The following is a 51,113-nucleotide window of genomic DNA, read 5'->3' on the forward strand; positions in this document are numbered from 1 at the left end:
AGACGGAGTGAAATGCAGGTGGATGCACCATTAATATTTACCAAAGACTTCAAGCCGGAAAGAATTGGATTGCCAGGCTGGCCTTTTACTGTAATATATGCATCCTATCTCCTGATTGTGACTGTGGTAGTCTGAAAGGCAGACCATGAATACATTTGAAGTAAATTTATGAAAAGCAACATGGAAAACGCTTGTGAAGGTCATTCTCACTGCGGTGCTGCCTGCAATTACATGCCCCTAAAATGCTGATTTGGATAGTTGTAATGAAATAAAATGAGCACTCTTCCTTTGTAGTGGGAAAGCATGTAATATGAATATAAATCTCACACATTGTGTAGCATTGCCTCTCATCACTGAAAATAAGCAGCCCACTGTGTTCTCCAGGCCAAATAATCACCATTATAGCGAATATAAACAGCCTATGCCGTTTGAGAGAGAAAGGACATGCTTTACAATTCAATTGAAATTCAGCGGTGTCTCCCAGGCATCTGTCCAATATTCTCCTGGGATTTATTTGCAAGCCCTTGAGGGGGTCTGTCATCAGCGGTGCATTGAGACATTCAGGCGCTAGTACAGTGCTCCTGCTGACAGAAAGAAGCAGAGACCATTCCCCGGTTAGGTCAGGCTGACCTGACTTTAACTTTATTTAAAACAATCTGATCCGTTCCCTCAGGACAAATGTACCAGACTAAACATGAGTTTATGCCATCCAATGCAACGGTTCAAGTGCTTGTCCCTAGAAATACAATACGCATTCTGCACATAGATATACTTCTGAAGGAATGCATCATCTTCATGTCAATCAACTAGCAGTATTACAACACACTAGTATTCAGCATACATCCCTAGGCTGTGAATGATTACAGATGTCCACCTTGCAGGGACTTTGGTATTCAGAGAATAAAGACAAATGACCAAATAATCTCTGACAGATTACTTCAATTCAAGGTACAATTAAATTCCAAATTCATTGCCATTGGCCATCTTAAACTCATCACTTGTCTTGTTTTCTCCTCCATCCCCAATTTATGTGACAGGGATGGTTTAGTCAAGAAATGTTACATTTGTTTTATAGATACCTCAGGCTTTTGCACTAGAACATGTTTCCAGTGAACTGGGGCTGTATGATATGTGGGGATGATCGTGACACCTGCCTGTGACTGATTGGTTCCCAGCTCTTCCAATGCAGCAGCAGGTCACTCAGAGCCACTGTGATTGGCTCCTTGCTCATTGACCCTGTTGCTTCACCTCAGAGGAAGAAGATATTACAACTGACCTTTGTCTGCTTGTGTCTCCAATTTACTCTTAACAGGGAGACCTTCTTACATATCACAAGACCATTGCATATTAGTGCAGAATATACTGTAGCAGGTTCATAGTTCATCAAACCAGACACTTTACACTTGATTGTGTTGCTACCATGCTGTGTTGTCTTATGTCTGTCTTTATGTAGTGTTGTGGTGTCTCGTCGTGTGTTTTGTCCTATACTCGTATTTTATTTTTAATCCCAGCCCCCATCGCTGCAGGAGGCCGTCATTGTAAATAAGAATTAGTTCTTAACTGACTTGCCTAGTTAAATAAAAAATAAATTAATAAAATATTAGCATGGGCATGATACTAGGAGGAGAATGTGTTATGGTTAATGCTCAACACAGGCAGCTTCTGAAGTCAGATAACCTGTGAAGGCATCTCTCTCCAGACTCAATTTGAAGGAACATGTTGACAGCACAATCTGTAAGGTAAGGATGCTGAACAGCGAGTAGAGTAGAGTTATCAGAGAACATGTAAAAGTATGTCAGATGAAATCCTCACTATGGCTTTGATATAGTCCCTGACTCCGGGTGATGCTTGTGTATTTGGCTGATGGAAGGCTGCTGGTGCATGTCGAGTTCGGATGGACAACAACTGATCAGCTTCAGGCTATCAATCAACTACAGTGGATTCTGATTGCAACGCAAACTGCAGTGTGTACTAGGATCTGGCCTTGGGATGAAGGAAAAGCCAGCATTATCCCAGTCTCAGTATGGGCTCCGTAGAGGTAATCACAGTGACACAAACTCCTTCCACCCCCTCAAAGCCATCCTCGCTGTCCCTCCCCAGACTGGCCTGTCAGACCTGGAGCCGGGCAAGCAGCCGGGAGACAGGCTGAGGAGCCACAGAGTATGGCCAGAGCCAGGTAATGAGGTTTTCTCCACTGCAGCCAGAGGGCACTCAGCCAAGACTCCAAATCAACAAAAAATGACTAAAATAAAAATAAAATGTCAATAATAGGCAATTAGCCTTGCTAGGGGAACCATGGATCCCTCTACTTCTCATCTGTCTTGTTCTCCTTTCCACCCTCCCTCCAGTCAGAGAACTGCTTGCCCTGCATACAAACTATCCAGAAATATGATTAAAGCTATCAATGTTTTATAATGGAAAATGTAGTTTCATCGTCTTTGGCACATCTACCCACATCAATGTGGGTAGAACTTTTAAGTGAGCAGTGCCTCTGTTTCCAAATGCACAATGTCTGTACATGGTTTGAGTGGTTTATAACCCTAACTGTTCATGCAGGGATGAGAAGAGCGACCAGTATAGAGGGATTTGAAGGAGGACAGGATGTCGTTTGACTGACTGAGAAAAATAAACGTGTTTGTACCACGACTACAGCAATGTTCCCCGTAATAACCCATAGGGATTCATTTGGCTTTTACATCAGACTTCATCTATGGAATTGCTCAAACTGCCAACTCACTCCACCACTGTGTGACTCCAAAGTATTGAGGGAATATGAGTCAAACAGACTTGACATGTGATATTCATGTCAAAATATCAAATCATGAAAACAGCTAGAGGGAAAATATTCCAAATGTAACATACGGATAAAATAGAGATATACAGTGCCAAAACATTTCTGCAGCATTGAAGGCCCCCAAGAACACAGTGTCCTCCATTCTTCTTAAAATGGAAGAAGTGTGTAACCACCAAGACTCTACCTAGTGAGGTGACCAAGAACCCGATAGTCACTCTGACAGAGCTCCAGAGCTCTTCTGGAGATGGGAGATCCTTCCAGAAGGACAACCATCACTGCAGCACTCCACCAATTAGGCCTTCTACTGAGTGGCTTCTTTCTGGTCACTATCATAAAAGGCACGATTGCCCACTTGGAGTTTGACAAAAGGCACCTAAAGACCTCTCAGACCATGATAAACAAGATTCTTTGGTCTGATAAAACTAAGATTGAACTCTTTGGCCTGAATGCCAAGTGCCATGTCTGGAAGAAACCTGGCACCATCCCTACGGTGAAGCGCGGTGGTGGCAGCATCATGCTGTGGGGATGTTCTTCAGCGGCAGGGACTGGGAGACTAGTTAGGATCGAGGGAAAGATGAATGGAGCAAAGTACAGGGAGATCCTTGGTGAAAACTTGCTCCATCCAGAGTACTCAAGACCTCGGAAGGGGAACCTTCTCCCCAGTCTAACAGCACAGCAACCCTAAGCACACAGCCACGACAACACAGGAGGGGCTTGGGACAAGTCTCTGAATGTCCTTGAGTGGCGCAGCCAGAGGCCGGACTTGAACCCGATCGAACATCTCTGGAGACCTGAAAATAGCTCCCCAGCCAACCTAGCAGGGCTTGAAAGGATTTGCAGAGAAGAAATGGGAGAAACTCCCCAAATACAGGTGTGCCAAGCTTGTAGCATCATACCCAAGAATTGATGCTGTAGTCGCTGCCGAAGGTGCTTCAACAAAGTACTGAGTAAAGGGTCAGAATACTTATGTAAATGGGGTTTTGCAAAAATTTCAGAAAACGGATTTTTGCTTTGAAATGGAGTATTGTGTGTAGATGGGGGAGGGTGGACTATTTAATCCATTTTAGAATAAGGCTGTAACGAAACAAGATGTGGAAAAAGGGGGTCTGAATAATTTCAGAATGCGCTGTATCAATGAATTTCTGTAACAATGTTCCAGCACCCTCTAGTGGTAATCTGCTGCACCCAGAGAGAATACAAATTTAACAGTGAAACTATTTGTATGGATTTTCTGCGCCAAATATCCCTGATATGTTTTTAAGTCATCAAACCACCATCTACTGAAGTGGTATTGCCATACGAGCCATCCAAACCCAACTCAGTGTTCCAGATTGTGTGATTTACATTTGCTAATGGAAGAGCAAAGCATTGCTTTTAGGACTTAGGTATCCATTCCCCTCTGTCTTTCTGGTTAGAGCTAGAGAACAGCCAAATGTATCACCATTCCTGGTTTCAGTTTTAAGCAGAGGGTCCTATATAAAAGTTTTATACCGCTCTGTATCACATCTCAAATAGTACACAGGAGTATTTAATAAAATCCTTTATTCATAAACTTGATGCAAGTTTACAAATTACTGTACATGGTCAAAATGACCCTTGCAATGAAAAACAAAATAAAACCAAAGCATGCTAACAGTGCATAACTTCATAACCCGCTCAATCGCCAATCACAAAATGAAGCCAGAAAAAAAAAGGAACCAATAATTAGTTTCAGGTCTCAAACCAAAATCTCCCAACGCACTGGGCTGTTAGTCAGACAACTGGTCTGGATCTGTATAAGAGAGCTGTAATTCACTGCACACCTGACATTAGAACAGACATGCGGCCTTCCACGGAGTTAAAAGCCCATTTGACGTCTGCTCTGATGGCACAGTGATTTAAACAGTAAGAGTTGGAGTACTGCTCTGGGGTGGACAGAATAGTATAGTAGTCCATTAGTTTTATATCTCATACTTCTAACACATGGGTGGGACGCCCATAACTGTTGGAGACAGCATTTTTGCAATTGGTATCCTTTAGAACTAATCTGGTGAGAGTCTGTCCTACATGAATGTATAAAAAATAATCTGTTCCCAGAGATGGGGTTTACAGAGACAGCTTCTACCGACCTCTGCAAGCTAATATAAAATGATCCAACCTGACAAATCAAAACTGTCCAGTCCCCACACACACCCTAGTCCCTAGAGTGAAAGTAATTTCTGAGATATCTACATGCAAAACACTACAAAACCAGGAGGTACAGGATCACGATGATGTCCTAGATTAGAAACAACGACCCAAGACAATGAGCTTAAATGGGTGAGGTAAAGCGTTGGTTCACCTTTCTGCATCACAAAACTGATCTGAGGGATTGAATGAGATATGTGGGGCCTATGTCCCTCCCACCTCATCACTCCACTACACCCTGTTACCACAGACTTACCAGTGACTACTTTAAAAAGATAGACAAGCCAAATGGAGAGCGCGCAAGCCAATGGTTACTGTAATTATAGGAGGGGAAATTAAATTTGGAAGTAAACAATAATTATAAAAAAAACTAAAAAACTTGCATCTTGTTAAGTCAAGTGTGCAGTAGCTATGTATTCCTGAGTTTGCTTCTCCAGAGAACACAGGGAGGGAGTTTCTAGCCGGGGCATGTTCACGATGAGGTCAGGGATGTGGGAAAGCTGTGGCACACTTGATACCAATACCTAACGGCTATGACAACGATCAACGGTTATCCATGTGTAGTAGACATATTTGGTAATAAAGTCAGTCACCATATTGGGTGAATAGTAATAAACCTCTAAATGAGTCTTCAGTGCCACCATTTTTGACATAACGTGATGCATGGTGTTGTACAGGTGGGGTGGCTGACTTTACAACAAATACAAGGTAGATGGAGCTTAATTACACATTATTAGTATATTTCACATGGGTGAAAAGCAGAATATTTACTAGGAACAAGCTGGTTCCTATGCTGGTTTTTGCGACAAAGTACTTCTAACAACGTGGATAATACCCACACAAAAAGAAACCATTAATGTGTGCAATAACATTAAATCAAATGCGTCACACAATATTCTGCATATTACTCAAATAGCTAAGACTTGGCATGCTCCAGGTTTGACAGTGCTGAGGATGGTCATGAGTTAGGGGTTCCCCTGAAAAAGTTCCTTCCATCACTGACAACCAAGATCATGAGGTCATAAGTGAATAATCAGATAGAAAACAAGGTACCAGAGAGGGGAGGCAAAGGATGGAAATGAGTGGGCCTGTCTTTTGTTGAAGGCATTACTACACACATCTTACAGTCAGACCTGAAAATATTTTTTTTAATCAACAAATATTTGATTATTGAGCATGTGGTATGAAGTGAAGTCCACTGCAGCCGAGGCATGGATGGGCGATCTGGGAATGTGAACAAGCTAGTTAGACCATGGATGGGCGATCTGGGAGTGTGAACAAGCTAGTTAGACCATGGACGGGCGATCTGGGAGTGTGAACAAGCTAGTTAGACCATGGATGGGCGATCTGGGAGTGTGAACAAGCTAGTTAGACCATGGACGGGCGATCTGGGAGTGTGAACAAGCTAGTTAGACCATGGATGGGCGATCTGGGAGTGTGAACAAGCTAGTTAGACCATGGACGGGCGATCTGGGAGTGTGAACAAGCTAGTTAGACCATGGATGGGCGATCTGGGAGTGTGAACAAGCTAGTTAGACCATGGATGGGCGATCTGGGAGTGTGAACAAGCTAGTTAGACCATGGACGGGCGATCTGGGAGTGTGAACAAGCTAGTTAGACCATGGATTCAAATTAGGCAGGGGACTGCACTGAGCCGTTTTCAAATTATTGTGGGTACATATTACCTCAATGATTGTGTGCAGAGCCTTACTGAAAGGTTCATCAAGTTTGGGTCACCGGGGAAATTAGCCAGCATATTTGGAAAGCCCAAAAACCACCACTGTGTCATTGAGTAAAAGGAATGGTGTGTCACTTTTGAACATATGAAACCACAAATAAAAGTATTTCAATTTATACAGGAAAACAAAAAACAATAGTAGTCATTATGCTAACATAAAAACATGGTTTAAAGGTGTTCCTTTTAACTTCTGCAAGAGTATCCATGAAGCAAATGCTTTGTTATCCTACATCTGAAATACACCTTGAGAAATTGATGCCCCCAGTCTCCGCCCGCTCGAACCACAAAACCCACACAAATGTACGTTAAAAACAATTCAATCAACTTTACAAGTTTTACATGGAGTTCAATTCAACTACATTACAGTGATTCAATCCAACCTGCCTTTGCTAAGCCTGGTCATATTTCCAAAAGCAGCCTGAGAGATTGGGCTGGGTGGAGGCGGCCTCCACCTCTTGTGCTCAACAGGATATCCTCCATTAAGCCGTCTCAGTCCCACATTGGTCAGGAGTTTTTTAGCTCTCCTCTCTCCATTCAGGGTCTTTGGCTTTTGTAGACCAGGCGTTGTTTAAGGAAGCTAGCTTTAGGAGGACATGTTATTCCAGAAGGAGGAATCTTGGCAATATACAGATAGATACACAAGCACAGATATGACAGAGGCCATCCATGGGGAGTGAGGTGGTGCTCATTCCCACTACCAGCGTGTCATTGTCCATCCCAGCCTCCACTGTCACAAGGGGAATGTCACCTGTCATTCTCTGTTCCAGTCTGTGGCCGGAGAATCTCAGCCCGTCATGCGACTGACGGAGGGCTTCAGTCACTAGCAAAAGCCATGCCTCAACCTTGACCCGAAATCACAGGCAGTAAGTAAGCTCTTCTTTGCTTGCCCGGAGTAGGATTTAAGGGAGTTGCACAAGATGTGGAGCTAATTCAATGCTCAGGGGATTAGGGGTGAGATTGTAACAGAGGAAGAACACAGAGGGAGCGATTGCACAAGTGAGAGAAAGATAAATAGCGAGAGGGTGGATCCCCTATTGCAAAGTGGATAAGGTGGTTGGTCAGCGAGGGGTTTTAACCATTGGTTGGTTGGTTCTCATGGTAACAGAATGGGGATCAAACTCCCAATGAAAACAAACTCCAGTTAGAGAGGGAAAATAAAAGTAAGGGCGGGGGGGTGCTCCTAAGACATGTGGTCCCAGTGGAGGCATGGCAACGGTCCTCTTAACCATCCTCCTTAGGGGGAGTGTACCAGCCTACAAGGATCAGACAAGAGACAGTACACTCAGTTATACTGGATAAAACACAATCAGTTCATCCTGGACAGTAGGATTGATCAAAGAGTTGAATGCATTTTATCTTGACCCAAGAACAAATCACTGTAGCTGCGATATGAAACCCTATTGGAACTTGCAATACACTACATGACCAAAAGTATGTGGACACCTGCTCGTCAAACATTGCATTCCAAAATCATGGGCATTAATATGGAGTTGGTTCCCCCTTTGATACTATAACAGCCTCCAACCTTCTGGGAAGGTGTTCCACTAGATGTTGGAACAGCTGCTGGGACTTGCTTCCATTCAGCCACAAGAGCATTAGTGATGTCAGGCAGAATCATCTAGCAAGTCATTGTATGCTGTAGCGTTAAGATTTCCCTTCACTGGAACTAACGGACCCGAACCATGAATAACACAGACAGACAATTATTCCTCCTTCCCTAAACTTTACAGTTGACACTATGCATTCGGGCGGGTAGCGTTCTCCTGGCATCCGCCAAAAACCAGATTTGTCCGTCGGACTGCCAGTTGGAAGTGTGATTCATCACTCCAGAGTCCAATAGCGGCAAGCTTTTCACCACTCCAGCCGACGCTTGGCGATGCACATGGGGATCTTAGGCTGGTGTGCAGCTGCTCGGTCATGGAAACCCCTTTCATGAAGCTCCCGACAAACAGTTATTGTGCTGACGTTGCTTCCAGAGGCAGTTTGGAACTCTGTAGTGAGTGTTGCAACCGAGGATAGACAATGTTAACACACTACGCACTTCAGCACTCGGCAGTCCCATTCTGTGAGCTTGTGTGGCGTGAAAACTGAGCCGATGTTGCGCCTAGACGTTTCCACTTCACAAAAACAGCACTAACAGTTGACTGGGGCATTTGACAAACTGACGTGTTGGAAAGGTGGCATCCTATAACAGTGCCACGTTGAAAGCCACAGAGCTCTTCAGTAAGGCCATTCTACTGACAAGGTTAGTCTATGGAGCTTGCATGGTTGCGTGCTTGATTTTATACACCTGTCAACAACGGGTGTGGTTGAAATAGCCAAATCTACTCATTTAAAAGGGGTGTCCACATACTTTGTATATATACACTGTATTTTCCCAACCACTGACTGCTGTATGGAGGGATGTAATCTCAAGGTCAAACAGGATAGAAGATGTGTAACTGGACATAGCAACACTCACCGTTCTTTTCATGGATCTGGACCAGGGATTTGTATGACTGCTGTGCTCTGGCAAGATTGTATTGGTTCTGAAACAAAAACAGTGCCTATATCAAACTTGTGGTTATGAATGCCCCAAGCAGTGTAAAGGCTCAGGACTAAGCACCATCACGTACAAGTGAATTAGTTTGATGAAGTCTGACTGCACGGTGGATGCCTTTCCATCAGCTTCCCCCAGAGAATTTTGCCGCTCGATCTGTTATCATGCTACGTTTGCACGCACCGCGGGTGACCATTAATCGCACCATAATAAATAGCGTGTTGAACCGTGTGGGGATCTGAGGAGCCGGGTCTATTTTCTCCAGTGTGGGTGTAATAAAATTCAGCTTCAGAGTGGAACTGGCTCTTATAAAAAAAGTCAGTCTTATCAACCCAGTAACAGAAAGATTGGTATTCTTATGTTTTTGATTAATAGGTACATTTCTGGCATTTTATTAACCATACCTACCCAACTTTAGTAACCTCAGGACAGATATGATAAACACTTTCATTAGACAAGATTTGAAATCAACATAGCCAAGTATCAGGTCTATGGTGTACAAGGTTAGATCCTAACTTTTAAAAGAACAGATTCTCATACAGCAGGGCCCAAGATTCCTTGAAACTGCAGCTTGTCTATAAATATCCCTGTCATTTGGTCTGCTCCGAATTCTACTGGGATCCCAGAGCCAGATTAGTGTGACTGTGCTGAGAGAAGAGGGAGAGAAATGACAGCATGAAGTGGACTGATGTGAAGCGTCAGCATTAAGAGATGAGCAGCACCGCACTGTCCCAGCGGCGCTAAGTAACAACGTCCTGTTTAAATGAAGTGCTGGGGGCTTACAGATACACAGCTCACCCCTTTATCCATGTCAGAAAACCATGTCAATACACCCTGTAGTATGCATCATGTTAACACATTTCAAAGCTCTCTGCCCCCTTAAACAAACAATGCTTACCTTATTGGCTCCAAACTGCACTCTGGCTTTTCCCTTGACTAAAGTGGCGTTGATCTGCATGATTACAGACTCTATGGAATAGGCACTGCTCCAGCCCTGAAATCAAGTGGCGATACATCATCAATGCACTAGCATTTACCTCCACTGTAAAATAACAGTGGACAAGTTTTGAACTGACATTGTGGCATAAAAACATACCTGTTTTGTGAGAAGCTCCATGCACAGGGCACCCCCTCCAAGAACATAACTTAAAGACAGCAGGTGAAAGAAAAATATTAGAATATGTAGATATAAAAAGGTGATCAAAACACCAAAATAAATCTCTTATCCACAAGCACAGATGATCTCCTTTTAGCTAAACTGCCACTTCTGACATTCAGATTTTCACTGGCTGCTGACAATGTCTAGACCAGAAGAGACCGCCCTTCCGTCATGATTAAGTGAGGGGAGCAACTCCGTCACAGTGGAAACACCGCAGTAAAAACAAAACCATCCCCCTCATACGCAGTGAACTGAACTCACCCTCCAGACAGCACAGGAGAAGCCACCCGTACAAATGGTGGATCAAAGGGGAAATTATCCTGCAGGTAGAAAACAAAATAGCATTAAAATGAGAACAGCCAACACTACCAAACTGTCTCTGCTTTCTAGTATCAGCATTGGTACTTACTTTATATGAGAAGTTTAGCAGAATGTAATCCATTCCCTCCTTTTCCTTTAAAACCTGCAGGTCACTGTGTAGGGGACTGTCTGGATCTACGCTGTTGAGCAAATAGAGCGCATCATTATACATCTGCCACATGCTAGAATTATACAGTACTCCTATGGTAAATAGGCCTAGTGCCGAAAGAGCAGTGAATGCGATAAGGCATTATCCACCCTCATCCTGAGATCCAGCCTTCCGGTTAACTCCTCCAGTCTTAACCACAGTATAACCGCCCTCTTTAGTTACTTACGTTCTCAGCTTGACGTGCCATTCATACAGGCTGTCATTGACCAGCTCCACTGAATAGATACCTGGAAGAGAATGCAGAGTCTGGTAAGTGACATTCGGAATCAAACTGTCAATTTTTTTATTGCAACATATCTGAAGAGCTTTCTAGCACTGCCGCAGTGAAGTACGTACCCATCTTGTAACTCTGGGACCGGTATATCTCCCGGAGCTCCTTCATGAGGCGGTCTGAGGCCTGCACTGAACCAGACACCGCACCCTGCAACACACAATACACACAGGGTAATACACCGATACCCAAACATACAGCACATTCAACGATTGGGGGTAATAATGCACATAGACACCGACGGCAACGATTAAATCAAATGTTTACAGGCCAAGCTCAAATATGCTAATAGCTCTCTGCATTTAGATAAAGTCTACAAACTCCTAGAAATGAACAGTTATTGATCAGCATGGAGACAAAATGCTTCAGAACTAACTGGCAGTATACAGTTTGCTACAGTATATGGGGAGAATGTCACAGGTTCCATAGCAAGGCTCTCATCTGCGATAATGATAGATTTGAAGAGCTGAGCCATTGAATGCAGTAGGGACGGTGGAGGATGAGAGAAGAGTATCTCATTTATAAGTCTCTCAGAGCTGCTCACAGACCTTAGGGGAAACAGCTGTATTCTAAATCAACAATTAAGAGAGCCATGGGTAAATGTTAGATAACATGATTACTATCAGAATGACTAATTACTGTCATTTAGTCTACGCAATCCATGTCGATCATGTCCTAGTTTACAAATACAGTCCTAAACAGCATAATATGGGTGTACTGCATTGGTAAGAAATTCTCTCAGAGTAAAACACTGACGGAAAACAAAATGGAAAATAGATTCCATTCAGAACCACCTGAAACTGGTTAGATGCATGCACATTGGCTATATCATAAAGGGTCACTCTAGACATCCCAGTGAAACAGTGCTGGGTACAGTAAACTGTTCTAGGTCTAACGACAGATATATTCCCCATGCATCCCCCAAAAGCGTATAAAATGTCACCTTACCGAATGCGCACTTACGTTCAAGTGGTCCTGCCTCTGGTTCTTGCGAATCTTCTCCAGGATGGCCAGGTTCTCCTTCTCGATGCCGTCATCCTCAGACTTCTTCCCATCTACTGGCTCCTCCTCTTTCATCTCATAGTGGTCCAGGTCTTCAATGTCCTGCTGGCACAACGACAAGATAAGAGCATTAGAAGACATGTTTTACTTCAAGTTAACACTTCAAATATGTGTGATTGGTATTGACTATCTAGTCGAGCTTGTCATCCAGCATGGCTCAGCTCAAATTAGCATGGTAATGTGCAGCGCGATATGTAATGACATTTATTTGAAAACGGATAAGGACCTCTCCCATTTCCTCTTCTTCCTCCTCTTCGGACGTGACCTCGTCTGTGACCCCATGCTAAAGAAACGCAACAGAGAGAAAGAGTTCAGACAGTTCAATCTCGTTCCTAACATGCCATACTCAGTGACGCCAATTGCTTTAGCAAGTTAGATGTAGGCCTATAGTCTAACAAAAAAAACGGTAGAGATATTTGTAGGAATGTTCCGAAATGTGCAAAACCAGTAAGCGAGTTTCTGCGTAGTCAGAAACAACATTCCTCTACTGTACAGGCAGCTACTATTTAACATTCAACCTCTGCTTCAGTTATTCTAATGACTAGGTAGACTATTTTTTACATTTATTTTACCTTTATTTAACTAGGCAAGTCAGTTAAGAACAAATTCTTATTTTCAATTACGGCTAAGAACAGTGGGTTAACTGCCTTGTTCAGGGGCAGAACAGATTTTTTTTTTTTACCATGTCAGCTCGGGGATTCAATCTTGCAACCTTCGGGTTACTAGTCCAACGCTCTAACCACTAAGCTACCTGCCACAACCGTAGCCTTTGGTTGTCTGTTCATTGGTTACGAGGCAAATTATGCTAGCACCACACACTGTCCCCTCCCACAGGAAGAGTATATTGATTCCATCCCTGGGACTCTGTACTAATCATTAATGTCTGTGCTGATGGACGGTTTCAGGACTGTATTAGGTTCTTCATGCAGGTTTTTAAACCCTTTCATTAGCTAAGTGTCTTCAATCTCCTTGGTAGCTTCCGACAATAAAATTAAACAAAGGGATTAGGCACATGACTCACTTCAGGTATGTGAAAGGAGATGGTTTTCATGAAAAAGCCTCTATGGTTATTTTTTACTTCAATGCCATCCAACGGAAAAATATACAGGCCTAGCAGTACTTGAAAAGCAGAAAACATTTTGAGTGGACATTAGGCGTCCTTACCTTTCGGTCTTGTCCTACAGGGCCGGCAGGGAGGGGCTGGTCCAGCATCTCTACATCTGGGTGCTGGGGCAGGTTGTACAGCCGACAGAGGTCACAGATGAGCCGCTTTAGCTGCTGCAGGAGCTGGGGGACCGAGGGACAGTACCAGCAGGCACAGTTTGAGTTGGGGAGCACAGGCAGCAGCACTAGATAACACAGCACAGACATGTCAGAGATACATTGCCGTGAAAAAGGATTTGTCCCCTTTCTGATTTTTTACAACGAATGCTAATCAGATCTTCAACCAAAACCGAATATTAGATAAAGGGAACCTGAGTGAACAAATAAAACAAATGAGATACTTATTGAATTTATATAACAAAAGTTATGCAACACCCAATGCCCGTGTTAAAAAGTAACTTCCCCCTTACACTCAATAACTGGTTGTGCCACCTTTAGCTGCAATGACTGCAACCAAACACTTCCTGTAGTCGTTGTTGATCAGTCTCTCACTTCGCTGTGGAGGAATTTTCACCCACTCCATCTAAAAATGATTTAACTCAGCGACATGTGGGTTTGAGCATGAACTGCTCGTTTCAGGTCCTGCCATAACATCTCAATCGGGTTCAGATCTGGACTTTGACTAGGCCATTTCAAAGCTATATCTATCTATCTATCTATCTATATCTCTATATCTATATCTATCTATATATATATAGAGAGAGATTTTTTTTTCATCCATTCTGATGTAGACTTGACTGCGTTTTGCTGTATAAACCAGCTGCACTTCAGCTTATGCTCAGACGATACAGACCAAAATTCATGGTTCCTTCAATGATTGCAAGTCATCCAGGTCCTGAGGGAGCAAAGTATCCCCAAACCAACACACTACCACCACACTTGATCATTGTTATGAGGTTCTTATTGTGGAATGCAGTGTTCGGTTTTCACCAGAAAACTGGAAATCTACATCAGAATGGCTGAAAAGCAACAAAATTGTACATTTTGGAATGGCCTAGTCAAAGTGCAGACTTAAACCCACAAAGGTCGCTGAGTTAAAGCAGTTCTACATAAAAGCGCGGGGCAAAGTTTGATGCGAGAGACTGATCAAATGCTTCCTGTGGTTGTTGGTTGCAGTCATTGCAGGAGGAACAACAAGGAAAAATAATTTCTCCACACAGGGCATTGGATGTGGAATAAATGTATTAAATAATTATAAAATGGTTATTTGAACACAACTTCCCTTGATCTTATATTAGGTTTTGATTGAAGATCTGATAACCTTCAGTGTAAGAAAATATGCAAAAACAGAAAATCAGAAAGGGGCCAAATACTTATTCACTGCATTGTACCTTCACCACGGCACACCTTCAGAGACCACGTGAAAGGTAAGATTGTGTCAGGGAATGTCAGACACCTTAGCAACAGTAACTTAGTGCAGAAATGTGTACCACTGCAAGCTTCTCAGTATTGCTATAGAAGAAATATATTCTACTGAATGTAGGCCTGGTCCATACATAGTGAAAATGTTGTATAATGCATGGTGCATTAACAGAGAAAATATGGTGCATTAACAGAGAAAATATAAAACACCACAGATATCTTTGATAAAAGTACAATAAAATGCAGATCTGGTGGGCTACAAACAGAGCATGCAGTGTGATTAAGTAGGCTAAGTTAAAGAATGTAGCTACATAAGCCGATCTAGCCTACAGAGAACTCAGTGTTTCCCCTAAGATTTCTTTCAGCAGTGGAAAAGGGGGGGGGGTTGCTCTTTGCTGGTGGAGTCTGGGGGCATGCCTCCCCGAGATATTTTTCGGGTAGAAAGACTGAGAAGGGCTTCGAAGGTCGCAGCGGTCTAAGGCACTGCATCTCAGTGCTAGAGACGTCACTACAGACCCAGGTTCGATCCCGGGCTGTATCACAACCGGCCGTGATCGGGAGTCTCATAGTGAGGTGCACAATGGCCCAGTGTCGTCCGGGTTAGGGGAGGGTTTACGCATCATTGTAAAATAAGAATTTGTTCTTAACTGACTTGCCTACTTAAAGGTTAAATAAAATCAATAAAAGTGGTCACTTGTGATGACTTTTCAAAAATACATTCTACTCCAAAAAGAATGAAAATGTTGACACCATTTGATATAGAAGGGATCGCACCACTGCATTGTAGGGAGAGGAGCAGGCAGTGGCTGTGTGCTCATGGCTCTCATTTGCGCCACTGCTCACTCTATTTGCAATAAATATACCTTGTAATGCTGATCTTAAAAAGAGACTCCCCAGGACTTTTGAATACACAAAGTAGAGCTCACGAGCAACAAATGGTTCCTGAAAGGTGCGTACCGTGTCACACATGTGCATATAAGTGCACTAGGTGTGTGACAAATGGACAATTTTCCTTAACGTTTAAAACCTGCAATTATTTATTTCTTACCAGAAAGTCATAAAATCCCACAATTTACAATGCATAATAACAGCCCTATTACATATGCATGACTCCTAGGGCCAGGCAATGAATGTATCTACCGCAACCCCTTACAGACTTAGAACACAGCTACGGTAACATAGCAGTAGTTGACAATTGGTAACTTCTGCTCCGGCATAACATTTTCTGATTTTTTTCCCTAACGACAAACATCGCTGATTGATGTGCTGCTGTGTTTACATGTTTTTTTTTTATTATAGTATGGTTGATAGATGTGTTTAATTTCTACTAAAGGTCTAGGTACGTCACGGTATTTAACAAACTTTAAAGTACTTTTTTAGGAGAGATTGGTCACCACGCAGGTAGCAGCTCCAGATTGTTTAATTGATAGTTCTGGTTGCCTAGTAATGGATGTTAATCAAACTTCAGAAGCCTTATTCCTTTACAGATAAGTAAAATGCCCATTCATATCTCCAGAAAAGGTTTTGTGTCGGCATTTAAAAATCCGTAAGTGTAGCCTACCCTAATAGACAGACAAACAAGCTGTAGCTCTTTCAAGGGACCACATTCCATTAGGTCTGAAAAGGGTCATCGATTAAGGATAGCCTATCGTAATTTAAAAAACTAAGATTAGGCTACCCCGTGCTCGCAAGAGGGCACGACAAAACCTATTCCCCCCCAGGAGACTGAAAATATTTGGCATGGGTCATCAGAACCTCAAAAGGTTCTACAGCTGCAACATCGAGAGCATCACTGCCTGGTATGACAACTGTTCTCTCTGCTACTGCACAGCAAGCGGTACCGGAGCGCCAAGTCTTGTTCCAAGAAGCTTCTACCCATAAGCCATGAGACTCCTGAACACATAATCAAATGGCTAACCAGACTATTTGCATTGCACCCCTCTTACTCTCTGTTATTATCTATGCATAGTCACTTTAAAAACTCTACCTACATGTACATATTACATCAACTAAACGGTGCCCTCGCACATTGACTCTGTACCGGTACCCCCCTGTACATAGTCGCGCTATTGTTATTTTACTGCTGCTCTTCAAATACTTGTTACTTTTATTTCTTATTCTTATCTGGGTTTTTTAAAACTCCATTGTTGGTTAGGGGCTCGTAAGTAAGCATCTCACTGTAAGGTGAGATACCTGTTGTATTCGGCGCATGTGGCTAATAAAATTTGATTCGATTTTGAAGACTGGCCCAAAGATACTACCTCCACCACCGCAACACAAACTGTAGGCTAATTGAGCGAAAGACAGTAATTCTTGTCATAAATGATGCATGTATGAACTGCACTTTGACACATACAGCCCGAAGTGAGACGTATAAAAAAATACTTAGGCTAGTCATCAGAGCAGATCTTTAAAGGGATAGGGCTTAATTGCCAAATCTTGCACTTATTCTACTTACCCAGGGTCAGATGAACTCATGTGCAGTTTGAAGGAAATTGAAGGTAGTGTCGCAAACCACTGCTAACTAGCATTTGCACTAACACAGGTCAGCAACTTCCTTCAAACTGCATGCAGAGATACAAAAAAAAAATGGTATCCATGAATTCATCAGACTCTGGGTAAGTAGAAAAAGGGTTTAAATGCCAAGTAAGTCTCCGCTGCAAAATAAATATAGGGGAAACTCTGGAGAACTGCTTGGCACAAAAATGGTGATCTCAAAAGTCATCTTATTTTGCTAGGAGAGACTGGAATACGTTCCGGGATTCATAAGAAGGCATTGAGGAGTATACCACCTCAAGTTCATCGACGATATCATCCCAACAGTGACCGTACGTACATATCCCAACCAGAAGCCATGGATAACAGGAAACATCCGCATTGAGCTAAAGGCGAGAGCTGCCGCTTTCAAGAAGCAGGACACTAATCCGGACACTTGTAAGAAATCCTGCTATGCCCTCAGACGAACCATCAAACAAGCAAAGCGTCAATACAGGATTAAGAATGAATCCTACTACACCGGCTCTGACACTCGTAGGATGTGACAGGGCTTGAAAACTATTACGGACTACAAATACAACCCAGCCGCGAGCTGCCCAGTGATGTGAGTCTACCAGACGAGCTAAATGCCTTTAATGCTAGCTTTGAGTCAAGCAATACTGAAGCATGCATGAGAGCACCAGCTGTTCTGGATGACTGTGAGATAACACTCTCAGTAGCCGATGTGAGCAAGACCTTCAAACAGGTCAACGTTCACAAAGCCGCGGGGCCAGACAGATTACGAGGATGTGTACTCAAAGCATGTGCAGACCAACTGGCAAATGTCTTCACTGACATTTTCAAACTCCCCCTGACGGAGTCTGTAATGCCTACATGTTTCAAGCAGACCACCATAGTCCCTGTGCTTAAGAAAGCGAAGGTAACCTGCCTAAATGATTACTGCCCCTTAGCACTCACGTCGATAGCCATGAAATGCTTTGACAGGCTGGTCATGGCTCACTTCAACAGCATTCTCCCAGATACCATAGGTTAAACTCCAATTCACATACTACCCCAACAGACCCATAGATGACACAATCTCAATAGCACTCCACACTGCCCTTTCACACCTGAACAAAAGGAAAATCTATGTGAGAATGCTGTTCATTGACTACAGCTCAGCATTCAACACAAAGCTCATCACTAAGCTAAGGACCCTGGGACTAAACACCTCCCTCTGCAACTGGATCCTGGACTTCCTGACGGGCCGCCCCCAGGTGGTAAGGGTAGGCAACAACACGTCTACTACACTGATCCTCAACACTGGGGCCCCTCAGGTGTGTGTGCTCAGTCCCCTCCTGTACTCCCTGTTCACCCATGCCTGCGTGGCCAAACACGACTCCAACACCATCATTAAGTTTGCTGACGACAACAATGGTAGGCCTGATCACCAACAACGATGAAACAGCCTATAGGGTGGAGGTCAGAGACCTGGCAGTGTGGTGCCAGGACAACAACCTTTCCCTCAATGTGAGCAAGACAAAGAAGCTGATTGTGGACTACAGGAAAAGGAAAGCCGAACAGGCCCCCATTAACAACGACGGGGCTGTAGTGACTCGGGTCGAGAGTCAAGTTCCTTGGGGTCCACATCACCAACAAACAATCATGGTCGAAACACACCACACTGTGGCAGTGTGTCTGTCAATAAAACTCATCCCTCCGGTTCCACAGAGAGGCACTCTCGACACTCATACCAAAACATGACAGAGGGCTGTCCTATGATGTTTGAGTGACATGAGGGTGACTTCAAAACCTCATCTGCCTAACAGCTGAAACTAAGACAAGAGGAAACAGGCAGAGAACCTGTCCTGCAGCAAAGTACCTCTCTGAATTGGTCTGACATTCATCTCCCTTTAACCTCCAAGACAGGTTGGAACAGCAGTATACAATTACCCAGCTGTCACTCAACTTTCCTATCAGAACTGCTTTACCCAACAACACCAATACAGGTATGGTTAATTAGTCATTAGAAGAGATGTGAAAACAACATGTTTCTCCTGCTCCGTATAACACTTAGTTGAAGTTTATTTGATTACTATATGTATTATAATATGGTTGTTTTAGTTTGGATACGAGCATATGCTAAACGACAAAATTGTAAACAAATACTTCATATATATTGTCATAATCAGGTTTCATTATCTGAACAATGGGAAGTCTCCTTCCAAAGCATTCACATACTATATCAAAGGCTGGGATTGAAATAGTGTCAAATAATGATTTAGTGCCACAATAATCTGCCTTCGTTTGATGGCTTGGCTCAGCAGGCCGGTGTTGTGACATCATGCACAGAGAATGCTCCTGCTGAGCTACAGCTGTTTTTGCATGAGGACGAAAAGGACAGTCGTTCAATCTTCTCTGTGAAACTTTTGGGATAATAGGAGAATTAAGAGTACAACGCATTTCTCATCCCTGGATTGAAATATGTTTTCCAAACCATATCCCGCGACGGCTCTGCAGTCTTAATCTACACAGGAATGCTGTCTGACCCTAGTACTTCTGTAAGCAACAGGGTCGGATCTGCTGGCTCTGCTATAAGTCTAGGCTCAACCAAGTGCTTGTGATGAAATAGCACAGAATAGATAGATGTTACTAAGCATAAAATAAGATGCAAAATGTTCAGAAGAATACACTCCACCATCAACTGTTAGTTATACTAGTTGCAGGGCTGAGATATTACCAGGGTGCTGCCCTTTCTGACATCCTCCAGGCGCTCCAACACTTGTGTCAGGCTCGGGTCATCAGAGTCCACAAACCAGATTGGAGGTGTGGAGGGGTACGATTCCTGTGACACATGGGTTTCAATGAGGAGAAACAAAACAAAAATAAATCTGCATTATAATGCTGAGAAATGTGATAATTGTTTGGAACAATAACATTGAAATTAAACAGGAGTGTGACATTGGTATGTGTCTGAATCATAAATCTAGGAAATCTCAAGTCATTTTATAGAAACAAAAGAAATATGATTACTACTTAACATTACCGGAAGCTAAATTAATGTGATGGTGGCCATTTCACATTCCTTATAGAATGTTAACTAGCCAAGTAACGTTAAGATCACTGAATTCAATCAGTATGCTGGTCAAACGAATGTAGCAAATTGGAAAATACAAACCAACAGCATACAGCTAGCTAAAAGCTGAGCTGGCAGACCACGGTCTTTTGACAAGGCCAGAAGCTGTTTGACAAGTGATGCTTTTGAATCATGCTAGCTAGCAATTATTTACTGACGTCATGAGTATAGCTAACTTAGTTATCAGTGACAACTGACGGGCTAAACGTTATTGCGTTGATCATGAAGCATGCTATTACAACAATCACTACATTTGCTAGCGAACTTGTTAGACAATCAACTAACGTTCGAAAATGCGGAAGTGTATATAGCTAACGTTAACAATGTTCATCAGTGACGCAGAAAGCGTGCCTAGCCTAGGCCCTAGCATAATGTCATGCCAGTTTCAGGATAACTCTTTGGCTAAAATCAACAGACTTGCCTGTCTCTCATTATTTTTAGCTAGCTAACGTTAAGTACGTAACCTATAATAGTAATATGCAAATATTTACTCATACTAAGTTACTATATTAGAAACAAGTCAGCTACCGTTAGCTAGCTTGCTAACATGCAAATATTGGGACTCCTACTAACGTTAGAAGTATAAACAAAAGTCACAAACAAAAACATTGCATAGCAAAATGATAGCTGGCTAACGTTCGACCGGCCAGAATTTGCTGAGTGTTTCTTTAACCACCTGTCCGTTCGCCTGTCCCGCGCCGCCAGGCTAAAACACTGCGTGTTCTGAGCTAACCTACTGTAACTAGTTACCGCGTTAGCTAGCTAACGTACTAAGCCAGCCATGTCGCCTCGTTTCCCTACTTACCGTAATGTTGCAATGTATAATCAACAGTTTTTCTCCAGTCACATTAAACTGACAGTTTAGCTCATCCGGCTTCCAGTCAATAATTCTGAATCGTTCGTGGTTTGGATCAAAAATGGACTCTAGAAACTTCAGTTCGGCCTTCAGCCCCGAAACCGACATCTTCCACGCATCTCCGGCTGGGCCGCTGGGGAGGAGTGAAGTCGGGACTAAAACTGCAGCCACACAGTCGAGTCCCAAATCAAGCCTTTTAAAACAACGTAATGTGAATGTCAAACCGCCTTCAAGACAGGTTAGCAAGCTAGCTAACAAGCCACCAATGGAAACAAGCAATAACAACGCCTTGATTACTCGTCCGTTGTCTTTCAGTCTAGCTAGTATTGTTGTTGATGTTAGCCTTCTGATAGTACAATTTTAAGACCATACAACGTGGCCTGGTTGAGTATTTACAGTTCTTTCAATTAGTTGCTTATTTGTTTCGCTGGTCAACAAACTGATCATGATGATGCCCGCAAAATTGTAACCCAACGCAAGCACAGTGTGTCGTTGTTCCCCGGCGCTCAACTGTGATTTCTTCTGGGGTTTAAAGATGGCGTTTTCCCGAGCCTGCAGAATCCCAACATCCAGTGCGTGCTCAGTTGAGGGGCGGAGGTTAGAACACCAAAATATAGAAATAAATAAATAAATCACTTAGACAACTTTAAAATATTTTGTCACAGCAGTCTTTCTGTGTGGTGACAATAAACAGTCACTAGGATATTGTCACTAGAATTTTAAACGTGTAGCTGGCCAAAGGTAGTCCTTATCCAGGTGGAAGTTTAGGCCAATAAAACATATTTATAATGTAATTGATGACAAACTAATTGGATTGCTGATGAGAGAGCTGTCTGACTTTTTAGGGGGTCTTTAGACCACATTTGTTTTTGAAGACTGACTTGTTGAGAAAACACTGTTTGTCCTACATACAGTAGGACAAACAGTGTCTGTCCTACGCTAATGCCCTTGCATCAGAATGATGGCCTAGGAACTGCCTTGTTCAGGGGCAGAACGACATCCCCCTTGTCAGCTCGGGGATGTGATCTTGCAACCTTTCGGTTACTAGTCCAACGCTCTAACCACTGCCGCCCTGATAACGGAGGTGAGTGCTACGGGGTGATAGTCGTTTAGCTCAGTTACCTTAGCTTTCTTGGGAACATGAACAATGGTGGCAGACTGGGATAGGAATTGATTGAATATGTCCGTAAACACACCAGCCAGCTGGTCTGCGCATGCTCTGAGGACGCGGCTGGGGATGCCGTCTGTGCCTGCAGCCTTGCGATGGTTAACACGTTTAAATGTTTTACTCACGTTGGCTGCGGTGAAGGAGAGCCTGCAGGTTTTGGTGTTGATGATTATTACACAGCACTCTGATCCTCTGCATTGTAATTCTCCATTTAGTCACACCAACTCCTCATGACACCAACTCCTCACTTAAATGGACAGTGAAAGAATGATGAACCAGGACTTAATTATTGGGTGATGGTAGTCTGATCGTCAGCTAGTTATGTGTTACAGTCAATATAATGCTAAATGAGCTCGTGACAGGCACAAGTGATATGATATGCAAATTGTCTACTGCAAATTTGGATGGGGCGGCAGGTAGCCTAGCGGTTAAGAGCATTTGGACAGTAACTGAAAGGTCGCTGGTTAGATTCCACAAGTCAACTAGGTTGAATCATTCAATGTGCCCTTGAGCAAGGCACTTAACCCGAATTGCTCTAGTAAGTTGCTCTGAATAAGAGTGTCTGCTAAATTACTACTTTTATTTTATGGATAATAGCTGGATTCAGGTGTTCTTAATGTTTTGTACACTCAGTGTCCATTGGCATTCATTTTTGCCACTACCAAACTAGAGTATATTGGCCACCAGATGGTAGTAGACACCAATATTATGTTCCATAAACTTCAAATTTACCAATTGTATTTTTCAAGATCCTGTAATAGGAAAGGCAAATGGCCATCACTAGAGAAGGAGCAGGCTCTCTGACAAATACCTGCCAAATCACTTGCACAGGAAGCCACAAAACTAAGGCATTCCACACTGCTTTAGTCATTAGCAGCTGAAGGGGACAATGACAAGTCCTCTTTTTCTCTCCAGAGGAGCAGGACTGGATGGAGGTGACCCTGAGGAGTGGCTGTCTGAATTGTTGTTCTCTACATGCCACTATCCCCAGTCTGTCTTCTATCTGGAGTCAGTGCTCATTGACACCATGATCCATCTTTATCCTCAGACGCAGATTGGGATTTAGGGAGATTGCATTTTTAGAAATAGCTACAACCTTGTGTCTGCCAGTGAGAGATGGCTGTGTGAATGGGGTTATGGCAACACTGCAGTTGCATCATTCACAGAAATAGTAGCTTGAATGCAGGCAAGCCTTAATAAAAACATCTGTCACTGTAGCACATCCCATGTCTGCTCTGAACTGGTGCTGCGTCACTTGTCACCCACTGTCATTGAGAATCATAGGCTTCGGTTGTGTGCGAGTGTGCTGTGTGTGTAATGTATTTACAAAGTTGCTTCCATCCATAGATAACCGTAAACCCTATTGTAAATATATTACAGATTAGCCATATTGTGTCCAAAATCACACTACCCAAATCACTGGGCAGATTGAATTGCTCTTGATTAATTTGGAGAGGAACTGAATGGGTTTGGAGTGGATGTGGCTGGCGGGGGATGAATAATTATCTTAAACACACTTGGTCCCATTCCTACATTTCATTACTTACTACTCCCGTGGTGCTGTCCTATTGATTGGAATAGCAATTTTTGAATTGACCATTCAACAGAAGGTATGTAAAGATCATGTCTTTTTGTTGCTTTGGGTAGGGAAAGGGGGTGGTAGTGGTCCTTGGTGTGTACATGTTTTCCTACATTATCAGGACCAGAATTTCCTGACAAGTCACCAGAATGTAGTGACAAGTCACCAGAATGTACTGAAAAAGTAGGAAAACAAGATCAAATCCATGTCCTGAATTTGTTAAAATTATATTTTAGACTTAAAGGTTCAGGGTTTGGTGTTAAGGTTAGGAGTTAGGGAAAAAGTCCAGAGAATTCGCATTAAAAAAAGCTGTGTATGTGTGTATGAGAGAGAGATGAATGGGCTGAAGAGGTGAGGATATTGGTCAGATAATATAATTATACATGGGTTTGTGGGTTAGTTGAAGTAGGGGGTTTGTATTTTCCTTTTAGTTTCATCTCTATTCACAAAAATAATATTGGTGCCTTTCAAGAGAATCTCAGCTTTAATATTGCAGATAGATCTGGGGTTTTATAAATTTAATAGTTTGTATAATTTCTAATCCCCCTTATTTTTTTTGTATTTTCCCAACCCTACCAACCCTACCGCCCAACAGCAATACTTCTACTGCTACTTACAGATATTTTCGCTCACATGTACGGTACATATAATTATACATATATTTCTAATTTTCTCTTCCTGCAAGTGCTGGATTTTCATCTACAGTGGCCAATCCACCATTCATTCTCATTGTAAATCCAACCCTCCGATGTCCACAGATTAACCCACCTTTCCCAGTATAAGGCCATTTTCTATTTTCTCAATACATCCCTCCATTTTACTGTAATGTCTTACGAGGGTCTTGAACCTCCCTATTTGTAACATTTTTACAGATATTGCCCTAAAAATAAATACATTACCCAAGAGTATAATGATATTTCACCTTGACTGATCGTGGTTTTTCAGATCCCCTAACGATACAGTTTGCAGGTCCATCTGAACCCTGATATTATGACACAATATACAATAAGTACTGCAAGGCTTCATTGATGTCGTTAAAGGTTACAAATATATGCATTATTTTGGTGGTATTTGAGGTCGTCAATACCTTCTATGTCATGGAAAGCTGAGGTGTCCTTAATGATTTGTACGCTCAGTGTATATGGAACAATTTTCCTCTTATGTCATAATCGATTTCTTTCCTGTCTTTCACATTTGGCTGATCTTTCCAGAGACATAATAATAATAAGAAGAATACATATTGTTCTTCTCATTACAAGAAGATTCTCAAAGTTGCTTTAAAAACAAAACAAACAAAAACAATTAAACAAAACAAATGTAGGAGGATCGGGTCGTTGTTGGGTGATGCTCTTCTACCGATTAAGAAAATAGGCAGTACATTATTGACATTTTAAGAAAAGGTGACATTATTTGTTGCAGACGGTGAAGCCAACTGTATTTTTTTGTCTAGTTTTGCGATGCATGAACCAATACAAGTTTAAATCTGTAGGTTATAAATATATCTTTATATTGTATCACAGGGGCATCATGTGCTTTTAGTCTCTCACTCTCATGGTCAGCGCTCTACCCCTCTCTATCCCTTTCTCACCCCACCTTTCTCTGACAAGTCCTAGAGCTGACCTGTGGTTACAGGGTGACTCAGTTGCAGGTCAAATCAATAATATTCACTCCTTATTACCATGTAATTACTCCCCATTGATCGCAGAGTAAAGGCCACTGTTCAGGAATCGGACTCCTCTGCTTGGCTTGTGACGGCTGTGGGGATACAATGTTCTTAACGCAAACAAGACCAATATAACACCATGCTTAAGCCATTTCACCTAACATGATCCCTTTTGCCTCTTCCCACATTTGTAGCAGCAAAGAAAATGCCCCCCACCCACCACCACCCAGCCTATACTAAAAGACAGCTTTAATGATAGCAATATTTCTCCCTCTCTTGAGCACACCGTAATTGCATGTGACCACCATGAAACCACTGAACCATTCATTGTTAGAATATATGCATGACTGTGTTGGTTTATATGCTGTTCATGTATTATTTGTCCTGTGGTGTGTAACATAAAGCTCTCACCTCTTTCCCAACAAGAGCAGATCTCCAGATCAGCACGTCGTTTTTAGGCAATTTGAGCCAGCAGAAAATATAAAAGTGTATTGCGAGACCGTCAAAGTGCAGACAGAAGAAAATTAATGTCTTTCTTTCTGATTGAGGAGCTGACGTGCAGTTTGTCAAAGGGTGTGCGTGGCGTTCTCTAATAAAGAGGCAGATTGGTGTTGTCTCTGGTGATTTATACTGGGCTTCTGTGTGTACCGGAGGAGAGAGAAGTTCATTAAAACACAGACACTCGTCTCCTCATTTCAGCCTGGACAGGCCGTGCAAATCACAACCCCAGCATTTACGGTCTTTATTTTATTTTTTTATGACAAAGCCCAGTACTGCTTGCTTTAAAAACAAAAATGTTATTGAGGGCCTGCGATTCCTGCTTAGGCCGTTTTCTCACCACCAGCCTATAAGAGACGGATGAAAACACACCTATTGCTGTCCAACTCTTTTTGGTACCACAAATTTCTTTTGCTTGCGTGTAGTAATTAAAATGCTTTTTTTTTAAATAGGTGCCAGCATCATTCTTGATAAACAGCTAATGACCTGGCTCAGTCTCAGTAAGTGGAATTAATAACATGGAAAAACTGCCCTGTTCATCCATTTGGCACATCGAGTCTACAGTGCAACCTTCAGGAGACTGTATTCATCAACAGGATCTGCCACAACTAAAGGATTAAAGATCATCATTCAGACAAAAAAATCTGTTCTATCACACAAGGTTAAACTCCTGTGGGGAAAGATATGATTTCTCATCACCGGAGGTGTTTCGAGGTCTGACTGTGGGTCACAAAGGCAATTCCTCAAACTTTAGTCTTAATTACTGTGGCCTGTCCTGCTGACTGCATATTCTAGAGCAGTTTGTCACAGGAGGCAGCCCCATTCCCAACAACAAGGAGGAGCAATATCCATTTTTCTTTGGGGGAACAGTGAGAATACATCTCCCAGGTAGAGTCCAAGAGAGAGCACGCAGCGGCATCCAGGACACACGGCACAAGTGTGTCCTGCTGTATCCCAGGCTTGGCGTGGTGCTGCTGCCTGCACTGTGCATCAGTCTGGTGATAGAGATGGCAGCTCATTTACAGAGAGGCTCTCAATTACTTACTCTCAGTACGGGAGCACCACCAGGCAGCGCTGTCTGGCTTCATTAGGGCTGTACATCACCAGGCAATAAGATTGATGGAAATGAACTAGCATGATTTAGAAAAGAAGGCATGCAGCCTCTCATGTTGGCAGAATGGACACAGCCTGTCTTGCTGTCATTTTACTCGTCAAGAAACCTGACCTTGAGCGAGTTAAGGTTTTTCTCAGTAAATGTGATTATATGTGAGTACAACAATGCGGGTTGTAAGGGAAGGAGAAAGCAGGATACCTAGTCAGTTGTACACCTGAATGCATTCAACTGAAATGTGTCTTCCACATTTATTCCAACCCCTCTGAATCAGAGAGGTGTGGGGGGGGCTGCCTTAAATCGACATCCACGTCTTCGGTGCCCGGGGAACAGTGGGTTAACTGCCTTAGCCTCTGTTGTATATCTTGTGCCAGGGACTTCAAATTATTTTGGAATATAGTTGAACACGACCCAGAACTGTCAGGCATTTCAGGATTTCAGGCACCTTTTTTTACCATGAGAATGTCTTTCACCTACTTATGTAAATAGAGAACCAGTTTTTGTTCCTGAGATCTGACATGCCCTGAAATAGTAGACTCCTGAGGGCGTTAGTTCTACTTCTAATACATTCTAACACTAACTGCCACTCTGTGTGGCAGTTAGTGTGGAACTCCAGATGACCTGCTGTCCATGCAACGACAACGTACCTTGTATGTTTTTATATTTATTTAGCCAGGATAGTCCACTTAGTAACATTTGCCACTGTTTTCCTGGGAGCATCAAAATGGCACTGTCTGACCTGAGTGCAGTGTGTCCCCTTATACTCAAAGCACAAAGTATCTCACTCAAAATCCACTTAGAGTGCCCTGTGTTTGTGATGAGCTCTCCAGAACTGGATGAGAGAGGCTTGTGAGAGAGCAAGGGTCATAGAGGAGCTCAACCACCTACCCATTATCATCAGGCATTCAGCATGTCTCAGGAAAACACCCAGATCACTTGGCCAACAGTGACAGATATAGAGCCAGCTGTAACGGTACTGTACCCAACCTTCTGAACCAAGATCCACTTCACCTGATACCTAATGGCTACCGTTTTACGGGTTCCTAACCAACTGTGCTATTTTGTTAGTTTTTTCATATTGTTTGTAACTAATTTTGTACATAATGTTGCTGCTACTGTCTATTATGACAGAAAAATACCTTCTGGACATTAGAACAGCAAATATTCACCTCGAACTGGACAAAGATTTTTCTTTAACGAGTCCGACTCGAAGGATATACTGGATAGACCAGGACCAAATCCCCGTCATTCACGTGAAGAAAAGATGGAGAAAAAGGGAGAATTCGTAGGCGAGTGAGTAAACCTCCACTACCATCCATACTATTGGCCAACGTGCAATCATTGGAAAACAAACTGGATGATCTCTGATTAAGACTATCCTACCAACGGGACATTAAAAACTGTAATATCTTATGTTTCACCGAGATGTGGCTGAACAACGACAAGGATAATATATAGCTGGCTGGGTTTTCCGTGCAGGACAGAACAGCTACATCTGGTAAGATGAGGGGCAGGTGTGTGAAAGCTTCCGCTTTCAAGGAGCGGGACACTAATCTGGACCCTTATAAGAAATCCCACTACGCCCTCAGACAAACCATCAAACAGGCAAAGTGTCAATACAGGACTAAGATTGAATCCTACTACACCGGTTCTGACGCTTGTCAGATGTGGCAGGGCTTGCAAACTATTATGGACTACAAAGGGAAACCAAGCCGCGAGCTGCCCAGTGACTCGAGATTACCAGACGAGCTAAATACCTTTTATGCTCGGTTCGAGGCAAGCAACACTGAAGCATGCATGAGAGCACCAGCTGTTCCGAACGACTGTGTGATAACGCTCTCCGTAGACAATGTGAGCAAGACCTTTAAACAGGTCAACATTCACAAAGCCACTGGGCCAGACAGATTACCAGGACGTGTACTCAAAGCATGCTAGGACCAACAGGCAAGTGTCTTCACTGACATTTTCAACCTTCAACTGAGTCTGTAATACCTACATTTCAAGCAGACCACCACAGTCCCTTTGCCCAAGAAAGCGAAGGTAACCTGCCTAAATGATTACTGCCCTGTAGCACTCACGTCGGTAGCCATGAAATGCTTTGGAAGGCTGGTCATGGCTCACATCAACACCATCATCCTGGGAAACCCTATACCCACTCCAATTCGCATACCACCCCAACAGATCTCAATCTCACTTCACCTGGATAAAAGGAACACCTATGTGAGAATGCTGTTCATTGACTACAGCTCAGCATTCAACACCAAAGTGCCCACAAAGCTCAACACTAAGCTAAGGACCCTGGGACTAAACACCTCCCTCTGCAACTGGATCCTGGACTTCCTGACGGGCCGCCCCCAGATGGTAAGAGTAGGCAGCAACACATCTGCGACTGACACTCAACACTGGGGCCCCTCAGGAGTGTGTGGTTAGTACCATTCTGTACTCCTTGTTCACCCATGACTGTGTGGCCAAGCACTACTCCAACACCATCATTAAGTTTGCTGACGACAACAGTGGTAGGCCTGATCACCAACAACGATGAGCAGCCTATAGGAAGGAGGTCAGAGACCTGGCAGTGTGGTGCCAGGACAACAACCTTTCCCTCAATATGAGCAAGACAAAGAAGCTGATTGTGGACTACAGGAAAAGACGGGCCGAACAGGCCCCCATTAACATTGACGGGGCTGAAGTGGAGCCGGTCAAGAGTTTCAAGTTCCTTGGTGTCCACATCACCAACAAACTATCATGCTCCAAACACACCAAGACAGTCGTGAAGGGGGCACGACAACACCTTTTCCCCATCAGGAGTCTGAAAAGATTTGGCACGGGTCCCCAGATCCTCAAAAAGTTCTACAGCTGCACCATCGAGAGCAACCTGACCGGTTACATCACTGCCTGGTATGGCAACTGCTCGGCATCTGGCCATAAGGCGCTACAGAGAGTAATGCGTATGGGCCAGTACATCACTGGGGCTAACTGGGGCTAAGCTTCCTGCCATCCAAGACCCACATAATAGACAGTGTCAGAGGAAGGGCCGTACTACCGCATGGCAAGCGGTACCGGAGTGCCAAGTTGTTATGAATTTTATGAATAATGACTAAATGATGTACACATTTAAGGTAGAACTATAACTAACAGAATTCTACCCTGTCTCTGTATAATGATAAATAATGTTTGTCCATAAGAAAGAGGGACTGTTAGCAGGCAAGGAACTGTGGCAGACAACTTGTGACCACTGTGAAACTGATAACAGGGAAGGTCTCCCCACCTAGGGAGGGGAGAAACCTTGGGCTTGCAGTAGATTGTGTAACATGTTGTAGGATGTGATAAGCAATGTATGAAGACTTGTAAACTATATTGTCATTGTCTTAGAGGAGGAGGGACAGTTATGATGAAATGAGAGGTATATAAACCAATGTACATGTAATGATTGGCAGAGCTCTCGTGAATAAACGTTGTTGACTATTGTAGACGGGCCTCTGTCTGTTTCATTTCAACAAGAATCTTACAAATTCTTGGTAGCAGACCGAGTAGTTTAATTGAAGTTCAGTTTATGAACATTGAGAACATAATTCTCTTAACACAAGTCTATGACCAAAATGCTCCTTAACAGCTTACAGCAGATAGTAAGTTATGCCTTCTGTCTACATAAGTCGTTTTTCATTAACCTGAATCCCCCTTTTCTTCTCATTGGGAAAGCATACATGGGTTAGACCTGGCTACCATATAATGAATGGCAACAAAGAGAAAAGCTACATCCCAACTATTCAAAGTCATCGCAGGCAACAAAATTCTGGATGGACATAATAATTAAAGTACTATGCTATCTATCTATGAGAAAGTTATGGCAGTGATTTGGCACTGAGAATATCATCCACAGAGCATTAAAATGGTAAATAACGTTTTAAAGAGATGACTCAAGGCACTGATATTACACAAGCATAGCAACAACAAAAATACAATTAGAGTAAAAACCCACTAATCATTCCAAGTATCACCCGGTCGGCTTAAGTGCTTCCCCAAATGGCCCCCCAGAGGACCGTTACTCTGTTAAAGTACATAACTAAAGACTGTCACCTTGAACTGCAGTGGCACTACAGCTGGTGCCAACTGCCAGACACCTCTTCAGAGCAGCAGTTTTCTCCAGTTTTCTGCTTGCTGTTTGGGGTTTTAGGCTGGGTTTCTGTACAGCACTTTGAGATGTCAGAGGATGTAAGAAGGGCTATATAAATACATTTGATTTGAACATTTCAGGGGTGAATGAGAGCTGTTGGTGAGCTAGCTAGCTTATAGCTTTGGTAAGCTAGCCTTTATTTGTACATGGCAAATAAAAACAGATCAGTAATCTGTATGGTGAGTCCATCCGTTGACTACATAAAGATGATCAACCAACTAGAGAGCAAAAACGTATGTACATATTATTGTTATCCAACCTAATACAATGTCAGAGTATAAACACTGGTTAAAACATGCATAATGCATTTTTCATGATGCCACCACCAGTGTAATGGATAAATGGACTGTGCTCTGCAGCTCTAATTGGATAAGGGTTATCTAAGGATCAGCATTGTTTAATGGGCTCTCCCTGCTGCTCCTGATCCTCTATCACTAACCAAGTAAACTGCTGCCTAATCAGATTCCAACCAAAGTCCATTTACTCTCTTGCCGGGCAGTGGCGACTGGGCCCGGCTATAGGGATGGGCTGCTGCTGGATAGGAGTGCAGAGAGAGCAGTGTGGACAGTGTTGCCAATCTATCAGTTATATGCTAATGCAGTTCTACAGGGCCAGACAGAGGACCTGATAGCCTGACAATAGTGGAAGGAGGCCCATCTTAAATCAATTAGCTTAGAGCACCAATATAATCTAAATCATAGCCTGCATGCCCCAGCTAGGCCCCAGGCAGTAGACCTGCAAATGAAAAGAGCAGGCAGGCACAGAGGAGAGTGCTTACTCAGGCCTGGCCAGAGAGTTATGACTGTAGAGCTGACATTTAAGCACATCGCCACTTTTCCACCAACTCACAGGAAACTCACAGCAGCAGAGAGGAGAGAGCAAGACAGCAGCCAACCCTGAGATCAAACTTCATGTAAACCTTTCCTTCTGTCAATCAAGGTGTTGTTAAAGTCTGCTGCAGTACAGCTTAATAGGGATAGTAAGATGCAATGAAAAGGCAGGAGATTGCAATAGAAGTCCCCCACTTACTGTATTTTGCAAAGCTAAGCCTTACTTTTCATTATACACCAGATCACCAGTGTTTCATCCCTTATGAAAAAAAGATTGAAGTCCAAAATACTGCAGTTACTGCACTTTTACTGCAGTTTCAAAACTGTAAGGGACGTGTTCTTCGGGGAAGTGCAATCCCCTGTGTTGCAGCCCAAATGAATGTATCATTAGGCCTGCACAAAGAGTCATGCTAAAATTTCATGCTAACTTTTGTTTTGGATTTACATTTCCAAGTGAACAGCCTTGCTGACAAATGTTCGATATAAAGCCACTGACTTGAACCGAAAAATGTTTAAAAAGAAAGCTGTGTGAGTATTTGTTAGTTAGTGTTATTGCATTGGTGTGAGAGTGAGAGAGTGTTTAAGTGTGTCGGGATGGTGTTGAGGGCCTTGCAACAGGGATTGGCAGGAACATATGGTGAATATGCTGGGAAACGATTTGTGGCAGATAGTATTTTCCACATATAATTCAGATCTCAGTGGAGGATGTGAGGAGGAGAGGCCAGTCATGTGGGTCTTGTGAGTCCTGGGGGCATCACTCCACCATCTGGAGCCCAGAGAGCTGTGTGACACATCCAATTTACCTCTGCTGCTTAGCAGTACGACACCGCTCCACCTCTCCACCCAGTACACAGACAGGGCAAAGGACTATGGAACACGGACGCTGTCAAAAATTATAAGACAGACTCGTCAGCTTGGCCCTGACAAATCCTGTCATAATTATCCTGTGACACTCTGAAGGATCAGGTTACAGTGGGTCCGATCTACAGCGTGTTCTCTCTCATAGAGGGGGAGAGCGGGAAGTCGACTGTTTTATGGTCGGTTGGTCATAAAATACGCTGCCCCTATGCTCTGTTGTGTTCGAGATTGGAATGTAAACTGTGGAACACAGAGATCATTTGTTGATCTCATGAAGGACAGCAAACACACATATCTGTATCTCTTAAAGTGTACATTTCACAGCTGTCATGTTTACATCTAAATATTGTGAAACGTATGGGATTAAACTACTCCCTTGTATAAGGGGATCCTATGTTATGCTTGAAACGAGATGCTAGAGCTAACAAAGTTGAGCAGCCATTTTGTTTTTTTCTGTGTCATATTGAAATTCCACAGTTTTGGGCGACGGAAGTCCGCCTCTCTTTACTTCGGTTTGCTTTCAGCTTTCTGCGATCAGTGACCCCTAGTGGTGAAGAATCGACAGTTATATAATTTTTTAAAATAATAATTTGTTTTATGTGACATCGACCATATGCTCACGTCTATTGAAACGGGGTACACTGTATGTTATCCAACCAATTTAAACTGATTGGAGATCGGTCTCATTCAATATAACTAAGAAGTTAAAATTGTCTAACAAATCTTTTCAGGTGGATCATTTAGATAATATCCAAAGTGATTTGTTTCTACAAATGAGACAATTTAAACTTTTCCATTTTAACCTAGAACAACAAGGCTGTCAGGTTAATCAAAGTTTAATTCCCAAATAGCTTATACAGGTTTGATTTATCATTGACATTGATTTATCAGTAAAATTAGCTTTTGCCAAGCTCATTCAGTACAAACCCATAGTACTGACGGAAGTCCCGCCTTCACGGGAATCCCATGTGGCTTCGGGCCTTTGGGATAAGTGAACCTAGTGGTGAATGTACCATAACATTTACTCTACTGGTTACACTTATGATAACCCAGACAATCTCAATTGATTGGATATCATCGTCTCATTCAATTTAATAAGTTCAATTGTTGAACATACCTTTTCAGGTTCTTCCAATAAAATGAGACATTTTAAACTTTCCCATATTAACCTAGATTAACCAACTTCTCAGGTTAATTAATTTTTCATTCCCAGTTGCCTATACAGGTATGATTAATTTGTATAATTGATTAATCAAGTCAATTTGCTTTTGCAAATTCATTCACATCCAAATCCCACATTACTGATACAGTACTGATGGTTCATTAACATCTATAAATAAATTAAAATAGTCTTTGCAGCTTCCAAAGAATCCAAAACCAAACTTTGGAAAAATAGAAACATTTTTCTCCTCTCATGTTGTAATAATGTGCAAGCTATCAGAGTGGTCCCCACTCCCTCGTTAATTAGTGAACCCTCAAATCAACCCACAAAACGATTGATCTCTGACCTCAGCTGCGATACCAATCCTAACTATGCCATTAGCAGAAAAACAGTAGAAATCACGAAAAATGCTCTCCATAATCAATCATCGGGCGCAGGTCTCAACCATCGGGCGTAAAGGTTCTGTCCAGTTTAGCCCTGATGTCTTGCCATCCACGATTGGCATCGGTCCAATACCGCAGTGCATAACTGAAGCATGAGCAGGAAATGGTAGACATAAAGAGACAGGTGGAGAGAACTGGAAAACTAATGACAAATGCAGAAAAAGGAAAAATCCTGCTAGCTATGGAACTGGGTTTGAAAAGTTTAATTTTTTTTAATTTTTTTTTAATTTCACCTTTATTTAACCAGGTAGGCTAGTTGAGAACAAGTTCTCATTTACAACTGCGACCTGGCCAAGATGAAGAAAAGCAGCTCGACACATACTGTACAACAACACAGAGTTACACATGGAATAAATAAAACATACAGTCAATAATACAGTATAAAAAGTCTATATACAGTGTGTGCAAATGAGGTAAGATAAGGGAGGTAAGGTAATAAATAGGCCATGGTGGCGAAGTAATAACAATATACCAATTAAACACTGGAGTGAATAGATGTGCAGAAGATGAATGTGCAAGTAGAGATACTGGGGTGCAAAGGAGCAAGATAAATAAATAAATAGAGTATTGGGGTGAGGTAGTTGGATGGGCTATTTACAGATGGGCTATGTACAGGTACAGTGATCTGTGAGCTGCTCTGACAGCTGGTGCTTAAAGCTAGTGAGGGAGATATGAGTCTCCAGCTTCAGTGATTTTTGCAGTTCGTTCCAGTTATTGGCAGCAGAGAACTGGAAGGAAAGGTGGCCAAAGGAGGAATTGGCTTTGGGGGTGGCCAGTGAGATATACCTGCTGGAGCGCGTGCTACGGGTGGGTGCTGCTATGGTCACCAGTGAGCTGAGATAAGGCAGATAAGGCGGGGCTTTACCTAGCAAAGACTTGTAGAAGACCTGGAGCCAGTGGGTTTGGCGACGAGGGCCAGCCAACCAGAGCATACAGGTCGCAGTGGTAGTATATGGGGCTTTGGTGACAAAACGGATGGCACTGTGATAGACTGCATCCAATTTGTTGAGTAGAGTGTTGGAGGCTATTTTGTAGATGACATCACCAAAGTCGAGGATCGGTAGGATGGTCAGTATTACAGGGGTATGTTTGGCAGCATGAGTGAAGGATGCTTTGTTGCGAAATAGGAAGCCGATTCTAGATTTAATATTGGATTGGAGACGATTAATGTGAGTCAGGAAGGAAATGTTTACAGTCTAACCAGACACCTAGTTATTTGTAGTTGTCCACATATCCTAAGTCTGAACCGTCCAGAGTAGTGATGCTGGACGGGCGGGCAGGTGCGGGCAGCAATCGGTTGAAGCGCATGCATTTAGTTTTACTTGTATTTAAGAGCCGTTAGAGGCCACGGAAGGAGAGTTGTATGGCATTGAAACTTGTCTGGAGGTTAGTTAACACAGTGTCCAAAGAAGGGCCAGAAGTATACAGAATGGTGTCGTCTGCGTGGAGGTGGATCAGAGATTCACCAGCAGCAAGAGCGACATCATTGATGTATACAGAGAAGAGAGTCGGCCCAAGAATTGAACCCTGTGGCACCCCCATAGAGACTGCCAGAGGTCCGGACAACAAGCCCTCCGATTTGACACACTGAACTCTATCAGAGAAGTAGTTGGTGAACGAGGCGAGGCAGTCATTTGAGAAACAAAGGCTGTTGAGTTTGCTGATAAGAATGCGGTGATTGATAGAGTCGAAAGCCTTGGCCAGGTCGATAAATACGGCTGCACAGTAATGTCTCTTATCGATGGCGGTTATGATATCGTTTAGGACCTTGAGCGTGGCTGAGGTGCACCCATGACCAGCTCTGAAACCAGAGAAGGTACGGTGGGATTCGAAATGGTCAGTAATCTGTTTGTTAACTTGGCTTTCAAAGAATTTAGAAAGGCTGGGTAGGATAGATATAGGTCAAATCAAATCAAGTTTATTTGTCATGTGCGCTGAATACAACAGGCTGTAACCAATAGTGCAAAAAAATTATTTGGTGAACAATAGGTAGATAAAGAAATAAAACAACAGTAAAAAGACTGGCCATATACAGTAGTGAGGCTACATAGAGACACTGGTTAGTCAGGCTGATTGAGGTAGTATGTACATGTAGATATGGTTAAAGTGACTATGCATATATGATGAACAGAGAGTAGCAATAGCGTAAAAGAGAGGTTGGCGGGTGGTGGGTGGCAGGTGGTGGGACACAATGCAGATAGCCAAGTTAACCACTGTGCGGGATCCCTGGTTGGTCAGCCCAATTGACGTAGTATGTACATGAATGTATAAAGTGACTATGCATATATGATAAACAGAGAGTAGCAGCAGCATAAAAAGAGGAGTTGGGGGAGGGGGGCACGCAATGCAAATAGTACAGGTAGCCATTTGATTACCTGTTCAGGAGTCTAATGGCTTGGGAGTAAAAACTGTTGAGAAGCCTTTTGTCCTAGACTTGGCACTCCGGTACCGCTTGCCATGCGGTAGTAGGAAGAACAGTCTATGGCTGGGTTTTAAAAATATTTTTAGGGCCTTCCCCTGACACTGCCTGGTGTAGAGGTCCTAGATGGCAGGCAGCTTAGCCCCAATGATGTACTGGGCCTTTTCCTGTAGTCCACAATAATCTCCTTAGTCTTGGTTACGTTGAGGGATAGGTTGTTATTCTGGCACCACCCGGCAAGGTCTCTGACTTCCTCCCTATATTCTGTCTCGTCATTGTTGGTGATCAAGCCTACCACTGTTGTGTTGTCTGCAAACTTAATGATGGTGTTGGAGTCGTGCCTGGCCATGCAGTCGTGGGTGAACAGGGAGTACAGTAGGGGACTGAGCACGCACCCGTGGGGAGCTCCAGTGTTCAGGATCAGCATGGCAGATGTGTTGCTACCTACCCTCACCACGTGGGGGCGGCCCGTCAGGAAGTCCAGGATCCAGTTGCAGAGGGAGGTGTTTAGTCCCAGGATCCTTAGCTTAATGATGAGCTTTGAGGATACTATGGTGTTGAACGCTGAACTGTAGTCAATGAATAGCATTCTCACGTATGTGTTCCTTTTGTCCAGGTGGGAAAGGGCAGTGTGGAGTGCAATAGAGATTGCATCATCTGTGGATCTGTTTGGGCGGTATGCAAATTGGACTGGGTCTAGGGTTTCTGGGATAATGGTGTTGATGTGAGCCATGACCAATCTTTCAAAGCACTTCATGGCTACAGACGTGAGTGCTACGGGTCTCTAGTCATTTAGGCAGATTGCCTTTGTGTTATTGGACACAGGGACTATGGTGGTCTGCTTGAAACATGTTGGTATTACAGACTTAATCAGGGACATGTTGAAAATGTCAGTGAAGACACCTGCCAGTTGGACAACACATGCCCGGAGCACACGTCCTGGTAATCTGTCTGGCCCCGAAGCCTTGTGTATGTTGACCTGATCCACAGTCGCCTGGAACAGCTGATGCTCTCATGCATGCCTTAGTGTTGCTTGCCTTGAAGCGAGCATAGAAGTGATTTAGCTCGTCTGGTAGGCTCGTGTCACTGGGCAGCTCGCGGCTGTGCTTCCCTTTGTAGTCTTTGTAATAGTTTGAAAGCCCTGCCGCATAAGACGAGTGTCTGAGCTGGCGTAGTATGATTCCATCTTAGCCCTGTGTTGACGCTTTTGTGTTTGATGGTTCGTCGCAGGGAATAGCAGGATTTCTTGTAAGCTTCCGGGTTAGAGTCCCATACCTTGAAATTCGGCAGGTCTACCCTTCAGCTCAGTGCGAATGTTGCCTGTAATCCATGGCTTCTGGTTGTGGTATGTACGTACAGTCACTGTGAGGACGATGTCCTCGATGCACTTATTGATAAAGCCAGTGACTGATGTGGTGTTCTCCTCAATGCCATTGGAAGAATCCCGGAACGTATTCCAGTCTGTGATGGCAAAACAGTCCTGTAGTTTAGCATCTGCTTCATCTGACCACTTTTTTATAGACTGAGTCACTGGTGCTTCCTGCTTTAATTTTTGCTTGTAAGCAGGAATCAGGAGGATAGAGTTGTGGTCGGATTTACCAAATGGAGGACGAGGGAGAGCTTTGTACGCGTCTCTCTGTTTGGAATACAGGTGATCTAGAATTTTTTTCCCTCTGGTTGGACATTTAACAGGTTGATGGAAATTTGGTAGAAATTATTTAAGTTTCGCTGCATTAAATTCCCCGGCCACTAGGAGTGCCGCCTCTGGGTGAATGGTTTCCTGTTTGCTTATTTCCTTATACAGCTGATTGAGTGGTGCGGTGTTCGTGCCAGCATCTGTCTGTGGTGGTAAACAAACAGCCACGAAAAGTATAGCTGAAAACTCTCTAGTTAAGTAGTGTGGCTTGCAATTTATCACAATATATACTCTACTTCAGGCGAGCAAAATCTAGAGCAAAATTTTAGATCCCCTCATCTTACCGGAGTGTGCTGTTCTATCTTGCCGGTGCAGCGTGTATCCCGCTAGCTGAATATCCATGTCGTCATTCAGCCACGATTCCGTGAAACATATGATATTACAGTTTTTGATGTCCCATTGGTAGAATATTCGTGATTGTACTTAATCTAGTTTATTATCCAATGAATGCACGTTGGTGAGTAGTTTTGACTGTAACGGCAGCTTTCCAAGTCACCTTCGCCGGGTCCTGACCAGGCATCCGGCTCTTTGTCCTCTGTACCTGCGTCGCTTCCTCTTGCAAATAACGTAGATGTAGGCCCTGCCAGGTGTTTGGAGGATGTCTTGTGCCTCTTGTTTGTTGAAGAAAAAATCTTTGTCTAATCCGAGGTGAGTGATCGCTGTCCTGAAATCCAGAAGCTCTTTTTTGCCGTAAGATACGGTTGCAGAAACATTATATACAAAATAAGTTACAAATAACGCGAAAAAAATACCAACACATAATAGCACAATTGGTTGGGCGCTCGTAAAACTGCTGCCATTTCTTCCGGCACCATTTCTGTAGCAGTTTGGGTCTAGAGTGTCTCCCCCTTTGAAGAGGGGGATGATCGCGGTAGCTTTCCAATCTTTGGGAATCTTAGACAATACGAAAGAGAGGTTGAACCGGCTAGTAATATGGGTTGCAACAATTTTGGCAGATAATTTTAGAAAGAGAGTGACCAGAATGTCTAGCCAGGCTGATTTGTAGGGGTCCAGATTGTGCAGCTCTTTCAGAACATCAGCTATCTGGATTTGGGTGAAGGACAAATGGGGAGGCTTGGGCGAGTTGCTGTGGGGGGTGCAGGGCAGTTGACCGGGGTAGGGGTAGCCAGGTGGAAAGCATAGCCAGCCATAGAAAAATGCTTTTTGAAATTCTCAATTATAGTGGATTTATCGGTGGTGACAATGTTTCCTAGCCTCAGTGCAGCGGGCAGCTGGGAGGAGGTGCTCTTATTCTCCATGGACTTTACAGTGTCCCATAACTTTTTTGAGTTTTTGCTACAGATGCAAATTTCTGTTTGTAAAAGCTAGCCTCAGCTTTCCTAACTGCCTGTGTATATTGGTTCCTAACGTCCCTGAAAAATTGCATATAACGGGGGATATTTGATGCTAATGCAGTATGCCACAGGATGTTTTTGTGCTGGTCAAGGGAAGTCAGCTCTGGAGTGAAACAAGGGTTATATCTGTTCCTGGTTCAGATTTTTTTTAATGGGGCATGCTTATTTAAAATGGTGAGGAAGGCACTTTAAAAAAATAACCAGGCATCCTCTACTGACAGGATGAGGTCAATACCCTTCCAGGTTACCCAGGCCAGGTCGATTAGAAAGGCCTGCTCGTTGAAGTGTTTTAGGGAGCGTTTGACTGTGATGAGGGGTGGTTGTTTGACCGCAGACCCATTACAGATGCAGGCAATGAGGCAGCGATTGCTGAGATCTTGGTTGAAAACAGCAGATATGTATTTGGAGGGCAAGTTGGTTAGGATGATATCTATAAGGGTGCCCGTGTTTACAGATTTAGGGTTATACCTGGTAGGTTCATTGATAATTTGTGTGAGATTGAGGGCATCAAACTTAGATTGAAGAATGGCTGGGGTGTTAAGCATGTCCCAGTTTAGGTCACCTAGCAGCACGAGCTCTGAAGATAGATGGAGGGCAATCAATTCACATATGGTGTCCAGGGCACAGCTGGGGGCAGAGGGTGGTCTATAGCAAGCGGCAACAGTGAGAGACTTGTTTCTGGAAAGGTGGATTTTTAAAAGTAGAAGCTTGAATTGTTTGGGTACTCTGCAGGCTATCTCTGCAGTAGATTGCAACTCTGCCCCCTTTGGCAGTTCTATCTTGTCGGGAAATGTTCTTGTTAGGGATGGAAATTTCAGGGTTCTAAGCCAGGATTCAGACACGGCTAGGACATCCGGGTTGGCATAGTGTGGTGAAGCAGTGAATAAAACAAACTTAGGGAGGAGGCTTCTAATGTTAACATGCATGAAACCAAGGCTTTTACGGTTACAGAAGTCAACAAATGAGAGCACCTGGGGAATAGGAGTGGAGCTAGGCACTGCAGGGCCTGGATTAACCTTTATATCACCTCAGGAACAGAGAAGGAGTAGGATAACGGTATGGCTAAAGGCTATAAGAACTGGCCTTCTAGTACGTCCGGAACAGAGAGTAAAAGGAGCAAGTTTCTGGGTGTGATAGAATAGATTCAAGGCAAAATGTACAGACAAAGCTATGGTAGGATGTGAATACATTGGAGGTAAACCTAGGCATTGTGTAATGATGAGAGAGATATTGTCTCTAGAAACATTTAAACCAGCTGATGTCACCACATGTGTGGGAGGTGGAACTGAAGTGTTGGCTAGGTCATATTGAGCAGGGCTAGATAAGTGAAATAAGACAATAATCACTAACCAGAACAGCAATGGACAAGGCATATTGACATTAGGGAGAGGCATGCGCAGCCGAGTGATCATAGGAGTCCAGTGAGTAGTTAGGCTGGCTGGAGACACAGCGATTCAGACAGCTAGCAGGCCAGGGCTAGCAAGCTAGCAGAAGGGCCTTAGAGGGACAATGCGACAGAGGAAGTCTTTTATAGCCTCCTCGTGCAGTTACTTCGAATATACCAGTCGTGATGGAGTAGTAGGGTTCCGTGTAGCAAAGGGGTTCAGTCCAATTGGCAAAATAGGTATAGTGGCCCAAGATATTGGCCGATGGATCTGAACAATTGAACAATTAATTGAACAATTGAACAACAATTGAACAATTAAATGTAATTGCAAAAACTTATGACAACGAACGAGCACAAAATCTTCAACAAAATCATATTTTACAGTAACAAAATCGTATTCTACAGGAACAACTCAATTTAGCCAAAACTAAATACGACAATGTCCACGCCAAACTAGATAAATCTGACGAGTTATCTATTAACAGGAAAGCTCAACTTGATAACATGCATGCAGTTTTGTTGAACATTACTCAAAGTAACACTGTTCTACTCTAAATTCTGCAGACCAAAGACGATCAAATAATGAACACAGTGACTAAGTTGGATGACAAATCAGAAGAACTCATTGAAGTCGCTGACCTAATGAATGATGAGAGAACTCAGGTGATGAAGATGGAAATATTGATTTCTAAGCTGGATGAAATCTCATCACTGAATCTCTCGCTCCAGACTCAAGACCTCTATCTGCAAACCTTGACAGATTCGTTTGAGACTGAAAGGAGCAAGTGCGACACTCACGTGTCCATAACTCTAAGCGCTCAAGTGGACTTTGTAATGCAGCAGAATACCACCCTTAGGTACAATCTTACTATCATAGGTTTCATTCAGCTTACTTTGGCCTAATCACTGAAACAGGAATGGATGAGCTGTTACCATTCAAACAAATGTTTCTGTCGAACATGTATCCCACCTTCATTACATACTTGGGCCCTACAGCCTAAGTTGGCTTGCCTACCTTACAACTCAGAGAGCTTGCACACACAGCTTTTAAGGCATCAAAAGCTCACAACGCTAAGAGCCCTGACATATCGGTTTTGAAGTTTGACCAGGACCACTCACTCCAGTTAGAGGGTGCATTATCAGGTATTGGAGCGTTGAAAGATGACGTACAACAACGGTTTCTACCACGAAACCATGGATCCAATAACCACCGTGGTCGAAATAACTGTAAAGTACGTCGCCATCAAAATGACAACCGCTACAATCAACCTGTTCGCTACGTTCCTGCACCAAACCCACACAAAGTGTCAGAGCACTGTCAATGATTTAGTTATAGGAGAAACGAGACCAAGATGAGACTCTGGACAAGGCGGATACGGTATATTTGAGGCATTTTAATCTAGCATAGTAATATCTGGCAAACGTGCAGCACGGCTCCTATCGTCCACTCTTAGGGAGGTTTCGGAAAAAGAGGGCGTAACACATATTTGGGCAGTACATTTATACATTGAAATGACGTAGGTAGATTCTAGTAGTCCTGGCTCCTGGTTGGTTGTTCGTAGGTGATAGACAGTCCTCTCCAGCCTGTTGTCTGTATCCCATTGGTTCTTGACAGAGTTCTTTGTCTTTGTAGCCCATCCCAAAGGGTTTGGAGCAGTGTATATTCATGGGTTATCAGTGTGTTTAACAACAGTCCGTGAATGCGTCATTACATGTTTTAACATGTTATTACAACACCCCCTCTTCACGTCTACTAGACGTGACAAAAACTAAATGTAAGAAAAATAGAATAGGACATTTTAGGAAATTTGTAGTCCCCCTCTTCACGTCTCCAAAGAGACGTGAAAATTACTCATATGTGCATGTTTCAAACTCCACCAGAGGATCCTCCTGTTGTATGAGGGGGAACATCAATGCAGGGTCATTATTTGGTGCAATAGCAGAAGTAATGACTCGAGAAAGCAGGGAGCGGGCACATGGGATGCAACAACAGCCACAGAGGGTTAGTATTGCAACAAACACAGAGATAGAGACCAGAATAGAAGAGACCAGGACCTTATATTTACCAAATGCATCCATCCAGGAGTCCCACTTGCTGGTATCAACCCCAGAGTGGGATTTCATTTTACCATTCAGGGTACGTAGTCCTTCTAACGCAACAGTGAGACTGCCATCAGAGGCTGTGTTATTGGGGATAAATGTGCAACATTGCTCCCCAAACATAAAACATATACCACCCTTCTCAGCCAGCAACATGTCAACGGCAATGCGATTTTGAAAAGCCATAAGGGAGGTAGCCGCCAGTTGACCATGTACGGCCTCAAAACCTTGTTGAGTCCAGTTCCCTAATTTTTGGACATTGAAATGTATATAGTTAATGCGGTCAACATTTTTATTCACAGTGCACCACCAGCAGAGAGATGATTCAAAACCTGCGGCGACCTGGTCCACCAGCTTGTACTCATCAGGGACCCCCCTAGGAACACCTATAGCATCAATATATGTGGGATCCCCAACAGTCAGGGCTGCTTCCCGCTTGGTTCTGGTAGGCAGAAACTGTGGGTCCACAGCCTGTATCCGGGTCACCAAATCACCCACACCTATAGGGTAAACAGAGATAGGCAGTAGTAGTGTTACAAGCGCACAAGTACCCGTAGCCTTATTGGGAGGTCTGTCAAAAAGCCGAGGTCCCCCACACCACCACCAGATGTCAGCCCTGATCACTGGCTTAAAAACACCAACTACTACGATAGTATTTGTACACCAACCAACAGGGAGCAAACCTAACTGTAGTATACCCCCTGTCATGTTAATACAGGAGAATTCGGCCCTGGCAACATCAGAGGAAAATACTGGTGCCCTGTCCGTAGCGGAGACAACAGGGTAAACTGCATCCCACAAGAAACAATTACCAGTCGGATTGTCTTGGGGCATTAAACATCCGATCTCGACAGTAGCCGGGACAATGCGGAGCAATGGTCGGGCACCCATGCAAACTACACAACTAGTGGGGGTTGTATTGGCTGCTTGTTCGGTCAATAATAGCCAATTGTTGGACAAACCTGAGATACCTGTAGCAACCCGAATGTTCTCATCCGGGGTAGGGGTGGTGACCACTAAAACAGCAGAACCCCACCCATCCCTGTGCTGGGGCAGGGTATGTGGCTTTGCCATATCGTCACGCACCGTCACAGAAGTAGGCTGTGGTTCTGGCGTAACACAGATATATAGTGTGAAATGGACTTCAGCCCTGTCGGTATCTACATATGGGGCCAACGTAAAAACCTGACACCCCATAGTGGTCCCAGGTCGTACAATCAGCTTTAGTTGAAAACCAGTGCGTGAAAATGTAAGCCGTTTGCGCCAGGCAAGAACAACCCGTCCCTCGGAATAGCTGGACCAGTCATGCCCCGTTTCTGCCACCAAGTTTTTCCAAGACCACTCACCATATCCCCCTTTGGTTATATACCAGTTAAAACTGGAATAGGTCCAGGCAGGTAGCCCCAAACTATTTTGCGCATGACCCAAAAGGCCCCAAGGCAGGTAAACGGTGGTGGTGGCATTGAAAGGCAAACACAAGGTGGTGCTCTTCAACTCCTGGGGGGTGCACTTAGTGACTCCCACCTCACGCCTAGAAACGGTATGGTCTTGTGGTAGATAAGAGGGAAAAGAGAGAGAGTTAGTTTCACCTGGCAGAGTAGAATTCAGTGTGTGAGTCTGTAGTGGGTGCATCTGTTGGTTTATAAGCCATGTGAGTGTACATACAGTGACTCCTCCCATGAGAAGAAAAATAACAAACAGTGGTCCGGAGATCCCCAACCGTTCCCAAGGAGTACGGTGTGACTTAGTCAGTGAATATGGGGTTGAACCTCCCATTTTCCCTGACTAAGGAGGTGCAAGATTTGGGGCCGAATGTAGACCACTTAGGTCGGTTCTGACTTCCGTCAGTGTGCGGGAAGGGGTTGGAGCTGGTGTACAATGTGTGAGGTGGTGCCAAGGTGCGCCCAATTTACCTTTGACCTGGACTGAGTGTGAAGTAACCTCCTTCACTTCATACAGACCAGTCCACCTGGGTTCCAGCCACTTTCTCTTGTGGACCTTTCCCCTTACCCAGTCTCCAAGTTTTACCTTCAGTGGTGGCGTGTCCCCCGGCAGCTCCCCCTCCGGTACCTTGTGAACCTGGGTAGAGAGTGCTGCAGAGAGAACCGTCAGTTTTTTCACATAATTAGACATTACAATTTATTGCACATCAAGGGCGGGCATATGACCTCCCTCCCTTGGTGGGCCAGGCATCTCCTCTCATGAGGAGAGAGATGGGTGCCTGATCCTGGTGAGGCTCTCATGGCCATCAACGCCAGGGGCAGGGCTTCGACCCATTTCAACTTCGACCCGGCACATACGTTTGACTTGCGCGTTCCATGAGATCTTGGGATTGTGGCCTATAACTGACCTCGCATCCTCCCCCGCCGCTGGAATTGCCTCTACCCATTTGGAAAACCTATCCACCATCACTAATAGGTATTGTTTCCCATTAACCACCTTATCCGCCCCCATGTCTGTGTATTCTATGCTAATAACCTGAAATCATGCATTAGGTAATGGGTATGAGCCCATTGGTGTTCGATATGGTTTCTTTGGGTTGTGTCTGTCACAAACATTGCATTCGTCACAAAATAAATCATAAAATAAATAAGTCAGTCATTTTTTATGTGAGGGTCTTTTGGAGGGTCTTTAGTTTGCCTTCGTGTGTGTGTGGGCCATGTGCTTCTCATAAAAGTTCTGGGTCCATCAGTGTGGACTGCTTCATGGGCATGGGCTGAGTCTGTATAGATATTCAGTCTTTCCTTTTCCTCTGATGAGGACCTGCGTCAATCCGATGATTTCAGCTAATTTGGCCGATGCTGTTTGAGGGATGATGGCTGATTGAAGGGTGACATCACGAGGTGAGCTGTTTTTTTCAATAGCTTTTGCTACTGCAGCAACGTATCTGGAGCATGTTGTCTGTTCTACCTCAATGTGGTCAAGTTTGGAAGAGTAGTGCATCAAGACCCGTCTCTCCCCCTCTTGTTTCTGGAATAGGACGGATGAGGTGAATCCTTCCCTTTCAGAAACATCCAAATGGAACTTGTTCTTGTAGTCAGGTGCAGTCAGAGCTGCTGCCGCTGATAGATCTGTTTTCAGGAGTGCTATGGCTGTTGATGCTTCAGCCGTCCAGGCCAGGGGTGCATGGAGGTTCCTTGATCGTAGGATGACCGGTGCTGCCACCCCCTCTGGGCCACACACAATGGTACAACACCTGATAGGAGGGGTCAGGTGCATCCTGTCTTCGTCCCAGTCTGCAGTGTAGAGGCAGTCATCGGTTTCTGTTGCATTGAGTGTGCAATGGATCTCAGCTTGGGGAGTCTTATATGGGTGCAGTGTAGATTTGAGCTTTCAGTTGGTTGAACTTAAACTGGATGTGAGGGGTGGCAGGCCCTGTGGGTAGGCATTTTGGCCAGTACACTTCTGGGGTTTCAGACAGTGTGGGCATCTTTTATGGCCAGGGCATGGTGTTCCCTGCCATACCTTGAAACTGTGGTTGGTTGTAATCTTGCTGTTGCTGCTGCATGTGGCTGGGCCCTGGGTGGTTGTATTGTAGAGGAGGGGGTCCTCTTCCTCCTCCTCCTCATCCTGTGTTCGTGGCTTTGGGTAGTAGTATTTTCATTGCAGTTAGTGTATCCATGTAGAGGCTCCTCCATGTAGGCTGGGCATCTGTCCCATCAAGGCGGTCTTCCCAGGCTGGTACTCAACGAAGCGTGGATCAACTGCTGGGCGTAGGGGAAGTTGGTAGGCCCCTTCCTGCTCCTTTCAGTGCTTGTGTCAAGCCTATGATTTCAGAATGGATTTTGTGAATAGGGAGGTGGCACTTCAGTCTTCTCTTCCTGTGGCAGTGGCGGGTATGGAGAGAGCGGGGCCGATGGGGTGGTCACGGTGGGTGGTGGTGTGTTGTGGTTGTTGTTTGTGCCTTCTCTGACGTCATCTGAGGCCCCAGCAAGCACCCCCATCATATCAGGTTTCTTTTGTGGGCATGTCCTTTTTTTCACCTCTATTGCCCATGTCCCTATTCTCAGCTCCGCCTCCGCTCTCTCTCTCTCCTTCGTTCCTTTTTTCTTGAAAAAAAAATGGCTGCTATTATTTTCTGCCTCACTCTCTTAGCCTAATTTCCCCCCATATCTTCTTTATTGTTTTATATTCCTGTTTTCCTCCTGCCCTTTCCTGTATTCTCTGATCTAAATATTCATTGAATTTGAGTTTGGGAACGGTAATTGAGGCCATATTGACGATTCACTATGTCTGGGTCCGATAAAAAATTATGTAAAACAATTAAAAACAACTAAATGTTGCACATTGCACTATGGCCCTCCGCAACTATGTGCACTTAGCCCGTCACTTGGTCGAAACCAGCGATGTATCCCTGGTGCCCACACAGACTTATCTCTCGTGTCTCACCCTCGTGCACACAGAGTTTTGTAGAATTGCTGTACTATAATATCGCAAAGGGATATTCACGAGATAATTATGCGTCTAGGGTATTTTACTGGAGTAATTTTACAGGTTCACACATTTCTACTGCCTGGCGAAATGTTAGTGTCCCAAACGCCTACTTTTGGGTCAATGTCAATGCATTCAGATGCCTTCTATAATATTTGTCAAATTAATTCTAGGCAACCCCAACAGCACAAAGAGAACAGAAATCAATTCGTTACACGGCACGGCGGCCGCACAGCCCCGCCCAAACTTTTGACTCGGCGGTCAAATTTAGAGCCGGTGGTCAGTATCCCTCGGTCTCATGGAACGGTGAATCAGTGACATTAATCTGGAGAGATCAGGTTTAATTCCTTTACTCCTAGTCCAATTATTTAGCTTGTTAACTGTTGCTCCTAGTGGGATGCTACTCCACTAGTTACAGTCTTAAATATACGTCTCGATCAATTAACAAAACATTTCATCATATTTCATTTCACTGAGTTATCGAATCCCTCACCGTAACACCTAAACGATTGCCAAATCGAAAATTGCCAGCCTATTTGGACCCGATTAAAACAGTGCATCACATTCCATCAAATTCTGTTATCAAATCCTTCACCGTAACACCTAGTTGATTTACATATCAACTACTGCCAGCCTATTTGGATTAAATTTTAAACAATATATCACATCATATCACATTCTGTCCTCCAATTCCTCACCACGACACCCAGTAATTTTATTACTGTTGCAGGACTATTTGAATCAGATTTGAACAATATATTTACACAGATATCATTATGCAAATGCCTTTGGTTATCGGAACAATTTTCATAAATTTTAACGGCAATTCATACTCACGCACTCAGTACTTCTGACCATAATTTGGATATTGATTATACTATAATATGCAGAATTCGATTAAACCTGTTCTGCGTACCTTTATAATGTCGAGCTCTTTGGTCAGTTTCCTGAGGCGAGTTGAATCCCCGATGGCTCCTGTAGACAGGTCGCCCGTCCTTCTAGAATCTGTCGTCAACTTGTCTTTTCTCTCATCAAATCTATGGACCGAATTCATGGATTTCTACCATCCTCTAGCTACCAATTTGTCAATGATTTAGTTATAGGAGAAACGAGACCAAGATGAGACTCTGGACAAGGCGGATACGGTATATTTGAGGCATTTTAATCTAGCATAGTAATATCTGGCAAACGTGCAGCACGGCTCCTATCGTCCACTCTTAGGGAGGTTTCGGAAAAAGAGGGCGTAACACATATTTGGGCAGTACATTTATACATTGAAATGACGTAGGTAGATTCTAGTAGTCCTGGCTCCTGGTTGGTTGTTCGTAGGTGATAGACAGTCCTCTCCAGCCTGTTGTCTGTATCCCATTGGTTCTTGACAGAGTTCTTTGTCTTTGTAGCCCATCCCAAAGGGTTTGGAGCAGTGTATATTCATGGGTTATCAGTGTGTTTAACAACAGTCCGTGAATGCGTCATTACATGTTTTAATATGTTATTACAACAGCACAAGGGTAACAAATGGTTAAAGGACGATCAAAACATAGACCAATGTTCTCTAGGAGTTCCACTACGTGAAGAACTAAAGCTAGAAAAAATTTAGAAAAGGGTCAAAGATAAGTCACAAGGACTAGACAGGGAATTTCCAGACACCAGGTCCGCAGGAATTAACACCCTTAGCAAGGACATTAAAAATCAAATTTCTCCCACAAGACCCTATCCAAGGCCCACTCAATCAAGAAACAAACCCACAGGCTTTGTCTAAAGACTCTGAAACAAAGGTTGCAAAGAAAAAGGTCAAAAGCTTCGCTAAAGCCAAGCCAACTCAAAATCCAAAAAGTTTATCTGCCTTCACCTTGAACAGAAATGGCACATCACGTCATTGTGAACGACCACTCCACTTTGTGGGGAATATGTCCACTAAATTCAACTCTAAACGGCCATACCTGGAAACAGTCCTGGAGGACTGCTTAACTTGTCATGCCCTAAATGATTCGGGTGCGAAAATATCGCTCATCTCTCAAACATTGTTCGGTGATCTCAAAAGGACTTTGAAGCCAACTGAACGTTGGTTAAAAGTGGAACGATGCGACACTACACTTTGAGGTTTCACTCAGACTATCTCGCCTCTCACATTGAGAGTCATGCAAAAACTACACTTCCAGGACGTATCGCTTGTTCCCCCTGTGTATGTTACCAGCCTCGAATCTGAACCCCTGCTACTCTGAGCAAACTTGATGGATCGGTTACTCCCACTGATGGATTGGAAAACCAACCATGTATGGTCACAGGTCACAGCGCCTTCCCCACTGACCACACTGTCTTTGTTACGGTGAGTGAATGAGGACCCAAAAGCGAATTAACTTAAACAGAGCTTCTTTAATAACCAAACATAGGTAGGCTCAGATAGACCGGCAGATTCCGACAGGACAGGACAAGGTTACAGCAAACATAACGATAGTCTGGTTCAGGCATGAAACACAACAAACAAGAATCCGACAAGGACAGGAGCAGAAACAGAGAGAGATATAGGGACCTAATCAGAGGGAAAAAGGGAACAGGTGGGAAAAGGGGTGGATGAAGTAGTCAGAGGAGACAAGGAACAGCTGGGGGAAAGCGGGGGAGAAAAGGTAACCTAATACGACCAGCAGAGGGAGACAGGGTGAAAGGAAAGGACAGAAAGACACAACATGACAATACATGACAGTACCCCCCCACTCACCGAGCGCCTCCTGGCGCACTCGAGGAGGAAACCTGGCGGCAACGGAGGAAATCCTCGATCAGCGCACGGTCCAGCACGTCCCGAGAGGGAACCCAACTCCTCTCCTCAGGACCGTACCCCTCCCAATCTACGAGGTACTGGTGACCACGGCCCCGAGGACGCATGTCCAAAATCCTGCGGACCCTGTAGATGGGTGCGCCCTCGACAAGGATGGGGGGGGGGGGGGGAAGACGAGCGGGGGCGCGAAGAACGGGCTTGATACAGGAGAC

At 43.8% G+C, this 51,113-nt stretch overlaps 1 protein-coding gene across 4 annotated transcripts; it reads right to left on the bottom strand.

The window, feature by feature from the left end:
* Positions 1-4,319: 4,319 nt before the first annotated feature.
* LOC110526341 (ubiquitin-conjugating enzyme E2 Q2) lies at positions 4,320-21,837 on the bottom strand. Of its 4 annotated transcripts, none has more exons than XM_021607226.3 (13): positions 21,201-21,837; positions 20,000-20,104; positions 13,423-13,545; positions 12,485-12,541; positions 12,160-12,300; positions 11,262-11,346; positions 11,092-11,152; positions 10,806-10,896; positions 10,658-10,716; positions 10,334-10,382; positions 10,136-10,231; positions 9,160-9,226; positions 4,320-7,951 (listed from the first exon to the last, which is right to left on the bottom strand). In XM_021607226.3, exons 1-13 carry the CDS (start codon positions 21,357-21,359, stop codon positions 7,920-7,922), a joined length of 1,125 nt encoding a protein of 374 aa, XP_021462901.1. In that variant the 5' UTR covers positions 21,360-21,837; the 3' UTR covers positions 4,320-7,919. The 4 variants fall into 4 exon arrangements, with proteins under 4 accessions (XP_021462901.1, XP_021462900.1, XP_090094679.1 ...); XM_021607225.3 differs by having other exon boundaries at positions 12,145-12,300; XM_090238553.1 differs by lacking the exon at positions 21,201-21,837 and adding an exon at positions 21,072-21,167 and having other exon boundaries at positions 12,145-12,300.
* Positions 21,838-51,113: the final 29,276 nt, after the last annotated feature.

Source organism: Oncorhynchus mykiss, chromosome 6 (assembly GCF_057628025.1).
Source record: "Oncorhynchus mykiss isolate SJ-2025 chromosome 6, ASM5762802v1, whole genome shotgun sequence".
NCBI lineage: Eukaryota > Metazoa > Chordata > Actinopteri > Salmoniformes > Salmonidae > Oncorhynchus > Oncorhynchus mykiss.

Coding starts and splice junctions, on each gene's coding strand:
- LOC110526341 (XM_021607225.3), bottom strand. CDS start 21,359: ATGTCGGTTTCGGGGCTGAAGGCCGAACTGAAGTTTCTAGAGTCCATT. Junction 12,301..12,484: donor AAGAAGAGGAAATGGGAGAG/GTCCTTATCCGT, acceptor TTGTGCCAGCAG/GACATTGAAGACCTGGACCA. Junction 7,952..9,159: donor CCAGATCCATGAAAAGAACG/GTGAGTGTTGCT, acceptor TGATCCTTGTAG/GCTGGTACACTCCCCCTAAG.